Here is a 72,089-nt window from a genome sequence, read left to right on the forward strand (position 1 = left end):
CTGAATGGACTGTGGCTCGAGGAATCCATACACATCGGAATTCCCTGATCACATACTTGTCTCAGTCAGATGCCTGTTGTCATTAAGAGAAAGTTAATTATATATGAATTTAAAACAATAACTTAGGTAATTAACAATAATGTAAATTGACTTACAAAATCCACAACTGTATAACAGATATGCTGAGACATTGACCACCGTGTGCAATTTCAGAGAGATCTTCATGCTTGATGTACAACAGGAAGTCTTGATTAAACACCCCGAACACAGTAACATCCCACATAACCTGGAGAGGCTTCAAGAAAAGTTGTGGGATGGTCAATGTCATTAGATATAGGGGATCATCGACCTCATGATCCGTCCTATCTGGTGGTTTTGCTGGAGACACAACTACCTGTTTATAAAACATAGTTAATTAACATAATTTAATTACAAGGAACAATTCAATTGACAAAAAAGAAGCATATAATGAGAGTAAAATACATGTTCTGATACATGCTTCATGAGATGTGTTGGCCAAGCAAGGAAGGTGTTAAGTGTCTGCCCCACTAAAATAACCTCGTCAGTGGGTATAGGAATGGGAGCCTCTGCATCTTTAACCTCCTCAACACCTACCTTGACTTGGCCATGCAACAAAGGGATGTGTGAACCATTGTGGATCCCTCATAAACTCTTCCTAGGGCAACCAAGCGAGAAGGATTGTCTTCGATGTACAACCGGCATTTGTCTGAGTCACCCGTCTCTGGATCGGTCGGTGAGGGATCAACACAACTCCCCTTTGTGCTAACACGAGCAGTTGAGGGACCAACCTCAGGCTCCAAAGGCCGTGCAAGTCCATGTGATTGGATCTGTGATTGCAACTGGGACTGCATCTGGTTGAAGGATAACATCAACTGCTGAGTCACTTTTTTTGTGATCGACTCCTCCAGCTGGTCCCTGATTTGTTGAGTCAGTTGCTCCAGTTCTTCGGGAGGCATGGAGGAGGAACTGCAGGAGCTTCATGGAGCCGATCCGAAGTATTGCTTGATGGTGACATTGGCTCCAGCAACACGCACACACCCAGGGTGTTCTGGTCGCCCAATGGAAGTAGTCAGGAGATCCTGACATCCATGGGTGACAAACGAACCCTATGATGCCTGTTCCTCCAAAGAATTCTGTATAGAACACATATATTTGTCCAAGGCATTCACAGAATAAACAAAGATAATTACAATTTTTAATTGAAAATGACTTACAATCTTGTCAATGATTTCCTTTGCTGCCTCATACGTCATCTGCCCAGTTTTCTTGGTGCGGGCCATCTTCCACTTCACGTGTCGTCTGATGGGAGATGGAGGGTCAATGATGCCCATAGTGCTTCCAGTCTGAGTAGCTTCCTCCGGTCTTTTCTTTGTATTCTCATCCATGAGCTTATGTTCTAAATATTCATAACCCCCACGAGACAACACGTGTAAGGCAATGTTTTGCTTCTAGATGGCCTGTGCCTTTTTCCGCACATCCTGCAAAAATCGAACATTAATGAAAATCATTACTACAATGAATTATAAGAAGTGAATTTTTTGTGGAAAACAATTAAAATGACAAAGAACATACCTCCCACGAGGGGTCTCTGCGGGTCAGACAAAACTAGGCCCATTTCTCCTTGCTAATGCTTTATTTTTCACAGACAATGTCGTCCACACCGTCCTTGTCGGCTACAAGTGCCTATTTCCTCATCAAATCAGATTTAAACTGCCTCTACCACTCATCGACAGTCTTAAGAACTTTCTTCTTTGTCCTACTGTCAAAAGCTTCAAGGATTTCAAATTTCGCCTGACAAACAATAAATTATGTTTTATTGTTAGTAAATTATAAATTTTGGCTAATAAAGAAAATCAAAGAAGAAAACTAAAATACTTGAATATCCTCCCATATCAAATCCTTCTGAGCAACAGGGACTTCCTTCCAAGTGTCGTATGTCACGTCGACCTTATCACGAGCGACAATCCCCAAATATGTTCTTAATTTCTTCTTAAGGGGACCATCGGCCTTGCTGATCACAAGATCGACGTGGACCACTGGTCTCTCTGCCCCATGTGGTCTAGTGGCCAAGGATCATAGCCGTGTGGCTTTGTGTGTCCGCTTCAAGGTAGACGGAGACTCTAATGCTACTGCAGGAGGAGGAGGAGGAGGAAGAGGCGAGGCAGGTGGAGTAGCCATGGTTCTGTAAAGAGAAACACTTGAGTTAGTTAATATTATCAAAAAATTGAATCATATATGTAAATCAATTTACCAAAATCAAATACATAATTAGAAAATTACATTAGATGGTGTTAATTAATTCTCCTTCATCGTGATCATTACGATTAGCATGAACGTCGTCAACTTCTTCTTCTCCGACGATGTTAGGAGTCATTTGTGTGGACAAAGGACTAACATAAGTGTCCATGTATGAATCATCATCTTCTACATTAACACCAATAGTTTTCCCGTGTAGAACCACGCACCACCTTTCATCACAAGGGTCTTGCACATAAAGTACCTGTTTAGCTTGTTTTGCCATGATGAAAGGGTCATTGTGGTAAGCTAGTTTCTTTAGGTCTACCAACGTAAATCCTACATCATCGGTCTGCACACCGATGTTGCTGTCAACCCATTTACATTTGAAAACACATACAGTAAATTTGACATAGTTAAGCTCCCAAATTTCATCAATGAACCCAAAGTAAGGGATGGAAGCTGCACAGGGATTGTCATCATGCATACTTGCAAAATGTTGAGATTTAGCCCTTACGGTGACCCTGCTGTTTTGCATTGTACTTTTGTCGTCTTGTGCTTTTGTGTAAAAGGAATAGTTGTTTATGTCGTATCCTTGCCAAGTTATAACATTTTTTTAGGCCAATCTGCTAGCTTTCTTAATGTTTCTGAAGCATTTTCATCAGCAAAGATTGTATCTTTAAACCAATCAGAGAAAGTCTTGTTATGCTTTTTCAAGACCCAATTCATTGACATTTTTGGATTATTTTGTTTGACTAAAGCTTCATGCTGAAGTATGTATGGAAAAACTTTATTACTGTTGTTTAACCCATACAGGTGAGCTTGTAACAAATCTTCTACACTTGGAGTGATAACATGCAGTCCTCTTGAACCCTTACCACCCATTCTGTCGTCATGGCGAGACTCAGGAAGGCCGACAAGTTTATCCTTTTCAATGTACTCTGAACAAAATTCAATGGCTTATTCTGCAATATACCTTTCAACAATAAATACTTCTTAACGATGCAGATTCTTGGTATACCCTTTTAAGATCTTTATGTATCACTCAACCGGGTACATCAACCGCTAATAAGCAGGACCACAATATTTGATTTCTCTGACCAGATGAACAATTAAGTGAATCATGATGTCAAAGAAAGTAGGAGGAAAATACATCTCCAACTGGCACAGTATAATTGCAGCCTCATTTTCCAGGTCATCAAACTTGACAGGATCAAGGACTTTGCTACATATTACATTGAAGAAAAGAACAGGCGAGTTATGGCTAACCTGACTTTGTTAGGCACAATGTCTCGTATGGCCACGACTAACAATTGTTGCATCAACACGTGACAATCGTGAGACTTTAACTCTACCACCTTAAGCTCCTTCAACTGCACAAGACTCTTAATATTTGAACAATATCCTTGTGGGACTTTGACCCAGCGCAGACACTGACAAAAACTTATCTTCTCCTTTCTGGACAAAGTATGACAAGCTAGAGGCAAGTATATTTTTTTGCCATCAGACCTTGGATACAACTGCGATCGTATACCCATGTCAGCTAGATCTTGACGGGTCTTCAGACCATCTTTCGTCTTGCCTTGAATGTTAAGGAGTGTCCCAATGGCATTGTCACATACATTTTTCTCCACATGCATAACATCAATACAGTGTCTAACATCTAGATCAAACCAATACGGAAGATCAAAGAAAATGGACCTATTCTTCCATATGCAAGTCTTACTTTTATCCTTCTTTTTGGTCTTTCCAAATACAGTATTCAGGTGTTGAACCCGCTGGAAGACTTGCTCACCAGTCAATAGTATCGGTGCAGTTTCATGCTCTTGACTTCCATTAAATGCTTTTTTCAATCGCTTGTAAGGGTGATGAGGTTTTAGAAAATGCCGATGCCTAGTGTAGATTGTTTTTCTACCATGTTTCAGTTGTATGTAGCAAGTGTCTTCTTCACAGATGATGCATGATGACCCTTAACACTGTAACCGCTTAGATTCCCATATGCTGGAAAATCATTAATGGTACAAAAAAGCATTGCACGCATTTGAAAAGTCTCCTTGTGAAACCCATCAAACAATAAAACCCCCTCATCCCACAACTTTGTCAGGTCTTCAATCAACAGACTTAGATAAACATCAATGTCATTTCCTTGCTGTCTTGGGCCCAATATCATCATAGACAACATCATGTATTTTTGCTTCATGTACAACCAAGGAGGCAAATTGTAAATTACTAGTAGAACTGGCCATGAACTGTGTTGACTGCTTAAATTGCCATATGGATTCATTCCATCACTGGCTAGTCCAAGCCTAAGATTTCTTGCCTCTTTGCCGAAATCCAGATACAAACGATCAATCTTCTTCCACTGGGAGCAGTCAGTCGGATGATGGACCATTCCATCAGAGTTTCTCCCATTTGCATGTCAGGTAAGGTCTTTTGCATCATCTGCATTAGCAAAAAGACACTTACACCTTGGAATGATTGGAAGATACCAGAACACCTTCTCTGGAGGGCCCTTCTTTGAGTTTTCATTAGAACTGCAGTCCTCATCATCCTTCACTTTCTACCGTGATACCCCACACCTAAGGCATTTGGACATTTCTTTAAATTCATGCATGTATTGTATGCAATCATTAGGGCAAGCATGAATCTTCTGATACTCCATACCCATCGGGCACAGTATCTTCTTGGCCTGATAGTAACTTTTAGGCAACGTGTTTTCCTCTAGAAGCAGATCGTGCACTACTTGAAGTAGTGAACTAAAGCTTTTGTCACTCCACCCATATATGGCCTTGATATTAACCAGACTTAACACCGCCGACAACAACGTCAAGGAATTCTTGCACCCTGTATACAAAGGCTTCTTTGAATCACTATGTAATCCTTCTTACATAGAGGCGTGTGCTTGCTGAAAATACTCTTGTCCAAGGTCACGAATCATATCCTCCATGTGATCTCCAATTTCTACATCAAGCGGTTCAGATTGGGACCCACTCTACATGTCTATCAATTCACCATGTCATATCCATGTTGTGTAATTATTCTTAATCCCATCACACAATAAATGCTCTCGTATGTCATCTAGTATTTGTCGTCTTCCGTTCAAACAATTGATGCAAGGACAATAATATTTTCCATCTTCATCCGGTCGACTTCTTTCTGAAGCAAATTGCAAGAATTGCTCGACGCCTTCCTCATATTCTGTGCTGATGCGACTTTCATTCATCCGACTTCGATCCATCTAAGTAATAACTCTATGATACTCACAAGTTATTCGATGCATGAAAATCTCACTTTTTTATTATAGGTGTGGCCCTATCCCATTAAGGAAGACTGTCTTTTATGGTAGCTTCATACGTCAGGGTTAATTCTATTTTGTTTAATTTGACAAAATTTCGGCAGCATTTCGCATTGGTCTCCAAGTACGCGACATGACATCGGTGAAATTAATTTCCCGATAATCAAGTATGCACTCAGAGAACAACTAGAAATGCATTGTACCGAAATTTCATCAAATTAAACAAAATAATGTTAACCTTAACACATGAATCTACCATAAAAATATCAATCTTCCCAAACTATCCAAATGGATAATTCAAGATTGAATACAATGATTAATGCAAAATGTCCACAAGAATCATTGCATTCAGTCTCAAACGGGAATCTAAGGTTCTCTCATCATGAACACAATTTGTATATCATATATCATTTGTCTTTAATGGTAGTGAACAAGTAATAAAAACATTAATTGGTAACAAACATTTGTACCTGTGATGATGAGCAACACGGTCCAAAATGAAAGCAAGAATCCAATAAATAACTCAATCACCACCTAAATCAATCATCATTCTGAAAAATAGATATAAATATGTGACAATGAGTAAGCTATACAAATTGACTAAATACCAAGTGTTACTATCCTCTAATCTACTAAATCTAGTGTTTCTTGGAGCAGTATGATTAGGAGCTATGATACAAATGGCTTGAATTGTACTTGACTGGGATAACTAGTTAGTGATTAGGAGCTATGATATAGATTGGCCCTCAAAGAGCCCAATTTGATTCCATGCAAAAAGAATCTAGCTAGTTTTTCTCTATCTTATGTGACTGGGGCTGCACTTTGATTTATTATTGGCATATATGTTTGTTTTCCCTTCACGGGTAGCTTCTGCTTGAGTTATAGCATAAGATAAATGTTATAGCATCGATATATGTTAGAGCATGGTGATATAGAGTTATGCATAGGATATAAGGTAGCGATAATAAGGTAGCTTCAATATATGTTAGAGCATGGTGATATACAGTTAGCTGCTTGTTTTCTGCCATTTATTTATTGTAATATCACTAAATATAAGGTAGCCTAATTCATAGGACTACCATATCTTAGTCAAGGTGCTACAACCCACAAGTGGGGTTAATGTCAGGAAATTACAATATTTTATCCATCTTTCATATGTTGATTATATAAAATGCAGAATTCTAAACATGAAGTAACTTGTTCAGTGGCAGTAGTCATTTTGCTAGTCTGGAACTATAAAATATAAATTAGATATCCTAAAGCTTCTTAGTATTCAATGGGGCTTACCATGTAGCTATTGTTTCTCACTTCTCAGCTTTCATGTTTAGTTATGTATTACTTGAGTAATTGTTTTGTAAAGAATTTAGTCCAAATACAGAAAATTATACATGTTATAACTTATATGTTAAGGCAGATAGGAGTTGCTCTTGGAATAGAAGTTGATGACAAAATGTCACAGCACGAGTGTTATGAATATTTTGGTCCAGATTATACCCTTCATGTTTCCCCAAGTAACATGGAAAACAAGAATTCCCATCATTTACTTGAAGAAATTAGATCTAAAGTACGTGAAAATCTTTCCAAGCTGCAGCATGCTCCTAGTGTCCAATTTCAGGAAAGGCCTCCTGATTCTGATCTTGGAGAGGTAAACCTCTACTTCCTTATATTTTACTTTATAGGAGTATATTTGTTTGATAGATTTTTTTTCCTTTCTTAGCTTCTATGTATAAGATTAACTACAGTTAATTGTACTAGTATAGTTAACTAACTAGAGTCAATTGACAGAGTTAGTTGTACTACTATAGTTCATGAGGCTTTTTATTGTCATCATAGGCACAATGATGGCTATGTTCCTACTCAGCCTATTGATCATACCAGCCAGTATCCTAATCAAAATCAGTCTCAGACCTCTGCTAATCCCAATCAAAATAGTACCAAAGTCAGAGTCAGAACCCTAATTACTATCAGACATAGCTGTCTGAATTCTATTTGGTCTAATCTTAGGTCTCTAAAGAGGTTCTTCTTAAAGGGATGGTAGGTTTTGATGGCCTCTATAAATTCCTTGATTTGCTTTAGTAAGCTAAACAACAACTCAATCCCTCTTTCACTATCAATACCATTTCTTCTGCTGGCTCAGAACCTGTGCCAAGTGCTTATTCTCCATATTTTGTTTCAACTAGTGTAAATAGAATCAGTCCTAATGTGTCACATGTCAATACTCTTTCTAATAGTGATCTTTCTTTTGCCACTTGGCATTCCAGATTATGTCACCCTAGTGGTGATACTATGAAACTTGTATCCAAGTTGTGTAATATACCCATTATAAATGAAACATGTTCTGATTTTTTCTCTCACTGTTGCATTGGTTTAGTTGGCTTTATTTGTTAAAAAGTAAATCTGAGACTCATAATTTGTTCAAATAGTTTCACACTTTAGTTAAAACTCAATTCAATTTACCTATAAAAGCTTTTGAGTCTGATTGTGTATGTGTGTGTTGGGGGGGGGGGGGGGGGTTAGTATAGGCCCTTCATTATTGCATAACTTGGTGTGCAACATAGATTGATCTATCCCCACACCCATCATCATAATGGTTGGACTTGGACTTCTCTTTATTTGGTGGGATGTCCAGCAATTAGAGCTGCTAATATAGACACAACAACAGTTGGAGCAACCTATGTTGCAGGATTAGCTATTGGGATTTAGAAAGAAGATTATCTTTTCAATACTGAGGACAAGTTGAGACATGGATAAAAGACATTTATCTACTCCTCCATGGATAGATTAACATCATTATATTTTAGTTAATTCCAGTGAACTTGATGCAATCCTACCCCGCAAGGGCATTGGATAGAAGACTCCAAGTAGATTGGGCTAGAGATGCAAGAAAAGGCCCTAAGGTTCTCATGAGCCTTAGGGCAGATTTCGGACCTATGGGCTAAGTATGAGTCCACTTATCTTTGTACATATTAGATTAAGGTTTCAATATTTTTGGGCCTTGTATTTAGGGCTTCATAATGTAGGTAAGGTACCCTAGAAATGTAGGATTTTTCAGCCCTTGTATTTTAGGGCACCTAGACTAGTTTTATATTATGGGTAGTTTTGTAATTTCACATGCATTAAGTGAATATTTGATGTGTGTGTTGGAAAATAAATTTAATTGAATTGGGAGAATCCCAATCCAATTAAATTTTAGAAGGGGAGGTGAGCATTTTCTTGCTACACCCCATTGTCACATCATATAGTCACACTTTGTGCATGTTCTTCATGCTTTACATGCCTCATGCCACCTAAGCATACTTATTGGAGAATCTTGGACTTGATCTTGAATTAGTGGGCTGAACCATAGCTAAAATTCACTAATCATAATTAGTGAAATTTTGGCTTCACAAATTCAAGTGAAATTTGAATAGAAATTCAAATTTCCCTCCAATTTTGTGTGACACTTAGGCTATAAATAGAGGCATTGTGTGTGCATTTTTTTCAACTTTGATGATTTGAAAATTAAACTTCAGATTTCAGAGCTCTTTTAGAGCACAAAATTTTGTGCTCTTCTCTTCCTCTCCCTTCATTCATCTCCTTCTTCCTCTGAGCTCTTATCCATGGCCTCCTATGGTGGTGAGCTTCTTCTAGACTTATCTTCTCCTATGATGCAATCCTACCCCGCAAGGGCATTGGATAGAAAACTCCAAGTAGATTGGGCCAGAGATGCAAGAGAAGGCCCTAGGGTTCTTATGAGCCTTAGGGTAGATTTCGGGCCCATGGGCTAAGTACGAGCCCACTTATCTTTGTAAATATTAGATTAAGGTTTCATTATTTTTGGGCCTTGTATTTAGGGCTCCATAATGTAGGTAGGGTACCCTAGAAATATAGGATTTTTCAGCCCTTGTATTTTAGGGCACCTAGACTAGTTTTTGTATTAGGGGTAGTTTTGTAATTTTACATGCACTAAGTGGATATTTGATGTGTGTGGTTGGAAATAAATTTAATTGAATTGGTAGAAGCCCAATCCAATTAAATTTTAGAGGGGGAGGTGAGCATTTGCTTACTACACCCCATTGCCACATCATATAGTCACACTTTGTGCATGTCCTTCATGCTTTTCATGCCTCATGACACCTAAGCACACTTAGTGGAGAATCTTGGAATTGATCTTGGATTAGTGGGCTGAACCATAACTAAAATTCACTAATCATAATTAGTGAAATTTTGGCTCCACAAATTCAATTTCAAATTCAAGTGAAATTTGAATTTCCCTCCAATTTTGTGTGACACTTAGGCTATAAATAGAGGTCATGTGTGTGCATTTTTTTCAACTTTGATGATTTGAATATTAAACTTCAGATTTCAAAGCTCATTTAGAGCACAAAATTTCGTGCTCTTCTCTCCCTCTCCCTTCATTCATCTCCTTCTTCCTCCAAGCTCTTATCCATGGCCTCCTATGGTGGTGAGCTTCTTCTAGACTCATCTTCTCCTTGAAGTGGCGTCTCCTCTCTCTTTCCCTTTCTCCATTCCGCTGCCATTCATCTTCCAAGAAGCAAAGGAATCCATTGATGAAGAAGATCCTAGGCCTACAAGCTCCAATGGAGCTTGCATCATGTGGTATCAGAGCATCTTCATCTAGGTGATGTTCTTTTGCTTCCTCTATCTTTTTGTTCGGTGAATTCTCTTTAATTCCTTGTTCTTCATCTTATTCTCCATGTATATCCTCCATTGTCTTGTGGTTTGGTGCTGTTTAGAGTAGATTAAAAAAAAAATAAACCGATTAAATCTTAGATCTACACTTGTTCTTGCATTTCTATGGTTCAAATTTTGTAGATCTACTCTTGAATCTTGTTTTTGTGTTGATTTTAGGTTCTATCAATTTTCATTCATAATATTCTTGTTCTGAACCTTTAGATCTAAATTTTGTTCCAAAATATTGATTAGAAAAAAAAAACACAAAAATCTAAGTGTAAATCACTTAATCCATGTTGTCTTAGAGTCATGTTTAGTCATAGTAATTGTCACATTATGTTCTAAGTTTGTGTTGAATTTTATTTTGTTGATTGAATTCTAGATACATTTGTTCATGTATTCTTGTCATTATTAGCCTATCTTTTGAATTTTGAGTCTAATTCATGCATGTTATTTAGTTCATAACATGTTCTAAATCAATTCCTAGAAGTAGTCTTGTTCTTGAACTTTTTTTTTTGCTTTCTAAGTTTCCTACATGATGCCTATGATGAAGTTGAGTTGTGGTGCTGAGTTGTGGCTGGATTTGTGAATCAAAATAAGTCTTAAGCTCTCTTTAATTGTGTTATTCAAGATAATTGAGCATAAGCAAACACAAATTGTAACTATCCAAGCCTTAAGCAACATAAACACTACTCTTGATTTCTAGGCTGAAATCGCTAGTGCTGGCAGCTTGAACATACGAACTTGTATAAATTACTGGGAATTGGTAACTACGTTTTTTGAGCTGAAACTTTTACTGAATTTTCTAGACATCTGGACCAAAATTATAAAAAAAGAATAAAGCGATTTGGATTAAAGAAAAAAATAATAAAAATCTCACAAGTTGGCAGAAAAATCAGTGTCCAGGAAAAAAAAAGAAAAGTGAAAGGAAAGTGTGCTTGTTGTTTTGGCTCAAAATTTGTTCTATAATTGGTGCATATTTTATACCAATCCTAGTTCTGAAATTTCAATTGAACATTATTGTGAAAACAAGTGCCAAAACTAGAGGTTTCTTGAGTCTTTTTTTTTAGAGTTTTTCTACTCTACTCTAGAGCCATTCTAGGTTTCTCTTTGAGTCCTAGCTTGCTTTTTGTGCTTTTCATTGCTTTAATTGTTGAATAATCCTTGGAAATTTGTCTTGTTAAAACTCTATTGGTTTAGCTTTCATTTCATTTTTTTTTTGTCTTTGGTTATTGCTTGTCTCTTTGTTTCCTTGCTTGTGAGTTGCCATATAGGGAATTGGAAAGGAGGATTGGTGCCATATCTTGAAGAATTTGAGTCAAGAAGCAAGGGGCCAACCACCTTAAGAGCTATTGGACTAAGAAGCACTCCAAATTGAGTGAAACACTAAAGAGAGAATAGCCACCACAATTGAGGACTTTTTTCTTTGTAATTTTGTAATTGGCAATTTGCTTTGCTTTCAAATTTTGTAACAAAAAGGCCTTTCATTGGAAGTAAGTTGGGAGCCTCCGCTAGGTCACCCTACTTCCATTTGTGTGTAATAATTTTAGGCAATTTCCCCTTAGGATAGTGAGTGTTTTGTTGGGAACCTTAAATGAGGTCATCCAAACACTCTTAGGATCCGCCTAGTTTGCATTTCTTGCACTTTAATTTCTTGCTTATTTTCATAGCTTATTTCCTTTACCCTCCATTGTCAAACTGCCTAGATAGCTTGCCTTTTACTAATTAGTTTTTACCTTATCTTTCACACCTCTTTTAGTGTTTATTTTGGCTAGTTTCAACCATAGTTTATTTTACCTTTTGTTTTCAAACCCCCAACAAGAAAGAACCATAACTTAGGAACCAACATGAGTCTTCATTCTTCATCTAGTGTTAATGGTGAGGGTTCTACTCCTAAGGACCCCTTGTATAAGATATTAGATGAGTTGAGATCCCTTAAGTTGTGGAAAGAAAAACAAGAGAGAAAAGAAAAAGGTAAAAAAAGAGTGGAAGAAATAAGTCAAGATGAAAGAAAGAAAATAAGAGAGGAAGAAAGAAGAAAAATAATGAAAGAAATGAAAAGAGAAAAACATGTCTCCTATAGTAGTCATAACTCTTGCAAGAGCCTAAGTGAAGAACTTCGTGACTATTATGAAGGAAGGCATAGGTCACATCTTAGACCTCACTCCCATAGGAGAGAAAATGAAAGAAAGCCTCAAGAGGTTAACATTAAACTCCCATACTTCCATGGGAAGGACAATGTAGAGGCCAATTTAGATTGGGAAATAAGGGTAGAGCAACAACTTAAAAGGAAGTCTACTTCAAAATCTTATGGCTCTCACTCTTATCCAAAGAAAGACCAAGGTCAAGGAATCTTAGGGGTGAGACCTTCTAAGCCCAAAGATGATAAGGGGAAGACAATAGAAAAGCAACCCTTAAGGCTAGTATGCAAGAGAATACTAGCTCCATGAAGTGCTTTAAATGTCTTGGAAGAGGACACATTACTTCTCAATGCCCCACCAAGAAAACCATGATTATGAGGGGCCAAGACATTTATAGTAGCCAAGATGAGGCTACTACTTCACCTTCCTCTAGTAAAAGTGAAGAAGCAAAAGGGGAAGAATCTAGTGAAGAAATCTACCCCCAAGAAGAAGGACAACCTTTAATGGTTAAGGAGGAGTGTAAGGAGGTAAGTGTCTCCTCCAAGAGGTTAGCTAAGAAGGAAAGACATTTTGAAATAAAAACAAATATTAAAGAAATTTCCCTTCTTAGACAACCTCCACATTTTCTCCTTTGTAAAAAGACACTTGTTATCATTTCCACATCTCTTAGGCTTGAGTTTAATCCTCAAGTAAAGGAGTTGTTGGATGAGGGTTTGGTTCACAAGAGATTAAATCCTTGTGCTTTGTTGGTGCCCAAAATAGGTATTATTAGGCACCAAATCACTAAAATAGGTGGTGTGATGAATGTTTTGGGTGGTGCAACACTCTTTTGTAAAATCACTCGTGCACCCAACATCTTCATGATTTGTGTACATAGGGACTCATTAGGTAGGTTTGTTCTTATTTTTAGTTTCAATACAAACTTAGGCACTCATATGGGACACCTTAGGTTTGTCATACTTTTTGGTAGGAATAATCAACATGAAAATACAGAAAAAGGTATGTTCTATTGCTTTACTTTTCTTAATTTTTTAAATTGTGATCAAAGGGTTCCCATGAACCCTAAGAGAATAAAGGTCATTCCTGAGTGGCCCGCTCCACCAAGTGTAAGAAAAATTTGGGGCTTCCAAGACTTAACAAACTTTTACAAAAGGTTTACCCCATATTTTTCTATACTTGTAGCACCACTCATTGAGTTGGTGAGGAACCATGTTCCTTCATGGGAAGATGCCCAGGAAATGAGTTTTCAGACCTTACCTTACTTCAACATACTAAACACCACTAATACATATGTTTTTGTTCTTTTTACAGGTGTTGAGGAAAAAAGCCCAGCGTTTCAAGAACCTCGGGATTTGAGGTCAAATCCTTTTCAAGGGGGAGGGAATGATGCAATCCTACCCCGCAAGGGCATTGGATAGAAAACTCCAAGTAGATTGGGCCAGAGATGCAAGAGAAGGCCCTAGGGTTCTTATGAGCCTTAGGGTAGATTTCGGGCCCATGGGCTAAGTACGAGCCCACTTATCTTTGTAAATATTAGATTAAGGTTTCATTATTTTTGGGCCTTGTATTTAGGGCTCCATAATGTAGGTAGGGTACCCTAGAAATATAGGATTTTTCAGCCCTTGTATTTTAGGGCACCTAGACTAGTTTTTGTATTAGGGGTAGTTTTGTAATTTTACATGCACTAAGTGGATATTTGATGTGTGTGGTTGGAAATAAATTTAATTGAATTGGTAGAAGCCCAATCCAATTAAATTTTAGAGGGGGAGGTGAGCATTTGCTTACTACACCCCATTGCCACATCATATAGTCACACTTTGTGCATGTCCTTCATGCTTTTCATGCCTCATGACACCTAAGCACACTTAGTGGAGAATCTTGGAATTGATCTTGGATTAGTGGGCTGAACCATAACTAAAATTCACTAATCATAATTAGTGAAATTTTGGCTCCACAAATTCAATTTCAAATTCAAGTGAAATTTGAATTTCCCTCCAATTTTGTGTGACACTTAGGCTATAAATAGAGGTCATGTGTGTGCATTTTTTTCAACTTTGATGATTTGAATATTAAACTTCAGATTTCAAAGCTCATTTAGAGCACAAAATTTCGTGCTCTTCTCTCCCTCTCCCTTCATTCATCTCCTTCTTCCTCCAAGCTCTTATCCATGGCCTCCTATGGTGGTGAGCTTCTTCTAGACTCATCTTCTCCTTGAAGTGGCGTCTCCTCTCTCTTTCCCTTTCTCCATTCCGCTGCCATTCATCTTCCAAGAAGCAAAGGAATCCATTGATGAAGAAGATCCTAGGCCTACAAGCTCCAATGGAGCTTGCATCACTTGAAGTGGCGTATCCTTTCTCTCTCTTCCTTCTCCATTCCACTGCCATTCATCTTCCAAGAAGAAAAGGAATTCATTGATGAAGAAGATCCTAGGCCTACAAGCTCCAATGGAGCTTACATCTGAACTTGTGATCAAGTTTGGCCAGCACCATATACCACTGCTCCAGTACCACTACTGGGTAACAAAATCAGTGTCCTTTGATTATAAACAAAGCTGACAAGTATGCAAACTGCAGATAAGTAAATACACAACATCTGAATTTATGATAGCTAATTGATACAAAGGAATACCATTGTTGTAGAATTAAGATTCTACTAATAAAATAAATCCTATCTTACAACTCTCATTCAACAATCAACTATTTTCTTCACCTTCCAGGTCTTACATCAATTTGTGAGAGTTACTAAGAAGCCCACTTACCTGCAAAAATATGTTTAAGGCGCCAAGGCAAGAACCACCAAAGCTGGTTGTAGTAATCCACTTCTCACAAGCAGTTACGGGCAATTTCCACTAGGTAGTTCTTGAGTAGAATATTAGATAATTCTATGATAACAAATTCAATTCTATTACAATGCATTAGTATAAATATGTAAAGAAGTCAGCAGTATGAACAAATATTAGATACTACTCTTACTATTAAATTGAATAGCATCTTAATTCTGTTAGTACAAATATTGGATACTCCTCTTACTTTTTGTAGCATGGTTGTGGTTCTCTCTAGGTTCTTATCAAAGATAAGTCCTCCTAAAACGTTTATTGATCTATAGTTTATAATCGAAACCCAACCATAAAAGGCCAATTACCTCTGCAAACCTATTTCCTTTCTTTCTAAAATAACTAACTAATTAGTTATTCCAATGGATTATCTAACAATACTCCCCTATAAACATTCACCTTGTTCCCAAGTCGAACAACTTTTGGCAGCTGATATAAAGTGATGGAAGCTTGCTTGTGGAGCTTCTATGGAGGCTGGATCTTTGAGCTTTAATGAGGTCCTTTAGTGGTGATTTTCCACCATGGAGATGCAGCGGAAGACAAAGGAGAAAAGGTAAGAGGCGGCGCCATCCACTAGGGAATAAGACATGGAAGAAGGAGCTTCGCCACCAAGATGAGCCTTGGATAAGAAGCTTGGAGAGGATGCTTCAATGGAGGAAAAGAAAGAGGGAGAGAAAGAGAGAGGGGGGAGCACGAAATTGAAGGAAGAAAAAGGGAGTGAAGTTGAACTTTGAGTTGTGTCTCACAAGACTCTCATTCATCAAAGCTACAACAAGTGTTACACATGCTTCTATTTATAGACTAGGTAGCTTCCTTGAGAAGCTTTCTTGAGAAAACTTCCTTGAGAAGCTTCTTTGAGAAAACTTTCTTGAGAAGCTAGAGGTTAGCTACACACACCCCTCTCATAACTAAGCTCACCTCCTTGAGAAACTTCCTTAAGAATATTCCTAATGAAGCTATAGCTTAGTTACACATACCTCTCTAATAGCTAAACTCACCTCCTTGAGATGAGAAGCAAGAGCTTAGCTATAGACACCCTATAATAGCTAAGCTCACCCCCATGACAAAAAAACATGAAAATACAAAAAAAAGTCCTTACTACAAAGACTACTCAAAATGCCCCGAAATACAAGGCTAAAACCCTATACTACTAGAATGGCCAAAATACAAGGCCCAGACGAAGGAAAAACCTATTCTAATATTTACAAAGATAAGCGGGCTCATACTTAGCCCATGGACTCGAAATCTACCCTAAGGCTCATGAGAACCCTAGGGCCTTCCCTTGGATCTCTAGCCCAATCTACTTGGAGTCTTCTACCCAATGCCCTTACGGAGTAGGATTGCATCATTCCCTCCACCTTGGAAAGGATTTGACCTCAAATCCCGAGGTTCTTCATACTCTGGGCTCTTTCCTTCAACACCTGTAAAAAGAACAAAAACATATGTATTAGTGGTGTTCGGTATGTTGAAGTAAGGTAAGGTCTGAAAACCCATTTCCTGGGCATCTTCCCATGAAGGAACATGGTTTCTCACCAACTCAATGAGTGGTGCTACAAGTATAGAAAAATATGGGAGAAACCTTTTGTAAAGGTTTGTTAAGTCATGGAAGCCCCAAATTTTTCTTATACTTGGTGGAATGGGCCACTCAGGAATGACCTTTATTCTCTTAGGGTTCATGGGAACCCCTTGATCACTATTTGAAAAATTGAGAAAAGTAACGCAATAAAACATACCTTTTTCTGTATTTTCATATTGATTATTTCTACCAAAAAGTATGACAAACCTAAGGTGTCCCATATGAGTACCTAAGTTTGTATTGAAACTAAAAATAAGAACCTACCTAATGGGTCCCTATGTACACACACCATGAAGATGTTAGGTGTACGAGTGATTTTACAAAAGAGGGTTGCACCACTCAAAACATTCATCATACCACCTATTTTAGGGACTTGGTGCCTAATAATACCTATTTTGGGCACCAACAAAGCACAAGGATTTAAGCTCATGCGAACCAAACCCTCATCCAACAACTTCTTTACTTGAGGAATAAACTCAAGCCCAAGAGGTGTGGCAATGCTAGCAAGTGCCTTTTTACAAAAGAGAAAATGTGGAGGTTGTCTAAGAGGGAAAGTTTCTTTATTGTTTGTCTTTATTGTAAAATGAGTTTCCTTCTTAGCTAAACTCTTGGAGGAGACACTTACCTCCTTACACTTCTCTTTAACCACTAATTGTTGTCCTTCTTCTTGGGGGTAGGTTTCTTCACTAGATTCTTCCCCTTTTGCTTTTTCACTTTCACTAGAGGAAGGTGAAGTAGTAGCCTCATCTTGGCTACTATAAATGTCTTGGCCCCTCATAATCATGGTTTTTGTGGTGGGGCATTGAGAAGTAATGTGTCCTCTTCCAAGACATTTAAAGCACTTTATAGAGCTAGTTTTCTCTTGCATACTAGCCTTAGGGCTTGCTTTTCTATTGTCTTTCCCTTATCATTTTTGGGCTTAGAAGGTGTCACCCCTAAGATTCCTTGACCTTTGTCTTTCTTTGGATAAGAGTGAGAGCCATAAGATTTTGAAGTAGACTTCTTTTTAAGTTGTTGCTCTACCCTTATTTCCCAATCTAAGTTAGCCTCTACATTGTCCTTCCCATGGAAGTATGAGAGTTTAATGTTAGCCTCTTGAGGCTTTCTTTCCTTTTCTCTTCTATGGGAGTGAGGTCTAAGATGTGACCTATGCCTTCCTTCATAATAGTCACGAAGTTCTTCACTTAGGTTTTTGCAAGAGTTATGACTACTATAGGAGGCATGTTTTTCTCTTTTCATTTCTTTCATTATTTTTCTTCTTTCTTCCTCTCTTATTTTCTTTCTTTCATCTTGACTTATTTCTTCCACTCTATTTTTTACTTTTTCTTTTCTCTCTTGTTTTTCTTTCCCTAACTTGAGGGAACTCAACTCATCTAAGATTCTAGATAAAGGGTCTTTATGACTAGTACCCTTGCCATTAACACTAGATGAATGATGACTCATGTTGGTTCCTAAGTTGTGGTTCTTTCTTGTTGGAGGTTTGAAAACAAAAGGTAAAAGAAACTATGGTTGAAACTAGCCAAATAAACACTAAAAGAGGTGTGAAAGATAAGGTAAAAAACTAATTGGTAAAAGGAAAGCTATCTAGGCGGTTTGACAATGGAAGGTAAAGGAAATAAGCTATGAAAGTAAGCAAGAAATGTAAACTAGGCGAATCCTAAGAGTGTTTGGATTACCACATTCAAGGTTCCCAACAAAACACTCACTATCCTAAGGAAAAATTGCCTAAAATTATTACACACAAATGGAAGTTTGGTAACCTATTGGAGGCTCCCAACACACTTCCAATGAAAGGCCTTTTTGTTACAAAACTTGAAAGCAATGAAGGTAAGTAAATTGCAAATTACAAAATTACAAAACGGTCCTCAATTTTGGTGGTTGTTCTCTCTTTGGTGATTCACTCAATTTGGAGTGCTTCTTAGTCCAATAGCTCTTAAGGTGGTTGGCCCCTTGCTTCTGGACTCAAATTCTTCAAGGGATGGCACCAATCATCCTTCCAATTCCCTATATGGCAACCCACAAAGAAGGAAACAAAGAGACAAGCAATAACCAAAGACCAAAAAAAATGAAATGAAAGCTAAACCAATGGAGTTTTAACAAGACAATTTTTCAAGGATTATTCAACAATTAAAGCAATGAAAAGGACGTAGAAGCAAGCTAGGACTCAAAGAGAAAATTAGAATGGCTCTAGAGTAGAGTAAAAAAACTGGAAAAAAAGACTCAACAAACCTCTAGCTTTGGCACTTGTCTTCACACTAATTTTCAATATAAATTTCCAATTATAGAATAAATTTTGAGCCAAAACAACAAGCACACTTCCCTTTCACCTTTTTTTTCTGGATACTGATTTTCCTGCCAACTTGTGTGATTTTTCGTATTTTTTCCTTTTATCCAAATCACTTGTTTCTTTTTTTATAAATTTTTTCCAGATGTCTAGAAAATTCATTAAAAATTTCAGCTCAAAATTCGAAGTAACCAACTCTCAGTAATTTTTACAAGTTTGTATGTCCAAGCTGCCAGCACCAGCGATTTGTTTCTTTAAGCATGATATATTGATTACCTTGGGCTTACTTTCAACCTTCCTATGTATGTTGAACTCACTAGGATTGTTTACCACAGTTTTAGGAGCTCAATATTCACTTAGGATCAACATTTCAGCCAGCAATTCAATCACCAAAACTCAAATTCACAATAGACACAATCATAAGGAAACCTAAAAGTTCAAGAAAAGGTTCACAATCAAAGACTCTCTAAGAATTTTACATGAACATGTTAAGGACTAATTAACATGAAAGATTTGACTCAAATCAAATAATAGGCTAAAAGAATTTCATACACTCATGAACAAATGAGTTAGACAAGGAAACAAGAAAATAAAATTCAGCACAACATAAGAAATCTTATGTGACAAGTTTCATGACTAGACATGACTTCTATGACAAAACTACAATAGGTGAACAAGTCACTCTAGATATTTGAGGTTTTTTTCTACTTTAATATTTTTGTAAGAATTTTATGGTTTAGGTTTCAGCCACAAAAAATAACAAGACAAAACTCAAAGGAACCTAAACTCAACACAATTCATGGTTCAAGAACAAGAACAAGAAATTTGAACCATAGAAAATCAAATTAGTTTCTATAGCAAGTTTAATCGGTGGAAACTCTAAAGAATCATGTTAACAACATTTAGAACAAGACAAGTGAGGAGATACATGGAGAAAAATGAAGAAACAACAATGGAAGAGAAGGTAAAGAAAAAAAAAATTAATGGAGGTTTAAGGAGCACCTACTTGAAGCTCTTGTGCTCTGATACCACTTGATGGAAGCTTGCTTGTGGAGCTTCTATGGAGGCTGGATCTTTGAGCTTCAATGAGGTCCTTTAATGGTGATTTTCCACCATGGAGATGCAGCGGAAGACAAAGGAGAAAAGGTAAGAGGCGGCGCCATCCACTAGGGAATAAGCCATGGAAGAAGGAGCTTCGCCACCAAGATGAGCCTTGGATAAGAAGCTTGGAGAGGATGTTTCAATGGAGGAAAAGAAAGAGGGAGAGAAAGAGAGAGGGGGGAGCACGAAATTGAAGGAAGAAAAAGGGAGTGAAGTTGAACTTTGAGTTGTGTCTCACAAGACTCTCATTCATCAAAGTTACAACAAGTGTTACACATGCTTCTATTTATAGACTAGGTAGCTTCCTTGAGAAGCTTTCTTGAGAAAACTTCCTTGAGAAGCTTCTTTGAGAAAACTTCCTTGAGAAGCTAGAGCTTAGCTACACACACCCCTCTCATAACTAAGCTCACCTCCTTGAGAAACTTCCTTAAGAAGATTCCTAAAGAAGCTAGAGCTTAGCTACACATACCTCTCTAATAGCTAAGCTCACCTCCTTGAGATGAGAAACAAGAGCTTAGCTATAGACACCCTATAATAGCTAAGCTCACCCCCATGACAAAAAAACATGAAAATACAAAAAAAAAGTCCTTACTACAAAGACTACTCAAAATGCCCCGAAATACAAGGCTAAAACCCTATACTACTAGAATGGCCAAAATACAAGGCCCAGACGAAGGAAAAACCTATTCTAATATTTACAAAGATAAGCGGGCTCATACTTATCCCATGGACTCGAAATCTACCCTAAGGATCATGAGAACCCTAGGGCCTTCCCTTGGATCTCTAGCCCAATCTACTTGGAGTCTTCTACCCAATGCCCTTACGGAGTAGGATTGCATCATAAAGCCCACCTGCTGCTTGAAAATAGACTCAAGCCCTCTTGGTCAAGCATAAACAATTGGGTGTCTTCAATCTCTTCCAATGCTTTGTTTTCTATTGTATCTTTAGCCCTAAAACAGAGCAACAATGCCTCTACAAGGGTATTGAGACTCTAATCTTACTATTAAATTGAACAAATATTAAATTGAATAGCATCTGAATTTTGTTAGTACAAATATTAGATACTACTCTTACTTTTTGTTGCAATGCAGTATGAACAAATACTACAGGACATATTACAGATTTAGCAGCAGCTAGTATGGTCAGTTGTTTATGGCAGCTTGAAATAAAAAAAATTGAACTCATTTTCATCAAAGAGCAGAGCTATTGGTTTCGAAATTTCTAGGCAATGTAGTATGAACATGAACATGCATGGATAACAAAGTGGACATGTAGATAATGCTTAATGTATTGATATTTTCCACCTCTGTAACTGACAAGGTGATATAGAGTTATGCATGGGATAAATATTAGAGCATCGATATACATAAACATTATATCTAAAGTATTTTCTGAATAGAGTTATAGCATCCATGCAGTTATGCCCATGTACTAAATCCATGTAATACTACACAATTATGCTTCGTAACTCACCACTTCAAGGAGAATGAAGTCTAGGAGCTTAGCTTGTTTATTAAATCATGAGTGAAAGTATCAAGAGTGAAAGTATCATTCTTGATTAAGGAATCATATTCTACCTTCACAGCTGTTAACCATGCAGGGTCAGCAAGAGCTTGCTTAGTGGACTTCGGTTCCATTGTTATGGACTTAATGATTGGTGAATTGTGACTATAGGACTACATAGCAGAAAATAATGTGGTGCCTTTCTAGAAAAACAGGAAGTTATCAACCTAGTTGTTCTTCATCCTTGATGCGGACTAATTGCATTTTATCATCTTAGACACTAGCTATTGGAAATTACTTGTACACTAATTGCATTTCATCCAACATTTTTCAGGTCCAATCGCTTCCTAACTGCAATATTTTAACTTTGGTTAACTGAAAGTAAGTTGCTAGAAAGTATAAAAACAGGACAATGTTGAGGTGTTCAGCCAATATTGCGAATGAATGCATGTAGAATGTTTACATGGATGACTACTGACAAGCTATTTGTACTGTTGTATTTATTTGACTATAAGACACGATTCAGGATTCTTAATTACCCAAAAAATAGAAAACAAAGTCGCAAAGGGAATAAAATACCTCAACATTAAAAGGAAGGAAATTGTTCATGACCAGATCAACTTAAGAAAGAAAAAAAGTAGGTAAGCTGCTGACTGCCCATTACAATATATATGCTTAATACAGGAGAAATGTAATTTTAGTTTTGATTTCTACATTCCAAAACCTAACTAACCTCATTGTAACTGCCACATGAACCACTCCTTACTAATAGATTGAAGCAAAGAAAACCAAACAAAGAAAGTTGAACACCTATTAATTACTCACAAACTAAAACAGAAACACTAGCTACCAGGAAGGTGCATGTTAAACAACAAAAGTGAAACACATTGGTTTAAACAACGAACTCACCAACCCGTGAACCCACTAACTCACGAACCCACCAACCAGGAGCCAAGACTATGTCAAAAACCTACGAAACAACGAACTCACCAACCCGAAGTTAACATTCTATAGGGATAAATGTTAAAGCAAAATCAAGGTTTGCCCACGTACCTAAATCAAGCCAGTCATGAACGGGAACTTGTGGAGCCTGTGCGAACCCAAACATGAACCTCAATGGCAGCTTGAGTGAGGAGAACATAGTATCTGAGGGATGAGGAATAAAGGAAGAAAGAGTTTTCGTACGTAACTGATCACGCGGGGGGAAAATAGATTTTAGGGTTTTAACTTATGAATGAGACAACATCGGTTTCTTAAACAAAACCAATGTTAACTTTATAATGTTAACATCAGTTTTTTAAAAAACCGATGTTAATTGAATAAAGTTAACATCGGTTTTGAAAAAACGGATGTTAACTAGTTGATGTTAACATCGGTTTTTCCAAAACTAATGTTAACATTATAAAGTTAACATCGGTTTTTGAAAAAACCGATGTTACCATCAACTAGTTAACATCGATTTTTTCAAAATTGATATTAATTAAATCAACTTATTTACCAAAATGCCACCGCGCTTTTCTTAACATCGGTTTTTCAAAAAACCAATGTTAACCTTGCGATGTTAAATTAATGTTTTGTAGTAGTGATTGCAAATCGTATATCATTATCTTGTTTTTAGATTGTTGTCATCATCAAAAAGGGGAAGATTGTAGATCCATATGTTGTATGAAGATTTTGATGATGCTAAAAGATTAAAGCTATTCAACATTGATTCAAGTCAAGATCAAGAAATAAAGAGAAACGATTAACAATACGTCCTTTATATGTTAAAAGAATCTCTTAAAGAGGTTGCAAAGGTTTGGCCTTAAAAGTTAAGCTTTCAAAATATCTTACAAAGTTTTTTAAGTAAGTACTTCATTTTGAAAAATATGTTTTTCTCTCTGGCAATCGATTACCAGAGGTTGTTATCGATTACCAGAAGCAAGAATAGTTTTTAAATATATTTCAGAAAGATTTGAATTTGAATTTTAAAATCTATAATCGATTACCAGTCACGAAAAGTTTTGAAATTCAAACTGAAGAGTTATAACTTCTCAAAATAACTGTGTAATCGATTACTACATATCTGTAATCGATTACTAATGAGGAAATTTTGAAAATAACTCCGAAAAGACACAACTCTTCACAAGTTTTTTGAAAGGTCACCAAATGCCTATAAATATGTGGCTTGTATTCAAAATTCTTTAGAGTTTTTCAGAACATTCATTGTCCTATCCTCTCACAATAAAACTTTTGGCCAAACACTTGTAAAATCATTAAGGATTCTTATAAGTTCTTCAACTAGTATCATTCTTCTCTAAAAGAGAGAGAAATATTCTTCAGTACTTCAAAGCAAACTATTGTTAATCAAGAGACATTGAATCTCTTGATTTGTAAAGTTCTCTGAACACAATGGAAGGATATCCCTGGGTGGTTCAGAAGTTGTAAAGTGATTTACAAAGTTAGTAGAAATCTTAAGTGGATTACTTGAGGACTGGACATAGGCACAGGACGTGACCGAACCAGTATAAAACTGAGTTTGCAATTCTCTTTTTCCTAAACTCTTTTAATTTATTGCATTTTAATTTTACTTTGCATATTTAAAGAAGTTTCAAGTAAATTGTTCTTTACTTCTTTTCTATTAAGCCTGCATATTCCTTTTTAAAGAGAGAATTAAAATTTGGTAGGAAAATTTTTTTAAACTTAATTCATCTCCTCTTAAGTTATTGAGACCAGTTATTTAACAATAAATGTTTCATTCTTAATATTGTAATAAAGTGTGTACGTGTAATAATGATGTTAGGAGTATATGTAAGGGTCGGACTTGGGTAGAAATTATTGTCATGAGCCCCATGGCTCTCTAGGTAGAGTTATCCCTTTGCTGTAGCATCTGTCCGTACATCATTATTACTTGTTGTTATCTTCAATTAGTTTCTAAATATAGGATTTGATATTTCCAAAGATATAAAGTAATTAGGCTTAGGCCCAGTCAATATCACTTTTAAAAATACGCATATAGTTATCTTGAAATAACATCTCCCAAACATGGGCTTTAAATCAGTAATGGGTGTACTTTTCTTTTTAGGATTCTTTGTTCACAAGTGGCTAAGCATGTACATGTACGGTTATCGTTACACGCATCTCTTTTCTCTCTATAAAGTCTTATCAATACGAACGTAGAAAGCAACGTACAGGCTTTAGAAGGCAATAATTGCTGTGGTCCAAAAGAAGTACATGTAAGAGACGCAGGAAGGTATATCGTGCATATTAATATTAAATGGGTTCTATTTTATTTATTTACAAAGCCAAGCACATGGGCTTTAAGGAAAATTTGCAACCAATTGAAGAACAAATTCCACAGCAATGGCGGGATTTGTATGCACTTGTTGGATTTTCTTTTCCACATATGGGATGAAGCCTGAAGGTACCAAACGGTTACTCGTTTAAAGCTGTTTGCTCACCCTTATTAATGGCCGTACCGGTATCAAATACTTCTCCACTTGCTTCCTTAATGTCTGGTAAGAGAAAGGGGTAAAAATGATTGCAGAGTTTTAAACTGTAGAATAATGAATAGAATAGTACGAAAAGATAACGTTAATCAGTACAGGTAAATAAGACTTTTTTTTTCTTTTTTATCTTTGTACAAACAAGTGATTAATTTGAGTGTTGCTTAATGAGTTCAGTCCTTTAAACAAGTGATTACTTTTTTTTTTCTTAAATATTGCTTACCCGTTGGAAGAGGCTATTCGGGAATATGGCACGAAATGAGGTTCTTTTTCATGGGGTCATATTTATAGAGAAGCAAACCAAGTTATTGATGCTAAGGCGAAGTTTGGATTTTCCATCGAGGGAGATGGGAGAGTTTTTTATGTTATACCTTTCTTTTTGTATTGTCTTGTTAAGACATGTAGAAGCAAGGTTTCATGATGAATGTGATTCAAACGTGTTTTGATGATAACAATGATGACAACAAAAGATGATGACAAAGGAGATGAACAAAAAGCTCAAAGAAAAAAGAACATCTCAAGTGAATCAAGAACAAGTCAAGAGTTCAAGAATCAAGAAGAATTCAAGACTCAAGAAGAAAGCCTAGAATCAAGAATCAAGATTCAAGATTCAAGATCTCAAGAATCAAGATCAAGATTTAAGACTCAAGATTCAAGAATGAAGAAAAGACTCAATCAAGATAAGTATTAAAAAGTTTTTTCAAAACTTTGAATAGCACATGAGTTTTTGACAAAACCTTTACCAGAGAGTTTTTACTCTCTGGTAATCGATTACCAGTAGCAAAATGTGTTTGAAAAATTTTTCAAATTGATTTTACAACGTTCCAATTATTTTCAAAAGGTTGTAATCGATTACAATGTTTTGGTAATCGATTACCAATGCCCTTGAACGTTGAAATTCAAATTTAAATGTGAAGAGTCACATCTTTCCACTCAAAAGCTTTGTGTAATCGATTACACTTATTTGGTAATCGATTACCAGTGACTTTCTAAAAAAAATCAAAAGATGTAACTTTTCAAAAGGTTTTTGATTTTTTCAAATTGGTTTTAAGTTTTTCTAAAAGTTATAACTCTTCTAAATGGTCTTTTTGACCAGACATGAAGAGTCTATAAAAGCAAGGCTTTGTTTTGCATTTCAATAATCTTGAACACATATTCATACAATCTTTTACAAGCCTTGAATCTCTTTGAACTTCTTCTTCTTCTTTGTACCAAAAGCTTTCTGAAGTTTTCTGGTTTTCCAAACCTTGAAAACTTGTGCTATTCTTCTTTTCATTCTCTTCTCCCTTTTCCAAAAAGAATTCGCCAAGGACTAACCGCCTGAATTCTTTTTGTGTCTCTCTTCTCCCTTTTCCAAAAGAACAAAGGACTAACCGTCTGAATTATTTTGTGTCTCCCTTCTCCCTTGTCAAAGAATTCAAAATGACACAGTCTGAGAATTCTTTTGATTCTTCCCTTTCCCTAATACAAAAGTGTTCAAAGGACTAACCGCCTGAGAATTCTTTTGTATCCCCATTCACAAAGTATCAAAGGCTTAACAGCCTGAGATCTTTGTCTCAACACATTAGAGGGTACATCCTTTGTGGTACAAGTAGAGGGTACATCTACTTGGGTTTGACTGAGAACAAGAGAGGGTACATCTCTTGTGGATCAGTTCTAGTGGAGGGTACATCCACTAGGTTCAAAGAGAACAAGGAAGGGTACATCCCTTGTGAATCTTTGCTTGTAAAAGGATTTTTACAAGGTTGAAAGAAATCTCAAGGACCGCAGGTCGCTTGGGGATTGGATGTAGGCACGGGTTGTTGCCGAACCAGTATAAAAACTCTTGTGTGTTTGTTTCCTTCTTCCCTACTCTTTTACTTTCCGCTGTGCATTTAATTTCCGCCTTTACTTTCTGTTAAGTTTCTCTTCTACTCATCATTCTCTTAACAATTTAGTAAAAGCCTTAATGACCTTCTGGGGTTTTCTTGCTGGTTAATGACCTCCTACTACTTTTAGAGGATTTTGATCTCTCTTGTGTATTCTCGACATTTAAAATAAAATTGGGGAGATCAATGTGTCTTCCAAACATAAATAAATACCAAGTTAAAAGAAGATAAATAATCAATCAATAAAAAGGAATGAAGTAATATGAAAAGTGGATAGCATCTCAAATTCTCAGTTGGTTAAGAGAGAGAGAGAGATACCTTCGTGTCCTCGTCTATGACAGAATCGAGATTGGAGTATAGGAGTGGCAACTCCAAATCGGCAACTCCAAATCCAAAATTAGTGAATTAGTGAGAGACAAAGAGAGTTGTAGGGGGGAATAACAAGATCCTTTGTTTCATAAACTGAGCTAAAAGTATTTTGGTTTCTTCTTATTATGCAGTTCTCTAGGCTGGACAGTAGGTGAATATTCTTATAGTTTAAATATTAGTTTATTTAAGAATAGATACTAGAGATATTCAATTCAATTCACTGTAGGATGGGTATGTATTAAATTAAAACAAAAAAAATTGTGTCTAGTTCATTATGATAATTACATTAGCGTTGCTATAAGTGTTAGATGAACAACTAAAAACATGCATTCAATTTCCTCCAGTAGATGCATCATCTCACTCATGTTTGGTGCTTCAATATTTCTTATGAGGGAGGGGAAAACAATAATGAAAATAAATTGGAACTTGAAAGAGGTAAAGCAAGAGGTCTACAATAATAGCAAAAAGACATATGGAACATAAACATAATCAAGATATGGAATGCGGAGTTGGTTGCGTACTTCTTTAGATGAGACATAAATATAAGGAATGTCTGACTCTTCACAAAGAATGGGAACATGAGTGATGACATCAATTGGTGATATGTTCCCAGCAATCACACACAATATGCATTCACAATACAAGAAAATTAGGGTAAGCATTTCTAATGTTTTTGTGAGAAAGAAAAAGTTAGAAAGAAAGCAGGCAAACCCTTTATGACCTCTCCTTATACTTTTAACGACCTCCTTCACTCCTCTTTTCAAGCATTTGTGTTCGGCAGCTGAAACAACACAATATATATACTTAACTAACACCAAGCAGCAAATAAAAAAAAACACAGACAAATTGAGAGAATGTGAATGGATGATAAAGCTAACCTCTATGAACAAGTTTTAGGGTTCGCTTGCAAAGCTTCTTCCCAGCAAGAGGTTTAGCAATGTGAGGAGTGAGGACTGAGAGTTGTAGGCTGTAGCAGCGCAAAATAAGCTTTAGGAATTAGGTTTTTCAAATTATAACATTTGGGGCGGGTCGGGGTTGGGGTGGATATCTGTAATCCCATGCACGCCCCCGCCCCGTTTTGAGTTATCGAGAAAAACCCGAACCCGACCCCGAACCCGATCAACACGGTTTTTATTCGTCAAAGTCGGGGCGGGTTCGATTCGGTTCCCGTGGGGTCGGGTTCCGCTGCCACGCCTAATCTCACCTCTATATGCCTTCAAATTTTTCAAAAAATATTAATCTCGATGAACAATCAATGAATATAAAAGAAAAGTTTAAATATAATTTTTATCCATGAAATATATTTATATTTACTTTTTGTTCCCAAGAATATTTTACTTGACTTTTTTTTTTCATTTTTAGTGCCTTATAATGTTTTGTTCACTTTAAAATAGTCCCTTTAAAAAATTCTTGATAGAGACTAAAAGCAAATGATGTACAACATTATAGAGACTAAAAAAAAAGAAATGTATTAAAAGGATTGAAACAAAATAATAAAGATCAAAATTAAAATAAGAATTTTAGAGGAATAAAAACATATTTAAGAAAAAAAAGTAAATGAGATATTTTTTATTTGGTTTAGGAGATAAATGAGAATTGTACTTATATGTATTTATTAATGGGCATCTTCGTTATCATACTCCTTGCCATTGTTCAGCTAGCTAAGCGGAGTTCTTTTTTGTTTTCCTATCAACATGGCGTTTTATAGGCAAAAGTCCAACCAGCTACGACAAATTAACATCATCGAACCATTAGCATCAAATTGGACGAGGAGACTACGTCATGCAATGTAATAAGAGAAAGAACGAAGAAAATGACCCTCAAATCCTCACTGCATCACGCTCACAAACGACATGGCAACACCCTATCTCTCAAAAGCCTGCAATATGGTATCTAAATTGAGTTTCAGCCACAACGGCTATATTTATTTTAAAAAATACTTTTTAAATGAATTTGACAACTTTTCTTACGGTTTTTTAATCAACTAGCCTAAGTACAGTACTTAAAAGAATAAAAAAAAAAGAAGAAGACTTCTATCAAAAATCACAATAGAAATACATTTATAATACGTTTAGAGTTTTTATGTAAGATTATTATAAAAATACGTTTATAACAGTAGATATAATTATATTATAAAAGAAGGTTCTTTCTATAAATAGAAATTTTTTACCCTTGTTATTACTTATTAGAATTTTTTATATAAAAGAAGTTTGACTCTCTAGTTATTACTTATTAGAATTTTCTTTAGTAGGAGAGAAAAGACTTATGGTATCTGTGGGGGCTCACCACCATCGGAAAACTTCAATATTGGATAGGATGTTTTTTCCCATTATAAATATGAAATATTTATTAAATTTGTTAATGATTAATATCTCTTGGAAAATATGACTCATCACTTATAAAAGAATTCGTTTCATTTAATCATTTTCTTCATTTAGAAGAATCTCACTCAATATGTTATTTTAAAAATTGAGTTAAATTTTACTTAGACTTGTTTAATGTTTGTTTAAAGAAATATATTTGTATAATTAAATATTACACTTCCTAACAAAGACTAAAGACATTAGATTGTTTTTCACCATTACCCTTGAAGGAAACTGTTATTCTTATGTAACCTTCATTATGCCAATTCGTGATGTAGTACAAGCCAGAAAGTACCATCGGATATCACACATAGTTCAGAGTTGGGACTCACCTTTGTGTGTGCATTGAGCCTAAGACATTAGCCATAGCATAACCAGCCTTTTCTGTTCTCTTTGTTTCTCTTTCATAATTTTGGCTTTACAACGCACATTGTGGGCCATTAACCATTCCTAGTGAATGCCGGAGCTCCCACGCGTATTATCTGACTTGAGAGACTCAAACATTTCGTATCTCTACTATCTTAATCACTGGTCACTTACCACCACCCCATTGACCATGCAATGCAATCCCCCTCTTCAGGGAATGGGAATTTCTCATGTTCTAAGTTTTAATTTCTCACAGTTTTTATATTTTATTTTTATTTTTTTGTCATATCTTTATTCATTCTTTTTCGACTAAACCAACAATTGAACAATGCTATGTTTTTTTTTTATCAAACATGAAGTATTTTCTAACATTACTCTCTTCTGAACTTTATTTAAAAAATTATCTCTTTCAATAAATTTTTTTTATAGTAATGGATTTGATGATCAAATCACTACTAGAAAATATACATATTACATCACTCAGATAACATTGGTTTATATAAAAAATAATATTAACAAATAGACGGTGACATTATAATAAATTAGTGAATATTATTAGCATCAATTCTAATAAAACCAATGTTAAGTATTAAACTCAAGATGATGTCATGTGTCAAGCATCAATATCAGTTTTGTTTAGAACCAATGTTGTTTTGTCATCGTTGTACCCGTCGAAGGCGTTGCTTGTCACTACCTCTCTTTGTGTTTGTCAAACTAGTTTGGAGCCCTCGCCCCTCATTTCAATGTCGGTCCTTGCCTTTTGTTGCCGCCGTCATCGATTTCAGATTCAAATATTATATTATTTTGCTATTTTCAGTTTCTTATTTCTTCCTTAAATCATTGTTAGGGTTCTAGGGTGTGAGCTTGATTATGGAGTGAGAGAGTGTTGGGTTCCAGTAGGGTGATTTTTCATACTCAGTGTATGGTGAAGTGTTGTTGATGATTAAGGAAGTGGTGCTTCATTTGAACTGTGGATATAAATTTATCAAACTCATAATTTCTCAAAATCCTTAGTGGGAGGAAGAGATGATTCTGACTCAGAAGCTTCACAACGCTTTCAAAGGCACTGTCGAGAAGATCACTGGCCCCGAACCATTTTCGGCGTCAAAGAAAAAGGAGTTCTCAATGTCTCTAAGCTCGTCACCGTCGGTGATAATCTCGTTGCCAAATGCCCCACCTGGTCCTGGTAATTCTAATTTTCAATTTTCCCTCTTTTCCTGATTATATTCAAGTTGCCTCTTTTAGTCTTTTGAAATCCCAATTTGAATGATTTAGTAAATGTGTGGTTCTGTTTTCCAATAGGGAATCAGTATGGAGTCTGGCAACAAAGTGGATTGTGGCCTCATATTGATTTATTATTGTTGATCTATAAATCATTTAAGGATCTGTTTTTCAAACTACATGGACTCTTAATCGAAGGACCGGTTTCAAACTATGGTTATGTCATGTCTATGTGGACTGTGGAGCATTTGGAGGAAAACAAATGAAATAGTGTGGAATGTAAAGTTGGAACAAGCTGATGCAGTGTCGAATAGAGCTACTAAAATGATCATTGAGTGAACTTTTGTTTAGGGAACGTGAGTGTTTGTGGATGACCCTAGGGCTAGCAAACACATCCAAGCAAGTTCTAAGAAGGTTATCATCACTGCTCCTGCAAAGGGTGCTGATATTCTAATGTATGTTGTTGAAGTAAATGAAGGGGACTATACTCATGAGATCTCTAGCATTATAAAGTCTGTGACCAACTCAAGAGTTTACACAGACTCGTGAGAGTTTCATAGACTTGACTTGTAGACTCGTAAGAGTCTACTTCATATAAAAATAATAACAAAATATCTATAATTAACATACTAATTAAATATTTCAACAACATAATAAAGCAAAATAGTAAATCATAAAGTTTAGAATATTTAAATAATCAAGTCTAGTAATAATACATCACTACTAGACAATAACTTGTAGAGGTTGTAGTAGAGGTAAGTCATTGTCATCAAGGCTTTGATGTTATTAGAGAACAAATGTTTGATATTATTAAAGGTGAGAATTTTGTATTTGAGAATAACACGCTAAATGAAAGTATCTTGAATGCTAAATAAATAAAAAACAATAAAAATGACTTACATTTTGGTCTAATTTTTTTAACTTGCTAACTTGTTAATTCTGTCGTAAACTCGAGAGTCTACCGAGTTTACTTAGAGTTTATAGAGTTTACCGAGAGTCTACTAAAAAAAGAGTTTACTCAACAGTCAACTTGCAGAGAACAAGTGGACTCGTAAACTCGTAAGAGTTAACGAGTTAACTCAAGAGTTTGATAACCATGTCTGTGACAATCAAAGCATTGCTCTGTGTGTGTGTGTCTGAACGAAACATTGTTTTTGTGCCAATTGATTGATTATTCTTATTCCATTCCTATTAAGCGGTTATATTTTCTTTTTCTTATACAATGTTTCTTCAACATGCAACAGCGCTTCCTGCACCACAAGCTGTCTTGCTCCCTTTGTGAAGATCTTGGATGAAGAGTTTGGTAAGCAAACACTCACCAACATCTCACTGGCAGCTATTATTTAAGAGAGATAATCCAAACTCAAAGTCATTTCCCTTTGGTCTATGTTTCCAGGAATTGTGAAAGGAACCATGACAACCACACATTCCTACACAGGAGACCAGGCACAATATTTATCAACCACAACTTTGTTGAATCCAACCTTACCTTACTTACAATATATGTGTTCAAAGTGGATGTATCTAGTGAGAATGTTTTTTGATGTGAGCATGAGAAGAATAAATATTAGTCTTTAGATCTTATCATAAATAATCAAGATTAAAATACACATGTCATCTTGAGTTTTTAAAAAGTCACACCACTATTTTTAGTTATATGGCCCATATTTACATTTCTCTTTTTTTATAAAATAATATTCTCACTCGTTATAATAATTTCTACCAAGTCATATTGCAACTGAGAATGGATAACTAGTTATATACTGCTAAGCAAGAATAGTGCATGTGTTTTTGCATGGGCTTTTGAAAGCTTCACACTGTGACTTGAGAAGATCCAGGGCTGTAGCACTTAACATTGTCCTAACCAACACTGGAGCTGCCAAGGCCATGTCTCTAGTGTTGCCACAACTTAAGTTCAAGCTCAATGGAATTGCCCTCCGTGTGCCTACACCCAATGTTTCAGTCGTTGACCTTGTTGTGAATGTTGAGAAGAAGGGTCTTACTGTTGAAGAGGTAAATGCAACATTCAAAAAGGTAGCTGAGGGGCGGCTCAAAGGTGTATTGGACGCGTGTGATGTTCCACTTGTGTCTATCGACTTCCGCTGCTCTGATGTTTCTTCTACTATTGATTCCTCCTTGACTATATGGTCATGGGAGATGATATGGTTAAAGTGGTTGCTTGGTATGACAATGAATGGGGTTATAGGTTAGTTCACTCTTCATGTATAATAAACTATCATCACTGACTCATGTTTTAAACATTATACTCATTAAATAGAATTACATAAGAACATTTGTAATTTGATTTTTACACTGTTAGTCAATCATAAATTGTTATTCAGTGAGTTTATTAACTTATATAGTAACTGTTTTAGAAGTTATACTAAGGACGATTTCTCATTATGCTAACATTGGATAGAAACTAAAGTCTTAAAACATTCATAATCATGTCTCCTTTTATTAGTCATTATTGTACATCTCAATATTCAATTGGTTGAATTGAAGTTACTTGTTATAATGGATCACGTTATTGATGGTTACTGTGTTGGGGATTGCAGCCAAAGAGTGGTTGATTTGGCATATCTAGCAAGCAAGTGGCCAGGGTATTGTTTATTTACTGGTCAGTAGTATCATCATGTTCTAGTGCATTCTTATTCCCTTGCTAAGGGGTGGGAAAGTTACATTCCCATGGGAAAAATGGAAATTATATTTTTATTCATTGTTTTGTGTTCTTTCAGGAAAATTAATGTTTCATTTTGTTCGAATTAAGTCAATACTTGCAACTGATGCTTGACAATGCTGTAAGAATTATTCAAGAAGACAGTAACATCCGGCACAGCATGTCCCATTTGCCTTGAAGAAAATTGTTAGGCTAATCCAACAATTCCTTATGTTGCTCTACCTTGTCAGCACAGGTACATCTCTCTAGATATGCACTCTCATCTCACATTATTGTTTTGCCACTTTAAACTTCTTTTTATAATTCAGTGGGATTATAGCCTACGGAATGTTTATATATGCTTCAAATTTAGTTGCTTCTCATTAAAAGAGAAGGACTAAGCAATGGTTGACAATTTGTTGTGGTAGATATTGTTACTAGTGTCGTAGGACACGATGTGCTGCTGCTCCATCATTTAGGTGTTCCAGGTGCAGTGAGTCTGTTGTTTCTATGCAACAGCATGGTGGTGTCCCCACAGAATGATTATTGTTAATAAGAAATGATCTTTTAATTTAGAGTTAGGGAGCATTTGATCTGCTTACAAAATTAGCATATAAAATACTACCTGAAATTATGGTGGTATTCTATATCCCTTACTTTCTCTTTAGTTGGTTTCTCCCTTATTATTATTATTATTCACATTTACTTGGGAAAGCAGATCAAATTTCTTCATAGCATCACTTACTTCAGTTCAGTGGGAAGCATTCTTTCCCTTGTAGCAATGTATCATTTAGTTACCCCTCATACATTTCTTTCTGTTATTATTAAGTTAAACTTTACACTTGTAAGTTATATATGTTGTGATTGGATATAAATATTGAAAGATTAGCTCTCCTTTAAACTAAAAAGCTAAGTTATTGAAAGAGCCAAAATATCATTTATAGAGTACTTGAAACTAGAGTGATTTCAATCAACAACTGAAATTATTATTATTATTATTATTATTATTATTATTATTATTATTATATTAAATTTTGTTTTGCAAAATCTAACATCGTTTGGTCTAAAACCGATGTAGAAAGTGTTTTTACAACATCGGTTTTGGCCAAAACCGATGTTATAAAGGCGCATTCAACATCTAGAAAGTGGAGACCAGAAGTTATAGCGTTAAGAGCCATCAAGAATCTTGATTCAATGTCTCTTGAAGAGCTTGTTGGAATTCATAAAACCCATGAGAAAGAGCTTGCTCACGACGAAGGAACAAAGAAAAGGAAGTCACTAGTCCTTATGATTCAAAGACCAAAACATAACTCTACGTCCAAAGAGTTATCATCCAAAGCCCTTATTGTTAATAATGCTTTAGAAGAAGAATCTGACGATAATGACTCTGAAGAAAAAGATGAAGCCCCCATTAGGCACATCACATTTGAGGATGCCCCACTGAAGCAAGGCTTTATAGGCCACATAAAGGTAATCTAGACTTAAAGGTATAGTTACTACTTTGTTGGTTACATTGAATGCCCTCACGAGTGTAAGTTTTACAATCCTACTATAAGATTCTTCTTTGAGACGAAAATGCAAGATTCTTTGAGAAAGTTGAGTTTGAAGGGAAAGGAAATGTAATACCCAAGTTTTGAGTACTAGGAATATACGACAAGGAGAACTCTTATTAGGACCTTTTTGTTATATTTTATGTAAATATTTGCTATTATTATTTTTGTATTATTGGTTTTGTCCTAAGCATGTACTTGTGTCGTGATAGTGTGTTCATATACACGTGTGTATTTTGTGTACATTATTATTATTATTATTATTATTATTATTATGTTGTTGTTGTTGTCGTTGTTGTTGTTGTTGTTGTTGTTGTGTCTTTATTATATTATATTATATTTTGTGTTAGAAGAGTATTAGATTAATTTGTCGTAGTTAAAATTCTTGAAAAGTTGTCTACGTCTAGTGTTAGTTTTATGATGACAACCTAGATAAACCACATCATATCTTGAGTTTTAGTTGTTCGTTTGAGGTGTTTTTTGCGTCATTAGAAAACTTGCTGAAAAGGCTACAATTCATGCATGCACTTTAGAAATAAAAAATCAGCTTCTATCTTAGAGAAAATCAACTTCATAGTAGGTCACTTGATCATGAAAAATACTCTAAGTCCCACATTGGGTAAAATAACATCATGAACTCCTTTCTTCCCCTATATATAAAGGAGACCAACAAGCCTAATAGGAACCAAAGAATTAAGCAGGCTTAGCATTAGGCGCAGAGACCTTCAGTTAATATTTTTATATCTCCCTTTAAGTTTTCAAACTCAGGGAATTTAGACGGCTTAAGATTGTGTTTTAAATCACAACCAAGTTTTTGCCATAATAAGAATTGTTGTGGAGACCACGGTGGACGAAGCAATTGGGTCAATGCGTTCTTGGGAGTGGTCACGAGATTGTCTTTCATTCTATTGTTGAGGGATTGCTTCATTTAAGGTTAGGGGGAGTGGGTTCTCTCTTTTTCTTTTGTTGTATGAGTAGTAATGAGCCACAAGTACATTGTGTGATCTTAGGTTTATGATTATAGCGAGTTTATTTTCTTGGATGTATTGTGAATACCCTAAATCACTTTGTTTTGTTATGATTTGGGTGAATTTGATTGTCGTATGTTTTGATGTTTTGACATTTTGATATTCTTGAAATTGAATTTGATAATTGATGTTGGACGGCATGTGTGGATTTTCTGATCGAAAATTTTAACTTAGAACACCCGAACATGTACTTAAATGATAGAATTAAACTTTGTGTTAATCATAATAGTTGTATCCCTCGATGTTATCTAGCTAAGAGATTTGATTAACTCGAAAAAGATTTATATAACTCCAGATATTGCAATTTTAGTGAGTAAAGGTTAAGCTGTCATAATTATGCAGTCAGATTGTATATTTCCTAATCTTAGGTTTCTAAATGATTGAAAGGGACTTTTAGGTTAACATAGAAGTTGTAGATAACTTTCTTATATTTCTAATGAGATAAGAATCAACTTAATAGGATTAGTGCAACTCTTAACATGACTATTATACTCTATGAAAGTCATAGTAATGTAGGAATGTTAACCCGTTGGCAAGTGTACCAATTTGTCACAAGTAGTAAAGTTAAAATAGAAGTCCAAGTGTTGAATCCACTGTATACCCAATTTGCAAGCAAGAGATAAGGAATTACAATAGATAGAAGAAGGAAAGAATTTGAAAATTAAAAAGGTAAGAGCAATAAAATAAACAAGAGTTTGGGGAGGAGTTTGGGGCTTTTCTTGAAGCTTCTACATGTCTAGGGTTTTCTAGAGAGAGAAAGGTCCAAGTTCCAAAGAGTTTGAGAGATTTTGTTGTGTGAAGACCTGCAGAGAACCGAGCTTGAAGAGGAAGCCGTCCTAAGAGCTTGAGATGAGTTTGTGAGTGATTGTGAGGTTCTAGAGGTGGAGGAGAAATCCTCACCACTTGTATTTCTTCAATCCTTCATCTTTCTCTTCTATTTGTTGTAAAGGAAGTTTCCCAGTTATGGAGAGCTAAATCCTCTGTTGGTTCTTCCTTGTAGGTACTTGATGTAAATATCTTTTTTTTTATCTATTTAATGATGTTTTGTGTGTTCACTGTGCTATCAGAACTTCATTCTACCATGCTTTTCCCTTGATCACATAGATGCATGTGTTTTTAGGATCCTTCAACAGTGGAAACTGGTCTAATTCTTAGAACTTGATAGGATGGGGCTAGTTTATCGTATTATCACGAGGGATTGGGGTATGGTAACCTAGTTGTTGTATGTTTGTCTCAATGAGGTTCTGGTCGAGTTTAGTCCAACAAGAGGAATCTGCGGATGATGCCTAATCAGGATTAGGCTAGACTTTCATGAGGAATCGGGGTTTAGCATTTCAGGAGACACCATAGAACACATGAGCATTGTTAAATAGAGAATATCCTTTTAACATCAGGAACCTATTAGGAAGACCAACGTGTTACCAACTTGTCTTTACGCGTCATTACTCACGTGATTTTCCTTTTAATAGTTAGTTTACACACGTGTTCATAGTAAACACATCTCTTTTTATACTAGACACCTAGTCACTGAAGTAGCTTTACCAAGTAACACAAGTTTCCCGAGAGTTCGATACTCGGTTCTTACCGTTTTACACTACTTGCGCGATCTGATGCACTTGCCACGACCGAACAAGTTTTTGGCGCCGTTGCTGAGTAACTTCTTTCTATTTGGAAAATTAGTTTAGTCCTAGGTGTCTATTCTTTATTCTTTGATAAACTGTGGATATTTACTTTCGATTCATATTTGTTTTCCTCTTGAACTGGATAACCGTTTTCTCTGTTAGTGTTTTATATGCATAGATCTCCCATAGGCAATTTAGTTCCTCTGGACTTGGAGATTGAAGCTATGTTGAGAAGGAACAGAGCCGAGAGGAGAAGAACATTATTGCAAGACAGGATAGTAGCGTCCATTCTTGAGGAAGAAACTCAATTTTTTGATTCTTCATCACCTGATTCACCATCATCAGGGGAATTTGTGACCTATTTGCCAAAAGTCGTTTCCATGGCAGATGAGCACTAGCAAAGGGTTACTCTTGATGACTATTCAAGCAGTTCAGTGCCGCAATTCTTTACTAGCATTGCACATGCTGAAGTGCAAGATCACAACATAAACTACCCTCATTCTATGATTCATTTAATACAAGGGAACTTATTCCAAGGATTACCAAATGAGGACCCCTATGCACATTTGGCAACATTCATTGAAATTTGTAACACCGTAAATATTACAGGTGTGCCAGATGAAGCCATTAGACTCAGTATATTTTAATTTTCCTTGGCATGAGAAACCAAAAGGTGGCTCCACTCATTTAAGGGTAACAGTCTGAAAACTTGGGAAGAAGTTGTTGAAATGTTTCTAAAGAAATATTTCCCAGAGTCAAAGACTGCGGAAGGGAAAGTTGCAATCTCTTCATTTCCAGTTCCTTAACGAGTCCTTGAGAATATGTTTATAGATGGGCTGAGACCACAAACCAAGAAACTACTAGATGCTTTAGCAAGGGGAAAAATAAAGTTGAAGACCCCTGAAGAGGCAACTGAGCTAATTGAGAATATGTCAGTCAACGATCATGCCATTCTGCGCGACAGAGTTCATCAATCCACAAAGAAAAGCTTGTTAGAACTATCATCACATGATCCTTTACTGGCATAGAATAAGTTGTTTTCTAAGCAACTTGAGATCTTAACAAAAACACTTGGTAAGTTGCCAACAAAACTGTCTATTGGTCAACCTACACATTCTTCTGTTTTGCAGGTTGCAGGTTGCAAGTTGTACCATCTGTGGTGAAGGTCATGAAACAGGAAAATGTATTCCCAGTGAAGAACACACTCAAGAAGTTCACTATATGGGAAATCAACAGAGACAAGGATATACTCAAGGAGGATTTTCAGGCTTCTAGCAGGGTCCTTATAACCAACAAGGACAGTGGATATCACACCCTGGCAATCAATTCAACAATGACCAGGGTGGACCTTCTAACAGGCGAATCCAACAAGGGTCTAATATCTTTCAGAGGACTACTAAGCTGGAGGCGACTTTGACTCAGTTTATGTAGGTAACAATGTCAAATCATAAAAGCACTAAGTCATCACTGAAAAACCTTGAGGTCCAGGTGGGACAACTGGCCAAGCAGATAGCTGACAAGTCATCCAACAGTTTTGTGGCGAATATAGAAAAGAATCCCAAGGAGGAATGCAAAGCTGTGAAGACAAGGAGTAAAAGGTTTGTGGAGGCGGAGGATGAGGACAGTGTTGTCGTGCCCAAGAAGAAAGCTGCTGAAAAGAAAGGTACTGATGATAAGAAAGATGATGTGAAAGGTTAAGGAAATTAGGAAAAAGAAAAACGAATAATGGTCAAGAAAAAGAAATTAAATGACCAAGAAAAAGTAAAATAAAATGAAAAAAAATGAAAAAGATGAAAAAAATAAGAGTGAAGAGAGGAGTAGAAGTGAACAAGCTAGAGAGAAAAAGAGAGAAAAAGCTGTGAATGAAGGTGCAGAAGTACCATATCTTGTGGTACCATCCAAGAAGGAGAAGGACCGTTATTTGGTGAGATTTTTAGATATTTTTAGGAAACTAGAAATAACCATGCCCTTTGGAGAAGCTTTACAGTAGATGCCACTCTTCTCCAAGTTTTTGAAGGATATGCTGACAAGGAAACACAAGTATATTCACCAGGAAAAGATTGTTGTGGAAGGAAATTGTAGTGTTGTGATTCAAAAGATCCTTCCACCGAAGCATGAAGACCCTGGGAGTGTAACCATTCCTTGTTCAATTGGAGAAGTCACTGTGGGAAAGGCTTTTATTGACCTGGGAGCCAGTATTAACTTAATGCCACTCTCCGTGTGCAGAAGGTTGGGAGAGTTGGAGATCATGCTCACTAGGATGACTTTACAACTTGTTGACCGCTCCATTACCAGACCATATGGAGTAATTGAAGATGTGCTAGTCAGAGTAAAACATTTTATCTTCCCGGCAGACTTTGTGGTAATGGATATCTATAAAGATAATGACATTCTTGTAATATTAGGAAGGCCATTCATGCTAACTGCAAGCTGTATAGTGGATATGGGAAGAAAAAAGCTGGAGCTGGGCTTTGAAGATCAGAAAATTGATTTTGATTTATTTGTTGAAGACAAGCCTGCTCCAGAACAAAATGTTTGCTTACAGGTAATGGAAGTGGGTAAGGAGGTTCTGGAAGTAAGAACCAAAACATGATTTCGCCCATTGAGGTAAAAGCATTAAGCTAATGTCGTTAAACAAGCGCTTCCTAGGAGGTAACCCAGTTTTAATTTTTGTTATTTGTGTTTTTTATGCATTGCATCATGTGGAACTAGCTTCATATTCATTACATTGGGATATATCAGCTTGTTTTTGAATGATAGATATAAGGGTTTCATTTTCTTAAGGAAGGGACTGAAAAATAACTTAGAATTTTTTTTCTTTTGAAAAACAGTCCTTTCGCTAAGCGCAAGCCTCGTGCTAAGCGCATCCTTGGTCATGCACTAAGCCAAGAGTCTCTAGCACTTAGCGCTCAACCCTTGAATCTCAGGCTGATTTGATCCGCTAAGCTGGGCAAGGCTAAGCTAAGCCGATTTCAACTCGATCTGATTTTGGCTAAGCGTCACTCATGGTAGCTAAGCTCAATTCTTTGCGGCTTAAACTAGGTTTCATCGAGCTAAGCGAAACTCATGCCAGCTAATCCCAAATCCTTGCAGTAATGTCAGCGCTAAGCGATCCATCATCCGCTAAGTGCATACCCCTATGTAATCAAGATGCATCATTTTAGCTAAGCTGGCCTAGAGCCCGGCTTAGCGAGAGTTGCAGGTATTTTGTTCTGCAGAACTCTCTCAGCGGCCATATCTTCACGCTAAGCCAATCTTTTTTTGTGTTAAAAAAAATATTAATTTTTAATTTCAAATGTGGCCTAAGCGCGAAAATCCGCTAAGCACGCAGATCCGCTAAGCGAGCCTCTTTAAAAAACCAAACGTCTCTCTAGCTCGCTTAGCGAGGCAATCCGCTAAGCGAGAGGGTCGAAATTTTCTTAAGGGAGTGTAACGTTAATTACACTCACATTTGCCCAAATTTACTAAACATTGTCTGAATTCTCTCTCACACCCAACTTCGTGCATTCTTGCTTTTTCTGCATCTTCACGCATCTTCGACTACTGTTAAAGATTCAAGTAAGTTTCCCATTTCCTTTTTTCTCTTTTATTCTGTTAAACCTTAGGTTAGAAAACCTTAAGTTCGGCTTTAGATTCTTAAGCTTTGAATGTTTTTAGAAGTAGTTAAAGATTAGGACTTTATATATGTTTGTATTGTATAAGTCATTTTGGTTGGTTTGCATGTTTGATATACCTTTTAGAGGCTCAAAAAAGTGCAAGAAAATGATTTGTGTTTTCTGCGTTTTTTCTGGAAAATGCGATGAACTCGCTAAGCGAGCATGTTGCGCTAAGCGAGTTCATCAGTACTCATTGAATACATGCGTTTCCGAAAGAACTCGTTAAGCGAGCCTACCTTGCTAAGTAAGTTCATCTTTTAAGGATGAACACTCATCCTCTTGCTGAGATGTAGGTGGCTAAGCAAGGTTGAATCGCTAAGCCCAGGTAACTTAGTCAAATATTTTGTTGGAAGCCGCGCGCTAAGCCAAGCGTACTTGAGCTAAGCGCATTTCATTGCGGAAAATCCGATACTTAGTGTATTTTCTGAGGTGTATGGTGCCGCTAAGCGCGAACCTTGAGGAGCTTAGCACAAATCCTTGCGGCAATAGTTAGGCTTAGCGGGCAGTTGCTGGCTAAGCCAATTATGCAGAAGTTGAAATTCTGCAACATCCACTAAGCGGCCCCACATGTCGCTAAGCGGTAGTGTGTATTTTGTGAAGGCCAGCTAAGTGGACCATGTCTCACTAAGCCACCAGTGCCTTTTTCAATTTTATTTTTCAATTTTTCAATTTGAATAACTTGTGTCCTGATTAATTTTTTGGTCCTTTTATTTGCAGATGGCGTCTAGGAAATGTAAGAGTATCGGTTCAAGACCCACAACACAATATGATACAAGGAGATTTCACTCCTTAGATGCTTGGAACCGGTACACGGATAATGTCCTGGGAGAAACATCTCGCCTGAGAGGAAGGTGGAGCTCTACCACACCGAGTTGGATGATTTTAAGACTGAGTTGGAGAGGCGTAATTTCCATAAACACCTCACCAATTTGGTTGATGGGAGCAGATTTGGCTTTGGTGAAGGAATTCTATGTAAACCTACACAGCTTTGATGGTCCTTCACCAAAGCAAGCCAGGGTCAGAGGCCACCTAGTGAAGATCGGCGCTGACAGCCTCAACACATTCTTAGAGACACCTGTGGTGTTGGCAGAGGGTGAGACTTTACCCACATACTCCAGATACTGCAGGCTGCCCACAGATTACAGAGAGATTGAGGCTGCCTTATGCATACCAGGTCGAGGGTTCATTTTGAACGCTGAGGGCCATCCTGAGAGGATTCTTAAGAAATATTTGACTACTTTAGCCTAGGTGTGGAGTGTTCTCTCATACTCCAACCTGGCCCCCACATCACATACCTCTAATCTGATAGTGGACAGAGCTAGGCTGATCTTTGGCCTAGTCTCTCGCATGGACATGAACATAGGAGCTCTTATTTCTGGCCAGATAACTTCTATAGCCTAGTCTAACACTTCTAGACTTGGGTTTCCTGCTCTGATCATCGCCCTATGTAGAGCTAGAGGGGTTGTCTCTAACAGCCTTACTTTTGAGCACTTGAGCCCGGTCATTAACTTGGCCTACATCAGGAAGAACTGTTGGAATCCTAAGGATCTAACAGTTTCTATCCGAAGGGCTACGAGGGTGAAGGCGAGGCCAGCTGAGTTCTCTTCCACATCTGCAACTCCTACTCCAGCATCCACTTCAGCAGCCCCTTCAGTCCCAGCTCAGAGTGATTCTCAGTGCTTTGAAGCCATGCTTCAGAGCATTCATCAATGACAGATTATTTTACTTGAGAGTTTACAGGTGGTGGCACCTCCAGGATCTATTCATTCCATTGAGAAATTTCTAGAGAGGGTAGCCTGGCCTGGGACCCAACCTTCTCTTCTATCCTGGCTCAGATTGCGAGAGGTCACATCAGATCCACCCACACCAGTGGTGGACCTATCTTTACCTCAGCATGCAGCAGACCCCTCCACTCCTATACTCGAGATACCAGAGGACCCAACCACTCCAGTCCTGACTCTGAACACTTCTCCTCTAGCTATTCCAGTACTTCATTTGACAGATAAGGAGGATGTTCAGACACAAGACACACATGACCAGTCACAGGAATTCTAAATTCCTGATGATGCTTTTTGGATTGTTATTATTTTGATTATAGTTTCAGTATATTGGTTTTTAATGATTTTGGGTAATGTTTATATACGCTGCTGTTTTATTTATGGTTAGTTGGTATCCTTATTTTGAAGCATATAGAACAGTTTGACTTGATTTTGATGATTATGCAGTGAAACACTTTTATCCTTTTGTGAAAATTGGTGTATGAACTGATTTTGGTTTGAATGCATGATTATGATGGAGTTTGTGTTTCCTTTCATGAGTTTGAGCAAGTAGGTGATCGAGGCCATACTCGAATCAAATAAATATTAAAATGTAGTAACTAGGAAGTGATCCTAGGTCGTTTCCCAATGAGCAATGATACACCAAATGTTCATAACAAATAGTAGGAAATAGTAACAAATTGGGGGGGGGGGTGTTTGCTTTTGTAAATTGAACAACGAGTAAAATTGAATTAGAAATTATCAGAATTAAAATACGTTGCTTCCCCTTGATTCACAAGCAAGTCTCTTATCCTAGGTTGCGAGAATTTATCCTTTATCAGTTCAACCACTTAATCCAACCCTAAATTAAATTACTAAGCGAAATTTAACATAAAGCATTCATTATGTGATTAAGCATCACACACACCAATTACTCATAAACGATCATTAAGCATGAACGTAAATTAAGCGCAGAGACAATTAATCAAGCACTAAGCATGCATGAATTAATAGCAACAAATTCAGAGTAATTAGTGAAGAGGAAAAACTGAACAGAATTTAACAGTAATAATAGAACCTCAAAGAGAACTGTGCTTGATCCTCAAGAGAAACCAACGCTGTGGACTTAGCCTTCCATTAATCAAATAGAGAACAAAATTTTATTGATAAAACTAAAAGTTTGAACTGGAATTGTAAAAAACGAAAATAAAAGAGAAAGAGAAGAGAGACTAAAACTAAAAATGAAAAATAAAAGAGAGAGAGGAGAGAGAGGGCCTAAACTAGAACCTTAGTGTTGTTATATAGTTTTTTTTCCAGCCCCAAAGCTTACAAATCTATTTTAAATCCAAGCCAATAAATAAAATAAAATCAAATCTAGATAAGATAAGATAAGATCTAGATGAAATAATATCTAGATGAGATCAAATCTAAATAATATCTAGATAAGATAAGATAAGATTTAATTTTGTAGAATAAAATAGTTTGCCCTCTTCAAGTCCAAGCCCAATTTTGGATTCAAGCCCATGCCCAATTCTGGATTCAAGCCCAATGCTTCATTAATTCCTGAAATTAGATTAAAAACATCAAATTAACTGAATGGATCCAAATAATAAAACTGCCTAATTAATTTGACAATTAAGACTAATCAGTGCTTAAAATGGTGCAAAAAGGGTTAAGAAATAGGAGAAAATAATGACACATCAGTAGGTATATTAGACAAAGAAATAACAAGTATGTAAGTCTGCAATTAGAATGGTTAGTCAATAGACAGATTGATTGAGAAAGAAAAGCTTGAACCATAACCGGTGAGAGTGTGACCTTAAACTGCGAGTGAACGACTAGCTTTGAGTAATGGTCTTTTCATCAATCTCTGAAATCTAGAATGAAATGTATGAATGAGGACATGGTGAAGGCCATAATTGTATATACAAGCCAATTGACCAAAGAGCTTACCTTGAATTATAATTGTATCCTTTGCTCCCTTTGTGAGCTAAATTACATTTTCAAAATTGAACCTTGAACTTGAATGAGTACCTCCAGATACCTTGTTTAGATTCTAGGAGAGCATATGGTTCAAGGCAAACTTACCCCAAATTCGGGGGAGTGGAGCTGAGTGGGATTTAAAGAAAAAGGTAAAGCATCAACACACACATAACAAATAAGTTGTGTTAAAAAAAAAGCAATAAAAGAAAATGTGTGTTGTTGTAATAAGGTCAAAAGCAAAATTAAAGTGAAAGGCTAGTGAGTAAGCTAATTGTATTGGAAAAAATATTTGGATAAGTCTAGGATTTGTGCTCTCTTAGAATCTAAGCCTTTGAATCCTAGAAAAACCAATTATTTTTGTAGCCAAATCTTACTACAAGCCTATAAAAGTCCTTCTGATTCTATTTATGCATTTCTGACTTGATGACATGAGATGAAATTCAAAGATTGGATCTCTTGCTAGTTGTTATTAATGAATAGCTTAAACACATGTGCTTGAGTGAAACATAAGCCGTGAGACTGTGGTTTAAGCTACTTTCCTTGATATTTGTCTTATGCCTAACTTCATCTAATTGTACAGGTTACATTTTATTCTTCTCTTTGAATAATTGCATGCTTTGTGAAAGACAAGTGATGAGGGCACCTAACTTCATTCTCTTATCATGCATTCAATAACTTTTGTGCATACACCTTTGTACATAGTCACTGCATGTTATTGTCACTTGGGGACCAGTGATTTGTTCTATATTTTCTTGAGGACAAGCAAAACTGTAAATTTAGGGGAGTTGTTAGTCGATGAATATGACTAACTTTTGTGTATAAAACTTGTGTAAATTGTATCAAACTCCTCCAATTTATGGTTGTTTTGTAGTATTGTAATTACTTTTTGTTAAAGATAGGTAATAAATACTTAGTATGCCCATTTTGTGTGTTTAATAATCATTTTCTCTCAATTTTAGGTTAATTAGGCAAGTTTGTGAAGTGTTGATTTTCACCTTCTCGCTAAGCCAATCTTCTGGCTTAGCGAGTCATCCGCTGAGCGCAACACTCCTCGGATGAGCGTGAGGAAGAATCTGGAAGAAGGATGAGTTGTGCATTTGTGCTAAGCGAAGGGTCATCCAGCAAAACGCACCGCTTCAGTCCATCCACTGAGCGAGAAAAGTACGTGCTAAGACAAAATCCACTAATGCGCGCTGGGCGGTCCAAAGTTGCGCTAAGCGCACAAGCACGAACAAAGCCACCTATTTAAGCCAGAAATCAGATTTTGGACAGGAATTTGGGCCTTTTCTTGAAGCTTCTACATGTCTAGGGTTTTCTAGAGAGAGAAAGGTCCATGTTCCAGAGAGTTTGAAAGATTTTGCTGTGTGAAGACCTGCAGAGAACCGAGCTTGAAGAGGAAGCTGTCCTGAGAGCTTGAGATGAGTTTGTGAGTGATTGTGAGGTTCTAAAGGTGGAGGAGACATCCTTACCACTTGTATTTCTTCAATCCTTCATGTTTCTCTTCTCTTTGTTGTAAAGGAAGTTTCCCAGTTATGGAGAGCTAAATCCTTTGTTGGTTCTTCCTTGTAGGTACTTGGTGTAAATACCTGTATATCTATTTAATGATGTTTTGTGTGTTCACTGTGCTATCAAAACTTCATTCTACCATGCTTTTGCCTTGATCACGTAGATGCATGTGTTTTTAGGATCATTCATCAGTGGAAACTGGTCTGATTCTTAGAACTTGATAGGACGGGGCTAGTTTATCATATTATCACGAGGGATCGGGGTACGGTAACCTAGTTGTTGTATGCTTGTCTTAATGCGGTTGTGGTCATGTTTAGTCCAACAAAAGGAATCTGCAAACGATGCCTAATTAGGATTAGGCTAGACTATCATGAGGAATTGGGGTTTAGCATTTCAGGAGACACCATAGAACACATGAGCATTGTTAAGTAGAGAATATCCTTTTAACATCAGACACCTATTAGGAAGACCAACGTGTTACCTACTTGTCTTTACGCATCATTACTCACGTGATTTTCCCTTTTAATAGTTAGTTTACACACCTGTTCATAGTAAACACATCTCTTTTTATACTAGACACCTATTCACTAAAGTAGTTTTACCAAGTAACACAAGTTCCCCGAGAGTTTGATACTCGGTTCTTACCGTTTTATACTACTTGCGTGATCCGGTGCACTTGCCGCGACCGAACAGCACTCAACCCTGATCTCTCATGATGAAGAACCTAATTTATCTATTCTCTTTTTCAAATCTCTTTGCAAAGACTGAATAGTAAATTGCATGAAGCATGAAAATTTGTGCAGAGGCAAAACAAAGTCACTCTATCCTTAGCAATAAATTGTTTAGATGTCATTTCCCGGTTCTTTAGAAATTACCATTTCCCAATCTATAACCCCTAAAACTAATGCATGGATGATCAGACCATACAATAAAGATGAAGAGCAAAAAAGAGACAATAGAAACAAAAATTGCATTTAATAGATAATAAGAGCAGTTACATTACACGGGTGTTGGCTGCTAGGCTCCCAACATAGGGGGTTTAGCCTCTCCTAGCCATGAAAGACTAAACCCCCTATGTTGGGAATGTGTAGTTGAGGATGACTTAAAGGAATTAATTGGTAATACCTATACCAACAAGATTCATCTACTTTTTAGTAGCCTATCACTTAAGAACTCCACAGTTAAGCGTGCTTGGCTTGGAGTAGTTATGGGATGGGTGACCTTTTGGCAAGTTTCTCAAAAAGTGTGTGAGTGAGGACAAAGTACGTTGAAAAGTCTTGTGTTAGTTTGTAGGGATAGTCATTGATCCTAAAATAAGTCAAAACAAATTATCAAGGTCTCAAAAAAGGCCACTTAAAGAGGATTTTGGCCGGTGGAGGGTTCTGACCAACAAGAGTGTTGAGTGAAGTGTCATCGTGTGAAGTATTGTAGAGTGCAAGCTGCCAAAAATTCGACAATCAGGAGCATTACAAAAAACGTAAAAGTGTTGTCTTTCAAGAATAACCTGTTATTGACAATAGATAAGTCTTTGTACTTACCATTGTTCAAGAAATAGTTTTAACATCACTCAAGGACAAGACAACACTGATATTCCTCCTCAAGCACCACCTATAGTTCAAATTCAACAGTGTCGCAACCTACCCTTCGGCGGGAGGGTGACGCGTGACTCGCGGGGGCATGTTCCAAGAAAGGAATACACGCGGAGTCGCCACCAACGTTTATTTGAGGAAAACGTCGGAAAAACTGAAAAAGACATGATCTACGAACTTTAAGTGAAAGGTTTGGGAGTTGTATTTACGCACGACGAAGGTATTAGCACCCCACGCGTCCGTCACAAGAGACGACAACCTTTAATTAAATGTGCAAACATGACTTCAATTTTTAGGTTCCCTTTTACGTCTTTATTCCCTTATATATTTTTTTATCTTTTTGCGGTCGACGAGGGTATTTCCCTTGCTCCTACGTATTCCTTAATTGAGATAAGGAAATCAGACCTACGTAGTTCTTTGTGAACAAAATGTTTGGTTAAGTTGTTTTTATCCTTTTTGCAAGATTAGTTTTTGTTGAATGAAAGGTTATTTAAGGCGTTGGACCGTTAAACAAACTTTCGATTCTTTTGAAAAGAGAGAAGACATTAAGGCATTGGACCATTTAATGTTCTTTTTATTTTTTGAAAGAGGTAATAAAATTACATGTTGATTTTAGGCCTTTAGAAATCTACACTTAACTAATAAAAGCGGAAAAGACCATTTCAAGGAGTTGGACCTTTGAAAATGGCCTTTTTTAGGCAATGATAAAAGTTTGGTTTATGAATTGATTTTAGCCTTTAGTTGCACTTTGGTTATTAGTTGATTTGATTAAGAAAGGAAAATCCCAAAGAGAAACGTCCGATTGATTTTTTTGTTTCATTTTACTAAAAGATATTTTTTATTATTATATTATTATTTCTACCTCTTTTTGGTTTCCAACGTTGTTACGGCATGACCGAATGGTCGGATTTCATTTTAAACGAAATTAACGGATATTACAATTCAAACGATCGGTGGAAATTTATTTTATTTTTGATTTAGGAGAGAAAATGACTTAAGCAAATGACTAAAGCACGTCAAAAGGGGGTACGGAAAGTAAATGAAATGAAAATAAAAAGTACGTAAAAACAAATGAGGACCACTAAGGGTACATAGAATGAATTGAAAAGTTCGGTTTCGGGAACTTACCGGTTGAAAACCGAAGAACGATGAAGAACGAACGAAGAACGTCGAAGAACGGCTGAAAATCTTCGCGAAAATCCCCACAGAAACGTTACGGAAGCGCCTCGGCTCGGATTTTCTTCACGGAACCAATTTTTTTCACTAATTTCAAGTGATTCTTGAATTACCCGGAGGGCTGAACGAAATTCCCCTTCACTTCTCCCCCTATTTATAGGAAAATGGGGGAGATGCTTGCCACCCAGCTCGCCAAGGCAAGCAAGGTGGCTTCCTCCAGAAGCAACCGCCTTTTGGAGGAATCTTCTGGAGGGCCCAAGTGGGCCGGGTTGCTATTTGCACCCCCATTTTTACTGAACACACCCCTACTTTTTTTTGGTGATTCTTTTTTCGTAAAGTTACGGAAACTTACGAATTTCGTAACGATACTTGTTTTCTTTTCGTAATGTTATGGAACCTTGCGGATTACATAATCATCCTCTTTTTGACTTACGGAATGTTACGGAACCTCACGAATTGTGCAACGATGCTTCCTTTTGAGTTCTGGCATGTCACAGAACTTCACGAATTGTCTAACGATGGGTGCCAAGTACCTCAAAATGGTCAAATGAAAGTTGCATGCCACCAAGCAAAGGTCCCCGAACGAAATTAGGGTATGACAGTTGCCCCTCTATACTTGTCTTTTATTGGAGATAAAAGGAAAGTAAAGATAAGACACTAATTTCGTTCGAGCGAAACACCTTTCGGCCAGTGAACCTTCCTGCCAGCGAAACCTACAAACATTTGAAAATGATCAGTACCAACACATCATCTCGATACTGTCGAACTTGTTCCTCTCGGTTGATACAAGACGTAGAATGACCATAATTTGTCTCTGCGTTTTGTTGGACACGATCGAGCCTGGGCGGCAAGACACAGAATGACCATAATTTGTCTCTATGTGCCACCAGACACGATACCCTCTGGGTGGCGAAAAGGTGTGCGGAATGGCAAAGGGCGCAGAATTTGTCTCTGCGCGTTTATCACCAACTTGCAAAATCTGAATGATAAAGGGTGCAGAATCTATTTCTACGCGTTTACCCACTCAGCTTGTTGTTCCTGAATGATAAAGGGCACAAAATATGTATCTGTGCATTTACCCACTCAGCTTGTCTGTTCCTGAATGATAAAGGGCGCAGAATACGTATCTGCGCGTTTACCCACTCAGCTTGCCATCATGCTTTGAGTCTTAGAGATTGCAATAGAAAGTTAATACGGATAACCACTCGGGTATCTTCGCCTGTAACGTGACTCCAGTGTCAGTATGACAGAATTTGTCTGCGCGGAAGATGACGTAAATCTCCGTGTGTCAACGGGCTTGTTGGCTGCGATTGACAAAGGGTGCAGAAGACGAAGTTAGTCTCTCTGTGCTATCATGCTTTGAGTCTTAGAGATAGCAAAAGAAAGTTTATACGGACAACCACTCGGGTATCTCCGCCTGTCAGCGTGACTCAAATGTCAGTATGACAGATCTTGTGAGCGCGGAAGATGACGTAAATCTCTGCGTGTCAACGAGCTTGTTGGGCCGCGATTGATGAAGGGTGCAGAAGACGACGTTAGTCTCTGCATGCTATCAGGCTTTCTGTCTTATAGATAGAAAAAGAATGTTTATACGGATAACCACTCGGGTATTTCCGCCCGTCAGCGTAACTCAAATGTCAGTATGACAGATCTTGTAAGCGCGGAAGATGACGTAAATCTCCGCGTGTCAACGGGCTTGTTGGGCCGCGATTGACGAAGGGTGCAGAAGACGACGTTAGTCTCTGCATGCTATCAGGCTTTTTGTCTTACAGACAGCAAAAAAATGTTTATACAGATAACCACTCGGGTATTTCCGCCCGTCAGCGTGACTCAAATGTCAGTATGACAGATCTTGGGAGCGCGAAAGATGACGTAAATCTCCGCGTGTCAACGGGCTTGTTGGGCCGTGATTGATGAAGGGTGCAGAAGATGACGTTAGTCTCTGCATGCTATCAGGCTTTCTATCTTATAGATAGCAAAAGAATGTTTATACGGATAACCACTCGGGTATTTCCGCCTGTCAGCGTGACTCAAATGTCAGTATGACAGATCTTGTGAGCGCGGAAGATGACGTAAATCTCCGCGTGTCAACGGGCTTGTTGGGCCGCGATTGACGAAGGGTGCAGAAGACGATGTTAGTCTCTGCATGCTATCAGGCTTTTTGTCTTACGGATAGCAAAAGAAAGTTTTGAAAGTGCGGACAACCACTTGGGTATCTCCGCATGTCACTTGACTCCAGTGTCAGTATAACAGAAATTGTGGGGCGGCCGACAAAAGCAAGGCTCTTGCTCTTACGTATCCTCAAATGAGGAATTCAGTCCTACGTAGTTTTGGATAACTTGTGAGACTAAAAATAGTTTCGGTGTTTTCTTCACTAAAATGCGAACATGCTTTAGTAAAGAGACAAATATTCCAAATGATTAGAGCAACATATGCTTTTTGGGAGAAAAACAATGTGTCTATCAGGGAAGGAGAGTACGCTGATGAAATCCTCTCATAACCTCAAATGAGATTTTGGATGTTAGCATTTCGTTTCTAAATGACCATTTAGAGGAAACACTGGGTTCAACAAAAACAAAAGAAAATCACTCAAAGTGTATCAATCTTACACAGGTAAGTGTTTCATCCTAATTCCAAACCATAGATATGCCATGACTTGACTTTGCAAATAATTTCCTATCAAATCAAAGATTACATGCGCGATCATGGATCAATAGGACTTTTCTTGGGAATGGGTTCTTTTGGTGGGAAATTTGGCTTTGAGTTTTCTGGCTTTTTTCTTTTCTGTTTTTGTTTTACGCGAGGCGAACAAGTCACCGACGCACAAGATTTTGGTTGGCAATCTAATGGAGAAGACCACTTTAGATCGTGATTTCCTTTCCTTCTTTTTGTTTATTGGGTGACAATTCTGTATTGTTTAGATATCGTCTAGTCCAACGACCTTTCTGCACATTTCCTCTGTTTTCCTTCGATCCTTGATCGGGAATTTTCTTTCCTTCCTTTTCTTTCTCCCACTCTTTGATTTGGGAATTTTCCTTCTTTTCTTTTTTTTATTTTTTTTCTCTTTTTTTCTTGTTTTTTTTGTTTTCTTCCGAGGGCATGGTTTATGGTAAGTGGGGATTTTGGTTCAAGGCTTGTAGAATGGATGGACATTATATATGTCAGGGTGTTGGTCTGGTTCAAGGATAAAAGGGGATGTCCCACATTATTTCCATGACAAAAATGCAACAATGATGATTTGGAAATTTTATGCAAAACTAGTCATGCATGCACCTACACGGACACTCAAGTGTCGAAAAGTTTTTGGTCATGTGATGCTAGGGCTCATAATTCATTTTCTCTATTTTAGTCAACCTAGTGTTTCCAAAATATGTTCTTTTATCAATTTGTGCATTCATCCGAGTCTATCTTGGGTGTTCGGAAAAACTTTCACAGCATTTACCCTTCAAATGTGTACACACATTTTTTTCAAAAACTGGTTATGATCAGTGAATTTTTTTTCAAAGAAAAGCTGGAAGTCATCTCTTTTCAAAAGCATGTTGGTTTTTCAGCTAGACACCTTATTTTTCTTTTTTCTCTTTTCCTTTTTATCATGTGTTTATTTCTTTTCCTTGTTTGTTTTTGTTTTTTCTTTTCATGAGGTATTTTGCTACCTAAACATGTGTATATTTTCGTGAGGTATTTTTGCTATATACATGCACATCCAAGGTATCTTGCTACCTAAACATACATATATATGTTTTGTGAGGTATTTTTGCTATATACATGCATATCCAAGGTATCTTGCTACCTAAACATACATATATATGTTTTGTGAGATATTTTGCTATATACATGCATATCCAAGGTATCTTGCTACCTAAACATACATATATATGTTTTGTGAGATATTTTTGCTACATACATGCATATCCATGGTATATTTCTACCTAAACATACATATATATATATATTGTGAAGTATTTTTTTGTTACATACATGAATATCCAAGGTATCTTTCTACCTAAACATACATATATATATTTTGTGAAGTATTTTTTTGTTACATACATGCATATCCAAGGTGTCTTTCTACCTAAACATACATATATATATTTTGTGAGGCATGACTACCTTCCGAGCTTGTGCTTGTTTTATTTAAATTCCCAGGATCCTGAGCAACTAGGTGTGTCCTACTATGACTTGAGAAACAAAGGTGATCAAATAACAAGCAGAGATTTAAAAGGTACTAGGTTGCCTCCTAGTAGCGCTTCTTTAACGTCTTGAGTTGGACGCCTGATGATTTGTCGGTCATGGACCTAGTACTTTGCTTACCTTTGGCTTTGGACTTGGTCGCCTATTGGTGGGCCATGTGTCATAGGCAATACTCTAACCTTTTTGTGGATGAGCTGAGGGGCTCTGGAGGTGGCGGCAGTGCATTTGTTGCCTGTTGCTGGCCATGCCCAGGCTGTTGTGGTATCTCGCCCTCTGCCTGCATGGGGGGTGTCATACCCTAATTTCGTCCGGGGACCTTTGCTTGATGACATGCGACCTTTCTTTGGTCCTTGTGAGGTGCTTGGCACCCATCATTAGGCAATTTGTGAAATTCCAGGACATGCCGGAAAACCAAAAAATATTGATGCACAATCCGTAAGTTTCCATGACACACTGGAAATCAAATGGAAGCATAGTTGCATAATTAAGTGAGATTCCGTAACATTCCGTAAGTCAAAAAGGGGATGATTATGTAATCCGCAAGGTTCCGTAACATTACGGAAAGAAAACAAGTATCGTTACGAGATTCGTAAGTTTCCATAACTTTACGAAAAAAGAATCACCGAAAAAGGTAAGGGGGTGAACTTATCAAGATAGGGGTGTAAATAGCAATTCAAATCTAGGCCCTTCCAGAACATTTTGGAAGTTGGGTTGCTTAAGGAGGAAGCAACTGGGCGGCAAGCTCCTCCACGTTTTTGAAAAATGGTTTTTGGGGCTTCCGCGGCTTCCGTAATACTTCCGTAAAATTTCCGAAAACCTTGGGTAAGCATATTCCACTTAACATTGGTGAAAGGGAAGAGAAAAAAGATGAAAATCAAATTCGAAAACAGTTCCGTAAGGCTTCCGTAACTTTTCCGTAAAATACGAAAAGGGGGGTGAACTTAGTAATTCGGGTGCGCTTAGAAATCTTCTTCATTAAGTCTTTGGGCGGCAAGCACCTCCCTTTTTTTCTATAAATAGGGGAGGGGGGAGCTGTTTCAAAATGTTCAAGACCCCTTTGGCTATGCATTTCGGCTATTTTGGGCAAAAAACACGTTTTCGTGAAGAAAAATCGAGTCGAAGTGCTTCTGTAACGCTTCCGTAAGCGATTCTGTGGAAATTCTTCATCGTTCTTCGTCGTTCTTCACCGTTCTTCATCCGTTCTTCGTTCGTTCTTCGTTCTTCAACGGGTAAGTTTTCGAATCCGAGACTTTCAATTCATTTCTTGTTTTGTGTACTTTCACTTTAATTTCGTTTACTTTCAGTTTTCTTTTCTTCCCTTTTGACGTGCTTAAGCCATTTATTTAAGTCATTTCTCGCTTAATCTAAAAATAAAATAAATTTCCACCGATCATTTGAATTGTATCATCCGTTAATTTTGGTTAAAATGAATTCCGACCGTTCGGTCATGCCGTAACCACGTTGGAAATCAAAAAAAGAGGTAAAATAATAATATAATAATCAAAAACAATATTTTTTAGTAAAGTAAAGCGAAAAATCAATCGGACGTTTTCTCTTTGGGATTTCTCATTCTTAATCGAATTGACTAATAACTAAGGTGAAACTAAGGCTAAAATCAACTCGCCTAGTCAAGCTCGTCCACAAAAATAGGTTTTTGAAAGTTTATCACTTCAATTTCTTATTAAGTAAAATGGGTCATTTTTAAGGTCCAACGCCTTAAAATGATCACCTTTCAAGTAAAAAGAATCACTTGATTCACGCATAAGAAAGAACTACGTAGGTCTGATTTTCTCATCCCAATTGAGGAATACGTAGGAGCAAAGGGAAACACCCTTGTCGACCACAAAAAGAGAAAAAATATAAAAAGGGTATAAAGGATATAAGGACATAAAAGGGAACGTAAAAATCAAAGTCATGTTTGCACATTCGATTAAAGGCTGTCGTCCCTTGTGACGGACGTGTGGGGTGCTAATACCTTCCCCGCGCGTAAATACAACTCCCGAACCTTTCACTTAAAAGTTCGTAGATCGCGTCTTTTCCGGTTTTTCCGACGTTTTCCTCAAATAAACGTTGGTGGCGACTCCGCGCGTATTCCTTTCGTGGAACACGCATCCCGCGAGTCACGCGTCGCCCTCCCGCCGAAGGGTAGGTTGCGACAGTTGGCGACTCCACTGGGGACTATTTTTAGAGAGTTAGGCAATTTAATCTTGTGCAAATTTTGCCATGACTTACTCCTTTGTTGGCTTCCCCTTATTATGTTCTTGTATATGTAACTCTTTGATGCTTTTAGTGCATTTTTTTTGTATGCATGAGGTAAATATTTATTCATTTGATGCACACAAACACTAACACTATTTGCACACACGGTGAGTTGAAAAAGGGCCCTATACCCGGGTTCGTGGGAACATAAGGAGTGGAGGTGAATCCGTGATCATGCTAGGTCTCCGACTTGCTTGATTAAGTAAACCCTCATCTAGAGTTTTTCTCTTTGAAAACATATTGTTGCTAGTAGTCCCTACTGCTGCAGTATGTTCTTCGAAGGGGATGATACCTCTAGAAACCATCAAGAGAGATATGACTACCTTGGGGGTTATCACTAAAAGCCTAGTTAGCTCTCTCCCTTATAGGTCCCTTAAATAGGGGCACGGAGCAAACACGCTGCGTGCCATTTTTCACACTACCATGCATAAGTATCATATACCCTTTTGCTTATATTTGTTTGTGAATATTGTCGTACTATGTACATCCCCGTGTTGTGCCTTTCGCATATGCATCATGCGTGGGTTTCGTCTTTGATCCCCTCACTTTAGCAAACCGACGGAGGGTCCGTGTCGCCTTCTTAAAAAACATACGTTGGGTGCCATGCTGCCCAAACGTTGTATCCAAGAAGGAAACAATTTCTCGGGCTCCCGTATTCGTAAATTGCATCTGTGTCATATGCATTTCTTCATGCATTCATCCATTCCACCCATGATAGATGTAGGAGTTTTGTTTCGCACTAGATTTTATTTCACTTTAGTAAAACATGGGATCAAGTCAAAAGCCTTCGCTTAAAAAGAGGTTCTATCAAGTCAAAATCAAGAGCTTAGAGGTCACCAGTTTACGAAAGTTGGGGCAATTAATGGGTCAACTTCAACGGCAAGCCTTCCGCAAAGCCTATGGTAAGATTTGGGACCTAGCTAGGGTAGAAGTCTCCATGGAACCGATTGCATCCCTTTCCCAGTATTATGACCAGCCCCTAAGGTGCTTCACATTTGAGGACTTCCAGCTAGTGCCGACTGTGAAAGAGTTTGAAGAAATCCTGGGATGCCCACTGGGAGGAAGGAAGTCATATCTTTTCTCTGGGTTCTATCCCTCCACGACAAGAGTTGCCAAGGTGGTGAAAATCTCAGCACAAGAGTTGGACCGTGTAAAGCAAAACAGGAATGGGGTAGTCGGAGTACCAAGGAAGTGTTTGGAGGAAAGGGCAAAGGCCTTGGCAAATCAAGGCGAATGGGCTTTCTTTTATTGACATCTTGGCGCTTTTGATCTTTGGAGTTGTCCTCTTTCCGAATATGGAAGGGTTAGTGGACCTAGCAGCGATTGACGCTTTCCTCGCCTTTCATCATGGCAAGGAAAGCCCGGTCGTCGCCATTTTGGCCATGTATGACACGTTCGACCGGGGATGTGAAAAGAGCGGCGCAAGAATTGTTTGTTGTGCACCAACTCTTGGCTAGCATGGAGGGGCGTCTGTTAAATGGTTCCCTCGCTAGAAGGAAGGAAGAATCAAGATTCTATCTTCATGTGAAGGATGTCCCATGAGAGGAGTGCCATCAGACGAAAGCATCACGCCTTTCATCGCACGAGGTTTCAGTGACCACAACGCGAGGGTACTCCAAGGAGTTCGCAAGGCATGGGATGCGGCGTGAAGAAAGGACAGAGAGCTTAGGGGAAGCAGTAATGGGATCATCGGCGGCTATCATAAGTGGCTGAGAGTCCGAACACAAGGACTGGATTGGCTCCCAAATCTAAAGACTGTGAGAGACGATGAGGTTAAAGCTTCGGAAGAAAGTGATGAGGTACAAGCCCTAAAGGCAGAGCTTGAAAGAGCCTGGGTAGTCGAAGAGAAGTTCAAGTCCATAGCCATCAAAGTATGAAAAGAGTATGATGAACTAAGGGATGTCAATATGGCCACCGATGAAGCCTTGGAATGAGAAACCAAGAAGGCCCGAAAGGAAGAACACGACCAAAGCAAAGTTTTGAGGGGCTTTATAGGGCAGCAATAGTGAGCTCAAGCTCCGAAGAGGTGAAAGGAATCATCATGGGTCAAAGGCATGATCTTGAAGGACGAGCTAAAGGTTTGCCTTAGGTCGAAAAGAAATTTGTCCCAACAGTTAAGCGAGACTGAAGGGAATATGTGGGCCATCATCGATAAGTGCAAAGAGAAGCTAAATCTAGCGGCGACTCACGAGCAAAGGCTAGAGGATGAGTACGCCAAGATATCAGCAGAAAGGGAAGCAAGGGAAAGGGTAATTGATTCATTGCACCAAGAGGCAACAATGTGGACGAACCGATTTGCTCTTACTTTGAACAGGAGTCAAGAACTTCCCCCATTGCTAGCCAAGGCCAAAGTAGTGGCGGACACCTACTCTGCCCCCGAGGAGATCCACGGACTTCTCAGCTATTGTCAGCATATGATAGACTTAATGGACCATATGATTAGAAACCGCTAGGAAGTTTGTATTGTCGCTCAGATCTTGACTAGTTATAACTTTTTGAAAAAAATGAGTTTATCCCACGTTTTTACTCCAAAAATCAGTGTGAATCAAGTCACTCCCACATTTTATCTCTAGCATGCATTGTATGTTGGTCTCGTCCTTTGTCACGGGAAGCCGGAAGGTCCATATCACCTTCTTAATTGTACACATGGGGCACTGCGCCCCCAAATGCGCAAGTAAGAAGAGATAATTTTCCGGGCTCTCGTGTCCGTAAAATGCATTCATATCATGCATCGCATAAGCATCTCTTCATAACATCATAATGAACATATTGTTCCTTCATTTGTCCGTTATCATATTCCAGCCTCACATTTTGCATGAGTCATGGCATCATCATGCATATGCGTTCAACAAACTTTTTGATCTGCAAAATTGCATACCATTTGTTTTCATGTTTGCTCATCCTTGTGTTTTCCTCTACAAAAACAAAAAAAGGGGAAGCGTGAATATTTAGGATTGTTGATGTCCTTGTTACTTCTAGTTTCACCTTGACAAAGATGTCATGGACCATGTTGAAAATCTAAATTGATTCAACCCCATATCCTGCGTAAAAATTCGCAATCTTCAACTGTACATCATTCGCATACATCCATGCTTTTCATTGGTTGCATTGCTCATTGCATTCTTTCCTTGAAAAATAAAATAAAATAAAATAAAATGAACTTAATCATTGTTATAAAAAAAAAACATGCTTTACGGCGTCCTCACCGAACTTGTGCTAGAGCTAGAGTAATGGGTGAAGTAGAGGAGATACAAGAGAAGATGAAGGCCGACATGGAGGCCATTAAAGAGAAAATGGCCACAATGATGGAGGCCATGATGAGCGTGAAGAAGATAATGGAAGCCAATGCGGTTGCAATTGCCGCTACCAGCGTTGTTGCTAAGGTGAACCTGATGTCCCCATCCGGCATCAACCAAATGAATCATCCAACCTCAGATATGGTAGGCAAAGATTTGGGAAGTACGGGCAGCCCCCATAATGTACAAATTCAAAACGAGCACGCCTTCCCGCCATATGGCTTGCCTCTCAACTATACGCCACCCAAAGTGGCGTACACTCCCAATAAGAATGTCAATAACTCCACTCCTATACCCATTGAGAGCCAACAACCCCAAACTGATCATGCACATGTCTCTTAAACCGTGGGGGGGACACATGAAATTCCCCACCACAATCTAGACTTCGAGCCTTGCCTCGGATATGCCACGGAAGGGCAAGCAGTTGGTGGTATACCCCTACAAAACCCTTTGGAAAGCCCTCAGTATCACCCACAACTACACCTCTTGCATTCCACGACAAGTAAAAACCCTCATGCTATGGCAGAAATGGGAAAGTTGGATCATCTAGAGGAAAGGCTCAGGGCCATTGAAGGAGGTGAAGATTATGCCTTTGCTAACCTAAAAGAGTTGTTCCTAGAACCCAATATCATCACCCCTCCCAAGTTCAAGGTGCTGGACCTTGACAAGTACAAGGGGACTACTTGTCCCAAGAACCATCTAAAGATGTATTGTCAGAAGATGGGGGAATACGCAAAAGATGAGGAATTGCTAATACATTCCTTCCAAGAAAGTCTTACTGGGGTAGCTGTTACCTGGTACACTAACTTGTAATCTTCCCGAGTCCATTCTTGGAAGGACCTAATGGTTGCCTTTGTTAGGCAGTATCAGTACAATTTTGATATGGTTCCGGATAGGATGCAACTACAGAACATTTGCAAAAAGGGGGATGGATCTTTCAAAGAACACGCCCAAAAGGTGGAGGGATCTGGCGGCCCAGGTGGTACCCCCAATGATGGAAAGGGAGACGATGATCGTGATGGTAGACACATTATCGATACTCTACTATGAAAAGATGGTGGGCTACGCACCCTCAAAGCTTTGCGGATTTGGTCTTCGCCAGTGAAAGGATCGATGTGGGTTCGAAAAGAGGCAAATTTGATCATCCTACTAGGACGACTGAGAAAACTGGGGCAAATGAAGAGGGTGAGAAAGAAGGAGAAACCCATGCTGTGACTGCCATTCCTATACGGCCAAGTTTCCCACCAAACCCAACAATGTCATTACTCAGTCAATAACAAACCTCCTCCTTACCCACCACCCAGTTATCCACAAAGGTCATCCCTAAATCAACCACAAAGCCTGTCTACCGCACTTCCAATGACGAAGACCACCTTTAGCACAAACCAAAAAAACACCAACAAAAAGGAATTTTGCAGCAACTGTAGGGTTCTCCCCAAATTCCGTTGTCATATGCTAAACTTGATCCCATATCCACTCAATAATTCAATGGTAGCCATAACCCCAACCAAGGTTCCTCAACCTCCATTTTTCTGAGGATACGACTCGAACGCAACGTGTGCTTATCGTGGAGGAGCCCTGGGGCATTCCATTGAGCATTGTATGACCCCGAAGCATAAAGTGTGAAGTCTAATTGATACGGGCTGGCTGAAATTTGAGGAGAATCGCTTGTTGAATCATAACATTGACAAGCAACACCATACATGGTTCGGCCACTTCCCGCGCCTACGTCCAGTCCTCAAGAAACCCACTTGAGATTTTCCACTCTCTTTGTAAAACTCCTTTTACAAAGTCTGAACCACACAGGGACAACCCTTCCCTTGTGTTCAAGAATCCTCTACAATAAGAGACTCTCAGTCTCTTAATCCCTTTTCAGAAGTAAGAAGAAGAGAAGAAGAAATCTCTCTTAAAAGGGATAGATTGTACAATGAAGACCAATCAAAATTCCTTATTGAATATGCAAGTGGTTGACCAAGGAATCTTTTTGAGAGGATAAGACAGTTCAGTTCAGAAAAACTCTTAATCTTTTGAGAGGATAAACTTTGTGGGCAATGAAAACTCTCTTTAAATTCGTGTTTCCAAGTCACCTTTGATGGCCATTCATAAACCATTTGAATACATGTGACTCTTGGAAATTATTTTCTGAAAATCTCCTCTGGTAATCGATTACAAGACTTGTGTAATAGATCACAGGCTTTAAAATTTGAATAAATTGCTGGTAATCAATTACCATCCATGTGTAATCGATAACACATTATAAATTTTGAATTCAAATTTCTAGTGACTGTTATAAACATTTTCAGCTGCTGGTAATTGATTACCAGAGAGTAAATCTCAATTTAAAATGATTTAGATAGAATTCTTTGGCCAAACCTTTTGCTTTTTCAATTTGGAAACTTCTTCCTAAGATTCTAGAGATCAACTTGATCATATATCTTGATTTTCTTGGATTCTTGGATTCTTGTCTTGAATAAAACTTGGAAGCACTTGATCCTTTGGCATCATCAAAACATCTTGCTTCTACATAGGAGTCATTTGACTTAATCCATCAAAAAATCCTTCAACTATTTCTCGTCCTTGGAAAAATTCTTTTTGCAAGAATCAACTGCTTCTTTCATTCTTCCTCACTACGAGGTCATGACAAAAGACAACGATTGGTACCTCAAAGCCTTACACTGGGGCAATGAAGGGCATCGTGCATGAGCCTCAAGTGAACCTAGGGGCAGATTAGAAGTTGTCACCGAATAGGTTCCCTCCTACAAGGTCATGATGAAAGACAACGAATTGTACCTCAAAGCCTTACACTGGGGCAATGAGGGGCACCGTGCATGAGCCTCAAGTGAACATAGGGGCCGATCAAAAGTTCTCACCCATCGATGTTTTTAACAAAAAAAAGGGGACAAACCCTAGGATTTCAATGGATTGATTAAACATCAAACGACTCCATTGTCGTCACTCCAAAATGGTCAAGTGACTAAATCAAAAAGAACATACACTCTGAGGGAGTTCCCGGAGAGATTTGCAAAAAGATAGGATGAGGTTGCATGAATTATCACCTTTTTCAAAAGGGCAGTCAATCTGTGTTTTCCAAAAAAAAAATCAAATCAAAATCAAAATCACAAAATAGGGAAAGAATGCCATGAACATTGTACAACTTTCCATTACATTGCATTGTTTCATATAAAGTCCGCATTTACCCAAATTTCACAACAAAGGTTGCATGCATTTGCATCCCTCAAAATCATGTTAACTACATAGATTCCCTACATCTAAATGTCCAAATCTTTTGAATTTGGGATGACCGGCTCTCTCGATGAGTCGATCTCTTGCTTTCTCATAAGGATGGACCTTTGGGTACTAGTACCCTGGTCTTCAGAGGACTACACGTCCTCGCCAACAGAGGGCTGCACGCCCTCACCTTAAGAGGACTGTGTGTCCTCACTTTCAGAGGACTGCATGTCCTCACCTTTAGAGGGCTACACGCCCTCGCCATCAGAGGACTGCGTGTCCTCACCTTCAGAGGGCTACACGCCCTCGCCATCAGAGGACTGCATGTCCTCACCTTCAGAGGGTTACACGCCCTCGCCATCAGAGGACTGCATGTCCTCACCTTCGTAGGGCTACACGCCCTCACCTTTAGAGGACTACACGTCCTCGCCAACAGAGGGCTGCACGCCCTCACCTTGAGAGGACTACACGTCCTCGCCAACGTAGGGCTACACGTCCTCGCCAACGTAGGGCTACACGCCCTCACCTTTAGAGGACTACACGTCCTCGCCAACAGAGGGCTGCACGCCCTCACCTTTAGAGGACTACACATCCTCGCCTTCAGAGGACTCCACGTCCTCACCTTGAGAGGACTACACGTCCTCGCCTTGAGAGGACTACACGTCCTCGCCTTGAGAGGACTACATGTCCTCACAATCAGAGGGCTGCACGCCCTCACCTCCAGAGGACTACACGTCCTCGCCTTGAGAGGGCTACCCGCCCTCGCCTTGGGTACTAGTTACCCTCACCTTCAGAGGACTACATGTCCTCACCTTCGTAGGGCTACATGCCCTCACCTTTAGAGGACTACACATCCTCGCCTTCAGAGGACTGCACGTCCTCACCTTGAGAGGACTAAACGTCCTCGCCTTGAGAGGACTACATGTCCTCACCATCAGAGGGCTGCACGCCCTCACCTCTAAAGGACTACACGTCCTCGCCTTGAGAGGACTACATGTCCTCACCATCAGAGGGCTGCACGCCCTCACCTCCAGAGGACTACACGTCCTCGCCTTGAGAGGGCTACTCGCCCTCGCCTTGGGTACTAGTTACCCTCACCTTCAGAGGACTACATGTCCTCACCTTCGTAGGGCTACACGCCCTCACCTTTAGAGGAACACACGTCCTCACCTTCAGAGGGCTACACGCCCTCGCCATCAGAGGACTGCATATCCTCACCTTCGTAGGGCTACACGCTCTCACCTTTAGAGGACTACACGTCCTCGCCAACAGAGGGCTACACGCCCTCACCTTTAGAGGACTACACGTCCTCGCCAACAGAGGGCTGCACGCCCTCACCTTGAGAGGACTACACGCCCTCACCTCCAGAGGACTATACATCCTCGCCTTGAGAGGGTTGCACGCCCTCACCTTTAGAGGGCTACGTGTCCTCATTTTCAGTGTGCTCCACATCCGCACCTTAAGAGAATTTAAGGTCCTCTATCCTTAAATGCTTAACCAAGACTTGCACTCCCGGTTAAGGGACCACTAGTTTCCTTTTAACGGTTCCTGGGCCACCCCCTGATATTGGAGGAGGGCCAACTGTGCGAGCACAACCAGAGAGGGAGGCTATCACACAGCTACTATGCATACCGAGGCAAGATTTCACCCGTGCCGCTGCAAAGAGACGAGTGCGGATCATGCGCACCAACATGACCACTCTTACACAGATATAGATGACATTGCTACTTAGCAACATTCTGCCCAGCGACCGCAATGCCAATCTCCCCCTGCAAAAGTATCAGTTGGTCTGTGTCGTCCCGACATGGGTAAGTATGCATATGGTTCAACTGATTTCTGATACCATCTATTGTTTGCAGGGATCGCACCCACAAAGACACCCAGTGGACCTGAAGAAGTCCAACAGGGCCCTGGGGTTTCCAGCTCTGGTTACGAGCCTCTGTCGGCCCTACAGGGCGCCCGTTCCCCCCAGCAAGTTCATGTCGTCGTGGCATAGTTCTAGGGAGTGCCCGTCGCCCCCAGCAAGGTCATCAGGTCCCCCCTACCAATCGAGCTTTCATCAAGAAGTTCTGCGTCTCCAGGCAGGCGCAGGGCGAAACACCACAGCAGCCTGGCGATGGCCGGCAGCGGGCAACAGACGCACCGCCATCACCTCTAGAGTTCACCTCTGCTCATCCACAAAAAGGTTTGAGTATTGCCTACACCACATGGCCGACCAATAGGCAACCAAGTCCAAAGCCAAAGGTAAGCAAAGTACTAGGTCAGTGACCGACAAGTCATAAGGCGTCCAGCTCAAGACGTTAAAGAAGCGCTACTAGGAGGCAACCTAGTACCTTTTAAATTTCTGCCTGCTATTTGATCACTTTTTATAGTAGGACGCACCTAGTTGCTCATGATCCTGGGAATTTAAATAAAACAAGCGCAAGCTCGGAAGGTAGTCATACCTTACAAAACATATATATGTATGTTTAGGTAGTGAAAATACCTTAGATATGCATGTATGTAAACAAAAAAACACTTCACAAAATATATATATGTATGTTTAGGTAGAAAGATACCTTAGATATGCATGTATGTAAACAAAAAATACTTCACAAAATATATATGTATGTTTAGGTAGAAAGATACCTTGGATATGCATGTATATAGCAAAAATACCTTACAAAACATATATATGTATGTTTAGGTAGCAAGATACCTTGGATATGCATGTATATAGCAAAATACCTCATGAAAAAAAAAAAGAAGAAAAAAAACAAACAAGAAAAAGAAATAAACAAATAAAAAAAAGAAGAAAAAAAAGAGAGAAAAAAGAAAAATAAGTTGTCTAGCTGAAAAACCAACATGCTTTTGAAACGAGGTGACTTCCAACTTTTCTTTGAAGAAAAATTCGCTGATCATAGCTAGTTTTTGGAAAAAAAAATGTGTGTACACCTGAAGGGTGAATGCTGTGAAATTTTCCCGGACGCCCGAAATGGACTTGGATGAATGCACAAATGGATAAAAGAACATATTTTGGAAACATTGGGTTGACTAAAATAGAGGAAATGAATCCTGAGCCCTAGCACCACATGACCATAAAAATTTGACACTTGAGTGTCCGCATAGGTGCATGCATGACCAGTTTTGCATAAAGTTTCCAAATCATCATTTTTGCATTTGTGTCATGGAAATAATGTGGGGCACCCCTTTTATCCTTGATCCAAACCAAACCCCGACATGTATCATGTCTAGCCATTCTACAAACCTTGAGCCAAAATCATGACTCACTATAATCCTTACCCTCGGAAGCAAAAAAGGAAAGAAGGAAAATTTCCAATCAAAGAGAAAGCAAAAAGAAAAGAAAGGAAATTCCCAATCAAAGAGTGGGAGAAAGAAAAAAGAAAAGAAAGGAAATTCCCAATCAAAGAGTGGGAGAAAGCAAAAAGAAAAGAAAGAAAATTCCCAACCAAAGAATGGGAGAAAGTAAAAAAAGGAAGGAAAGAAAGTTCTTGATCAAAGAAACTAGAAGAAATGTGCAGAAAGGTCTTTTGACCAGACAATATCTGAACAATACAGAATTGTCACCAAATGAACAAAAGAAAGAAAAGGAAACCATGACCTAAAGTGGTCTTCTCCCTTTGATTACCAACCAAAATCCTGTGCGTCGGTGACTTGTTCGCCTCGCGCAAAACCAAAACAGAAAAGGAAAAGGGGCAAAAACACACAAAAGCCGAAAAACCCACCAAAAGAACCCATTCCCAAGGGAAGCCCTATTGATCCATGATCACGCATGTAATTTTTGATTTGATAGGAAATAATTTGCAAAGTCAAGTCATGACATATCTATGGTTCGGAATTAGGATGAAACACTTACCTGTGCGGGATTGATACACTTTGAGTGATTTTCTTCTATTTTTGTCGAACCCAGTGTTTCCTCTAAATGGTCATTTAGAAACGAAATGCTAACATCCAAAATCTCATTTATGGTTATGAGAAAATTTCATCAGCATACTCTCCTTCCCCGGTAGACGCATTGTTTTTCACTCAAAAAGGCATATGCTGCTCTAATCAGTTGGAATATTTGTCTCTTTGCTAAAGCATGTTTGCGTTTTAGTGGAGAAAACACCAAGACTTTTTCAAGTCTCACAAGTTATCAAGAACTACGTAGGTCTGAGTTCCTCATGGGAGGATACGTAGGAGCAAAAGCCTCGCTTTTGTCGACCGCACCGCTTTCTGTTACCATGACCCAAGAGCTGGTAGCCCGCGGAGACACCTTACGGTTATCCGCACCTCGAGTGTGATTGATAAGCAGAGGCCAATATGGTCATCTGCGCCCTTTCCGGAGATGTAGGCATCTTCTGGTGGAGACTTTTTCAAGTCTCACAAGTTATCTAGAACTACGTAGGTCTGAGTTCCTCATTGGAGGATACGTAGGAGCAAGAGCCTTGCTTTTGTCGGCCGCCCCATAATCTTTGTCATACTGACCCTGAGGTCATGTGACATGCACCCTTGTGTCATCCAGAGGCGGCGGGCCCGATGACACGTGGAGATACCTCACGGTTATCCACAACCTTTTGTCATCCAGAGGCGGCGGGCCCGATGACACGCAGAGACAAAATTTGGTCATTCTGCACCCTTGTGTCATCCAGAGGCGGCGGGCTCGATGACATGCAGAGACTGACATAGTCTTCTGCACCTTTTGTTCCTCCGGGAACAACGAGTCATTTACATGCAGAAATTTTATGGTCACCCGCGACTCTCGTCAACCGAGAGGAACGAAATTAGTGTCATACCCTAATTTCGTCCGGGGATCTTTGCTTGATGACATGCGACCTTTGTTTGGTCCTTGTGAGGTGCTTGGCACCCATCATTAGGCAATTTGTGAAATTCCGGGAACAACAAGTCATTTACATGCGGAAATTTTATGGTCACCCGCGACTCTCGTCAACCGAGAGGAACGAAATTAGTGTCATACCCTAATTTCGTCCGGGGATCTTTGCTTGATGACATGCGACCTTTGTTTGGTCCTTGTGAGGTGCTTGGCACCCATCATTAGGCAATTTGTGAAATTCCGGGAACAACAAGTCATTTACATGCGGAAATTTTATGGTCACCCGCGACTCTCGTCAACCGAGAGGAACGAAATTAGTGTCATACCCTAATTTCGTCCGGGGATCTTTGCTTGATGACATGCGACCTTTCTTTGGTCCTTGTGAGGTGCTTGGCACCCATCATTAGGCAATTTGTGAAATTCCGGGAACAACAAGTCATTTGCATGTGGAGATTTTATGGTCACCCGCGACTCTCGTCAACCGAGAGGAACGAAATTAGTGTCATACCCTAATTTCGTCCGGGGATCTTTGCTTGATGACATGCGACCTTTCTTTGGTCCTTGTGAGGTGCTTGGCACCCATCATTAGGCAATTTGTGAAATTCCGGGAACAACAAGTCATTTGCATGTGGAGATTTTATGGTCACCCGCGACTCTCGTCAAATCGAGAGGAACAAAATTAGTGTCTTGTCTTTACTTTCCTTTTATCTCCAATAAAAGACAAGTAAAGAGGGGCAACTGTCATACCCTAATTTCGTCCGGGGACCTTTGCTTGATGGCATGCGACCTTTCTTTGGTCCTTGTGAGGTGCTTGGCACCCATCATTAGGCAATTTGTGAAATTCCAGGACATGCCGGAAAACCAAAAAATATTGATGCACAATCCGTAAGTTTCCGTGACACACCGGAAATCAAATGGAAGCATCGTTGCATAATTAAGTGAGATTCCGTAACATTCCGTAAGTCAAAAAGGGGATGATTATGTAATCCGCAAGGTTCCGTAACATTACGGAAAGAAAACAAGTATCGTTACGAGATTCGTAAGTTTCCGTAACTTTACGAAAAAAGAATCACCAAAAAAGGTAAGGGGGTGAACTTATCAAGACAGGGTGTAAATAGCAATTCAAATCTAGGCCCTTCCAGAACATTTTGGAAGTTGGGTTGCTTAAGGAGGAAGCAACTGGGCGGCAAGCTCCTCCACGTTTTTGAAAAATGGTTTTCGGGGCTTCCGCGGCTTCCGTAATACTTCCGTAAAATTTCCGAAAACCTTGGGTAAGCATATTCCACTTAACATTGGTGAAAGGGAAGAGAAAAAAGATGAAAATCAAATTCGAAAACAGTTCCGTAAGGCTTCCGTAACTTTTCCGTAAAATACGAAAAGGGGGGTGAACTTAGTAATTCGGGTGCGCTTAGAAATCTTCTTCATTAAGTCTTTGGGCGGCAAGCACCTCCCTTTTTTTCTATAAATAGGGGAGGGGGGAGCTGTTTCAAAATGTTCAAGACCCCTTTGGCTATGCATTTCGGCTATTTTGGGCAAAAAACACGTTTTCGTGAAGAAAAATCGAGTCGAAGTGCTTCTGTAACGCTTCCGTAAGCGATTCTGTGGAAATTCTTCATCGTTCTTCGTCGTTCTTCACCGTTCTTCATCCGTTCTTCGTTCGTTCTTCGTTCTTCAACGGGTAAGTTTTCGAATCCGAGACTTTCAATTCATTTCTTGTTTTGTGTACTTTCACTTTAATTTCGTTTACTTTCAGTTTTCTTTTCTTCCCTTTTGACGTGCTTAAGCCATTTATTTAAGTCATTTCTCGCTTAATCTAAAAATAAAATAAATTTCCACCGATCATTTGAATTGTATCATCCGTTAATTTTGGTTAAAATGAATTCCGACCGTTCGGTCATGCCGTAACCACGTTGGAAATCAAAAAAAGAGGTAAAATAATAATATAATAATCAAAAAAATATTTTTTAGTAAAGTAAAGCGAAAAATCAATCGGACGTTTTCTCTTTGGGATTTCTCATTCTTAATCGAATTGACTAATAACTAAGGTGAAACTAAAGCTAAAATCAACTCGCCTAGTCAAGCTCGTCCACAAAAATAGGTTTTTGAAAGTTTATCACTTCAATTTCTTATTAAGTAAAATGGGTCATTTTTAAGGTCCAACGCCTTAAAATGATCACCTTTCAAGTAAAAAGAATCACTTGATTCACGCATAAGAAAGAACTACGTAGGTCTGATTTTCTCATCCCAATTGAGGAATACGTAGGAGCAAAGGGAAACACCCTTGTCGACCACTAAAAGAGAAAAAATATAAAAAGGGTATAAAGGATATAAGGACATAAAAGGGAACGTAAAAATCAAAGTCATGTTTGCACATTCGATTAAAGGCTGTCGTCCCTTGTGACGGACGTGTGGGGTGCTAATACCTTCCCCGCGCGTAAATACAACTCCCGAACCTTTCACTTAAAAGTTCGTAGATCGCGTCTTTTCCGGTTTTTCCGACGTTTTCCTCAAATAAACGTTGGTGGCGACTCCGCGCGTATTCCTTTCGTGGAACACGCATCCCACGAGTCACATGTCGCCCTCCCGCCGAAGGGTAGGTTGCGACAGGGGGCGTAATACTTCTTGATGAAAGCCCGGTTAATGCGGGGCCTAGATGACCTTGCTGGGGGTGACAGGCACTCCGTAAAATTGACAGACGCTCGTAATTAGAGCTGGAAACCCCAGAACCCTGTTGGACTTCTCCGGGTTCACTGGGTGTCTTGCGGGCGCGATCTCTGCGAATAATAGATGACATCAGAAATCAATAGAGCGATGTGCATACTTACCTATGTCATGATGGTGTGACCTTGCTGGGGGGAACGGGCACCCTGTAGGACTGACTGAGGCCCGTAACCAAAGCTAGAGACCCCAGGACCATGTTGGACTTCTCTGGGTCCACTGTGTGTTTTTTGGGCACGATCCCTGCAAATAGTAAATGGCATTAGAAATCAGTTGAACCATATGCATACTTACCTATGTCGTGACGGCACATACCAACCAATACTTTCGCAGGGAGAGATCGGCATTACGGTCGCTGGGCAGAATGTTGCTAAGTAGCAACATCATCCATATCTGTGTAATAGCGGTCATGTTGGTACGCATGATCCGCACTCGTCTCTTTGCAGCGGCACGGTTAAAATCTTGCCCTGGTATGCATAGTAGCCGCACGATAGCCTCCTCCTCTGGTTGTACTTGCATAGTTGGCCCTCCTCCAGGATCAGGGGGTGGCCCAGGAACGGTTGAAAGAAAACTATTGGCCCCTTAACCGGGAATGCAAGTCTCGGTTAAGCATTTAAGGGCAGAGGACCTTAAATTCTCTTCAGGTGCGGATGTGGAGTCCACTGAAGGCGAGAGTGTGTATCCCTCTGAAGGTGAGGACGTGTAGTCCTCTAAAGGCGAGGACGTGTAGTCCTCTGATGGCGAGAACGTGTAGTCGTCTGAAGGCAAGGACGTGTAGCCCTCTGAAGGCGAGGACGTGTAGTCCTCTGAAGGTGAGGGCGTGTAGCCCTCTGAAGGTGAGGACGTGTAGTCCTCTGAAGATGAGGACATGTAGCCCTCTGAAGGTGAGGACGTGTAGTCCTCTAAAGATGAGGATGTACAATCCTCTGAAGGAGAGGGCGTGTAGCCCACTAAAGGCGAGGGCATGTAGCCCTTCGATGGTGAGGACGTGTAGCCCTCCGACGGGGAGGACATGTAGTCCCCTGAAGGCGAGGGCATGTAGCCCTCTAAAGGCGAGGACGTGAAGCCCTCTGAAGGCAAGGATGTGCAGTCCTCTAAAGGTGAGGGCATGTAGTCCTCTCAAGGTGAGGGTACTAGTACCCAACGGTCCACCCTTATGAGAAAGCAAGAGATCGACTCATCGAGAGGGCCGGTCATCCCAAATTCACAAGATTTGGACATTAGATGTAGGAAACATGATTTTTAGGGATGGAGATGCATGCAACCTTTTCTTGAAATGCGGTAAATGCGGACTTCGTATGCAACAGTGCAATGCAATGGAAAGTTGTACAATGTTCATGACATTCTTTCCCTATTTATTGATTTTGATTTTGATTTAATTCTTTTTGGAAAACACAGATTGACTGTCCTTTTGAAAGAGGTGATAATTCATGCAACCTCATCCTATCTTTTTGTAAATCTCTCTGGGAACTCCCTCAGAGTGTATGTTCTGTTTGATTCAGTCACTTGACCATTTTGGAGTGACGGCAATGGAGCCGTTTGACGTTTAATCAATCCATATAAATTCCAAGGTTTGCCCCCCTTTTTTTTGTTTAAAAACATCGACGGGTGAGAACTTTTGATCTGCTCCTATGTTCACTTGAGGCTCATGCACAATGCCCCTCATTGCCCCAGTTTAAGGCTTTGAGGTACCAATTGTTATCTTTCATCACGACCTTGT

The 72,089-nt window shown here is 38.7% G+C and overlaps 2 protein-coding genes and 1 pseudogene across 2 annotated transcripts; 2 read left to right on the forward strand and 1 right to left on the reverse strand.

Annotated features, from left to right (window-relative positions):
• Positions 1–2,080: 2,080 nt before the first annotated feature.
• LOC114378939 (H/ACA ribonucleoprotein complex subunit 2-like protein) lies at positions 2,081–30,115 on the reverse strand. Its single transcript, XM_028337521.1, has 5 exons — positions 30,081–30,115; positions 28,264–28,352; positions 28,097–28,166; positions 27,907–28,012; positions 2,081–2,203 (listed from the first exon to the last, which is right to left on the reverse strand). The coding sequence occupies exons 1-5, from the start codon at positions 30,113–30,115 to the stop codon at positions 2,081–2,083; spliced, it is 423 nt and encodes a 140-aa protein (XP_028193322.1).
• Positions 30,116–30,642: 527 nt separating this feature from the next.
• LOC114379357 lies at positions 30,643–31,957 on the forward strand. Its single transcript, XM_028337999.1, has 2 exons — positions 30,643–31,300; positions 31,417–31,957. Exons 1-2 carry the CDS (start codon positions 31,141–31,143, stop codon positions 31,599–31,601), a joined length of 345 nt encoding a protein of 114 aa, XP_028193800.1. The 5' UTR covers positions 30,643–31,140; the 3' UTR covers positions 31,602–31,957.
• A 474-nt stretch (positions 31,958–32,431) lies between these two features.
• On the forward strand, positions 32,432–35,801 carry LOC114378940 (annotated as a pseudogene).
• The last annotated feature ends 36,288 nt before the right edge of the window (positions 35,802–72,089 follow it).

Source organism: Glycine soja, chromosome 12 (genome assembly GCF_004193775.1).
Source record: "Glycine soja cultivar W05 chromosome 12, ASM419377v2, whole genome shotgun sequence".
Lineage (NCBI taxonomy): Eukaryota > Viridiplantae > Streptophyta > Magnoliopsida > Fabales > Fabaceae > Glycine > Glycine soja.

Coding starts and splice junctions, on each gene's coding strand:
- LOC114379357 (XM_028337999.1), top strand. CDS start 31,141: ATGATTCTGACTCAGAAGCTTCACAACGCTTTCAAAGGCACTGTCGAG. Junction 31,301..31,416: donor AAATGCCCCACCTGGTCCTG/GTAATTCTAATT, acceptor GTTTTCCAATAG/GGAATCAGTATGGAGTCTGG.
- LOC114378939 (XM_028337521.1), bottom strand. CDS start 30,115: ATGGCTAATGTCTTAGGCTCAATGCACACACAAAG. Junction 28,353..30,080: donor GGCTCAATGCACACACAAAG/GTGAGTCCCAAC, acceptor GCGCTGCTACAG/CCTACAACTCTCAGTCCTCA. Junction 28,167..28,263: donor CCTAAAACTTGTTCATAGAG/GTTAGCTTTATC, acceptor GTGTTGTTTCAG/CTGCCGAACACAAATGCTTG.